The following is a 72089-nucleotide window of genomic DNA, read 5'->3' as shown; positions in this document are numbered from 1 at the left end:
GTTAGCCTTGGGTGGCAGCTGATCTAGACATTGAGAACCTTGATGACAGATCTCCAGATTGTGGGTTGAGCACAAGACTAACTATCTTGTCTCATAAAAAGTCATAGTTCTAGAAACCAGAATGGCCTTGTGTGTTGATGCTAGGCATGAAGATAAGTAAATAAGGAAGGAAAATGCATCCAGTCCTACAAGCACTCGTTAAATATGCATGGCAACCAGGCTTGTAGTACTCGAGTCCAGGACTCGTGTCCTAATTTTAAGGACTCGTGACTCGGACTCGTAAGGTGGAGACAAGGACTCGGATTTTTTATTTTATTTTTTATAACATGCCATAATAATTTGGCATAAGAGATTTATCTTTATATTAATTTTTGTACTAATTTTGTGCAAGAGTGTCACACCTGCGCACCTTGGCGCATGAATCAGATAAACTCTTGGGCGAGCTCCAGACAGCGGGTGCACCAAGCGGACTCTTGCACGTGCCGTAAACGATTCGCACCTGCGCAGGATTAAGGCACAGTCAGCGTGCCTATATAAAAACTGTGAAAACACACTTGCTTTGTCCAGTATTAAGTTGCGTTGCTGGGACATTACCGAGCCTTATTTCCTTGTTTGGTTTCCTGATCCCTGATTTCTTGTTTCTCATCTTTGATTCTGCCGAGTCTACGATAGCCTGTTTGTGTCTCGCTCGACCTATTACCTGTTTTACGATTTTGCCTGCCGATCTGGATTGTTTACCTGTCTTCATTTGTATTAATAAACACACCTTCTGCACTTACATCCGTCTCCCAACCATCTCTGACAGAATACTTGGCACTCCCTGACAAAGAGAACGCACATTCACCTGTTCATATGTCATGTTCAGGAACAAACTAATATTCACGGAGCTAAAACAGCCACTGTCAAATGGTGCTGTTGGAGTCTTGGACTCGACTTGAAATTTTCTTTAATGACTTGGACTCGAGACTGGACTTGGACTCGAGATTTAGTGACTCGATGACAACACTGATAGCAACATTACAAAGAAAAGTAGTGCTCAGAAGGAAGTAGCAGAGTTCATTTGGTGCCTCTGGTGAGTGACTGTAGCTAGTACAGTTAGCTTGCTTTGCTACTCTGCCTAGCATGTAATATGTAAATTGAACAACCAATTTTCAGAGAATTTAGTGAAGGGTTTGTTTGTTTGTTTGTTTGTTTGTTTGTTTGTTTATTAATTAAATTTTTGATGTACAGTCCCAGTCAAAAGTTTGGACACCTATTCATTTCTTGGATTTTCTGTATTTTTGAGTATTTCCTATTGCAGAACAATAATGAAGACATGAAAACTATGAAATAACATATGGAACTTGCATGGAATTATGTGGTAAACAATAGGGCTGCACAATATATCAAAAAAGTATCGATATCGCGATATCATAGTTTGCGATACACATACCGCAAAAATTACTTAAATTTCAATAAAAGGCACATTTTTCTGTGCCGTCCAATCACATTTGAATGTCAACAAGCGCCGCGGGATAACTCTGCCCCCTATTGCAAAACAAGTAAAAGCCTCGTGGTGATGGCGGAAGGTGGGAGCGGTAGCAAGTGTGGTGAGACAAACTTGTGTGAGGAGGAACTGGTTTCCAAAAAAAAACCACACGTCTACTATTTGGAAGTACTTTGGATTCAGGAGGGATGACGTACTGCAAACTCAGGTACTTTGCAAGACATGTAAAACAGTGGTGGCAGCTACCAAGGGGAACACGACGAATCTCCATAAGCATGTACAACACAACCATAAACACCTGTACAAAGAGATCCAAGCTAGCATTAGCAGCAAACAGTCCAATGATATGCCAAGTCCTTCAACATCTAAAATTACGAAGGTGACTACAGTTCAGCAGAGCTTTGCTAGTATAACCCCTTATGAGACACATTCTAAACGCCACAAAGACATAACGGCAGGCATAGCGAGATACTTGGCGAAAGACATGATGCCGATGACAGCTGTTACCGGCAGTGGATTTGTGGACATGATTTCAATACTGGACCGACGGTATAAAATTCCCTCACGGAATTATTTTTCTCAAGTCGCAATTCCAGACATGTACAACACGTGTCGAAAATCAGTTACACTTGAAGTAAGTGGAGCGGAGTACTACGCAAGTACTACAGATCTATGGTCAAGTCGCACCACAGAACCCTACTTGAGTTTCACAGTTCATTTTCTGATTGAAGAGTTCGAGCTGAAGACACGATGTCTAGAGACTGTATACTTCCCCGAATATATTTCTGCTGCGCTCACAAAAATGAAGAGATTTAAAGATGATTGATGGACACCATTGCAGGTGTAGCCATGTTTTTCCAATAAAAAATAATGTTGGAATGGAAGCGATGCATTGGGTGTTTTTTTTTTTTTTTTTTAAATGCTAGACAGGGCAGAACGGCGAGTAGAGGTAAGAAAAACATCATATATTTAATTATCGTGATACATATCGATATCGAGATATTCAGTCATGTTATCGAATATCGCATATTTTTCTGATATCGTGCAGCCCTAGTAAACGAAGTGTTAAAAACAAAATGTTTCATATTTTAGGTTCTTCAAAGTAGCCACCGTTGACCTTATTGATTCTTTGCACACTGTTGGCGTTCTCTTAACCAGCTTCATGGGGTAGTCACCTGAAATGCTTTTCAATTAACAGGTGCCTCGTCAAAAGTTAGTGTAATTTGCTGCCTTAATGCTTTTGAGATCAAACAGTAAAATTACAGTAAATAGTTCTATTCCACAACTGTAGTAATCCATAGTATGTCAAGAAACCACTCAACTAAGTAAAACGACATCCGTCATTACTTTAATACATGAAGTGTCTTAATTAATGAAAATAAAGAAAAACCATTGAATTAGAAGCTGCGTCCAAACTTTTGACTGGTACTGTACATTACTACTACCATTTTTCGTTGGGGGGGCATGCACTGCTCAGCAGTTTTGCTTGCCCCCAAGTGACACCAGTACTGGTTGCTACACATCCATAAGAGATGAGCTACAAATGAGATGAGTGATTTGTCACTTGCTAGTTTGAACGTAGCATCGTAATGTAAGTGGACAAGCTGAGGTCAGTACACACTCCTGAAAATCTCACTTTGTTCTCAGGCCGGAGGAAGTCCAAGCCTTGATCAGTGGCAAACTGGCCTTGCGTTATGCTGGGAGACAAGTAAGCTTTGTTTCATGTCCATATTCGAGTGGCTGGTTTGAGGATTTGTTTTCCTGTACGTGTGTGAACTATGCATTTTCTCCTTTTTCTGTCTTATCTATAACAGACAGATGCACTAAAGTGTGTAGCACAGGCCAGCAAGAACAGATCATTAGCAGACTTTGAAAAGGTGAGATGGCTGATGCTTACATAGTCAAATTCAAGTTTGGCTTCTTGTCTAAGCTTGTTTCTTGTTTACGTTCACGTGTGAAGGCGCTGACCGAGTACACAAAAGAGCTGAGAGACGATCCCATCATCAACACACACCTGGCCAAACTCTACGACAACCTGCTGGAGCAGAACCTTATCCGGGTCATTGAGCCCTTCTCCAGAGTACAGGTAGTGCACGCATCCAAAACCTAAACAGTAACTAAACCACACATAATACGAGCACATTTATTAAGGTTAATGAAATGGGTTCTGCAGCAGTATTGTTGGTGCTGATGTTGTAACTTAATAAATAAAAAGTGCACAGCTCTGAGATGCTGCTTTTATTGAATTGGTTGGCTTTATTGGCTTGTGCCTCTGATGGTCTTTTGTTTTATTTTGTAGATAACACACATATCAGATCTCATCAAACTATCAAAGGTAAGTTACTTGTATAGTTTGGGCCAAATGGAATGCATTCTTCTTTTTATTTTTTTGTATTCACAGTAGACGTATTACTTTACTGAGCGAATGCAAAACACACAGGCTTAATAGTAATCTGATGTGAAATCAGTGCTTGCTAATAAATTAATCTGATGTAATCAAGCCATTTGAGCTTGTAAACCTGGGAGCTTGATTTGTTTTTTTTTTTTTTTGTATTTCAGGGTGATGTTGAGAGAAAACTGTCACAAATGATCCTGGACAAGAAGTTTCATGGTAAGTCAAATTGAGTTCATTCTAACTGGGGTATTTATGAAGGGTTGAGTACATTGAGCTGTTAGTTATTATTGCCACATGCACTATGGCTAAAAGTATGTGAACACCTGTCAGTCATAGCCATATGTGGTTCTTCCCCAAACTTTTGCCACAAAGTTGAAGCACACTATTATATAGAATGTCTGTCTTTATATTCTGTAGCATTTAAGATTTCCCTTTTCTGGAACTAAAAGGCCCAAACCTGTTCCAGCATGACAGTATTTTGCCCCTTTTCCACCAAAGCAGTTCCAGGGCTGGTTCAGGGCCAGTGCTTAGTTTGGAACCGGGTTTTCTGTTTCCACTGACAAAGAACTGGCTCTGGGGCCAGAAAAACCGGTTCCAGGCTAGCACCAACTCTCTGCTGGGCCAGAGGAAAGAACCGCTTACGTCAGCGGGGGGGGCGGGGGCGGAGTTGTTAAGCCCAACAACAATAACAAGATCGCGAAAGGTCACCATTTTTAAGCAACGAGAAGCAGCAGCTGTACAAACGCGAAGTCATCCATTATTATTGTTGTTGTTTCTGCTGCTTCTTCCGTGTTTTTGCTTCGATATTCGCGCCAAGGTTTATGCAAACGTAGCGACGTAACTGACGTATACAGCGACGTAATGACGTGGCTTCCTTTAGCACCGCGAGCTATGGAAAAGCAAACTGGTTCTCAGCTGGCTCGCAAGTTGAACGAGTTGTGAACCAGCACCGGCACTGGCCCCGAACCAGCCCTGGAACTGATTTGGTGGAAAAGGGGTATTTGTGTGCACAAAGTGAGCTCCATGAAGGCATGGTTTGCTGAGGTTGGTATGGAAAAACTTGAGTGACCTGCACAGAACCCTGACCTCAATCCCACTGAACACCTTTGGGCTGATTTGGAATCCCAGTTGTGCCCCAGGCCTCCTGACCTCACTAATGCTCTTGTGGCTGAACGAGCCAATGTGCACAGCCACATATATTAAAATCTAGTGGAAAGTCTTCCCAAAACACTGGAGATTATTTGGGAAAATGATAAATTTGGAATGTATTCAAAAAGCACATATGAGTGGAATGGTCGGGTGTCCACAAATTTTTGGCTATACAGTGTAACTCGGTGCCACCCCAGCATTGTGTGGTTTTCTCTCTCTCTCTCTCTCTCTCTCTCTCTCTCTCTCTCTCTCTCTCGCGTGCTTTCTCTCTCTCTATTGTAGGCATCCTTGACCAAGGTGAAGGAGTCCTGATCATATTTGAGGAGCCTCCTGTTGATAAGACCTATGAGGCAGCCCTTGAAACCATCCAGAACATGAGCAAAGTTGTGGACTCACTGTACAACAAAGCTAAGAAGTTGACATAGGTATGTTTCGTAGTAATCGCGCCTCCATTTTTGCATCCGCTGAACTTTATAAAGTTGTGAGCCATAAATATTTTCAGCTATTAATAATAGTGAGAGTTGTAAGGTCTGTTATTTGTCTTTTGACCTGTGGTTTGAATTAATTATTTTTTTTCGGTCTCTCTTTCAGAACAAACACAAAAGGATGCTGCTCTGCAGAGTGGATGTGTGTGAGTGTATGTCTGCATGTGTGTGTGGCCAACATGTGGAACCTTTTTTTGTCAAGGCGAGAAGGGACAATATAGAGTAAGAATCACAAATTTCAACGGGATTCACTTGTTCCAACTGAGTTTTTAACTCCTCCTTTCAATGGACAATTTCATCCTTCTTAATTTTGATGGTTTTTTCCTCCCCGATGTATCTCTCATCGGCCAACATGGCCATCAGGGAATATTGTACAACTACAATAAAGTCTCATAAAGTCACCGTATAGCATTGTATAACTCTTCTACGGTTTAAGTTACAGCCTCTTAAGGTGCAATACTGACCTCACTGTGGGTAAAGGGGGAACTGTGGGTAACTGTGGCTGTCTCCATTAGTCCTCATGGGAACATATATTATCCTGCATGCAGGAAGATACCATTAGGAAGCGACAACCAGGCATTTATTACATTTGCATGGTTAGGGCCTTTAGATAGTTCTGTAGCAAGCACAGTTACCAGCAGTCAGACCAATCACAGCCATTTTGTTCAGATTGTGTATTATACAGTTTAACATTTGCTCTGGCAGTATACTTTTCATTCATTGTCTTTAAATCTATAAACATGTTTGCTGTATTAAGCACCCTAGAGTTGTCCTGTTATGAAAATAGCATTACGAATGCTATCGTTTGACTGCAGTAGAAATAAATTTCTTTTTATTCCACTGAACTATAAAAGCTCCGCTATAAAAGTTCCTTTTAAAAACATATGGTGTAGTTTCACCGGGTTTCGAAAGATATTTTTCTGAGGTTATTTTTCCCATGTGTTAAAACACAAGTCTCATTTGATTTATGCTTTGTGTTGCAGGAGCGACACAGGCCTGACAGTACATTATTTTACAGATTTTTTTTTTTTTTCCTCCAGGTTAAGATTTCTTGCATGTCTTTTGTGATTTATTTGGATATTTTATACTTTCATGCTTGCTTTTGTACCTAAAATGGTAAGGTGTGAATGAATACTTGTAGATATCCTGGAATGCAAATCGCCAAAAAAAAAAAAAGTTTCACTTCAGAGGAGGTGTTAGGAATTGATTTGCTCACTCTCTATTGGGATGTGCATTTTAATTCTTTCATTTTTTTTTGTAAAGAAAAACATGACTACTAAACATGTGATTATTGATGAATATACCAATTAACATTTGACCTTTTGTGTGGCGGGCTTTATTTTTCCTGTGTCGTAAACAATACAAGCGTAAATACAGGCCTTTGGCAGAGACACTGTTAGCAGAAATTCAGATGCATTGATGAAATTTGACCTGAAGCAAACAGCTTCTGTATCATGCTGCCTAAACTCGAACATTTTGCCTTATTTTGCTTTATTCTTCTCAAAAGCCAAGAAGGAACTAAAACCATGCAGTCGTGTATACACCCATAATAAATCTGAACGGAGTGGGATCGGATCAGCAGGAGAGATTTTGCATTATTTTGTATAAAACACTGAACAGTTTGGCTTCTCTCTCTCCTCCTTTGGTTGTCTAGCTCTTGTATGTAATCAGATCACCTCTATTTGAGATTTACCAACACAAACACCTTATGTCACAATTAAATCAGTATCAAATGTGCAAGTGGTTCTTTTTGCCCTACAATCACCTACCCAGTATATTTAGTGTTTCGATGACAGACATCTGAACTGAAGTGGAAAGCCCACACACAGTGGATAAACATTTGTATTTAATAAAACAGTTGATTTTTAGTATCTTTTGTGTAGCGATTGACCTTGCTCTGTGTGCCTGAAAACGGCATAAATTTTAGCAAATGAATGTCTCTGTTCTTCATTGTTTGACACAGTCCAGTTTGAGTAGAGAGTGGTCATTGCTAGTGGGTGTAGTAGTCCAGCAGAGGAGTTTGATAACATCTTTCTTCCAACTCATTGACATTTTCTGGATGGGGAAAGTCCAATCTCCTGAAGCCTGGAGTGAAAATGAAAACTAATGACTCCTTACTGAGCCAAGTTATAACATTTGTGTCCTTTTCCCATAGAGCTCATGAATTAATCATCAGTCCTGACATTAAAAAATTGATAACGGTACCGACTATTTTCTTAGCATTTTTTTAAAAGGAAAATGAATGTGTAACACAATAATGTGTCCATAACCTGAACTATTTCTCCCATCCTTCCTCGTCCATATAATTTGAAGCTTATTGAATGCAAAATTAACATGATTTGGTCAATTATCACCATAGAAGTGACATACTTTATTTTAAGTGATGTGACCCTTAATATTTACCAGATAAAGCATAATTTGTCAAAACTAATGTTCACTTTTTTTTTCCCCCCCCAACAAACCAAGTAGGAGGACGACACGCCGAGGTTTCTGTTGTCGCAAAATAACTGACAGATGGTGTAATGTGGTCTTCTACCACGCTGAAGCTAATTTTCAATAACGGTATATCCTGAAGTGATTTATTCCTTTTATACTTCAACAGCAATTTGTCAATGATTACATTTTATTTATTACCAAATTGCATTGTATCTGTGACGACCATGAAACATGTCCGTTCCCGTTGTCATATGGAACAGCATCTATAAGCACTCATGTCCTCTTCTCCTTTTTGTCTCTTGAAGGCAATAAATCAAAACCAAAAAAAAGCAACTTACTAAAAAACCAGAAAGTGTTAAAAAAAAAAAAAAGTCCTCTTTATGGCTTTAACTTTGTTATAAAGCACTGCCACTAAATATTCCTTCCATAAATGTGAAGGAATCAAAAAGCCTGTTTATGGAAGCCCATTTCCACCAGCTGGGAAAAAAAAAAATGTTGTATAGTATCATGATCTCATAATTATGACATGATAAAGATTTACTAGGCTATTTCATAATAATGAAAAGATTCTCAAGTATTAAGACTTAATATCTCATTATGAGATAGTAAGTCATTATGAGAACTTGTAATAATTGAGATAGTAAGTTGTAATTATGAGAAACTCGTATTTTGAGTCATAATTGAGATACTAAGTTGTAATCATAAGAACGTCATTTATGGAGTTATAATTGAGATACAAAGACATTATAAGAAGATTTCATTGTTACCGTCTGGGAGGTGAGACAGAAGCATGGCTGCACGGACTACCAGACTTGGGAATAGTTTATCATCAGGCCATCAGAGTTCTTAACTCTAACACTTAATCATTCCAGACTGTACTGGATCGCCTGCACTTTCACTTCTACTCTTTACTATATCACATCACGTGTTTATCAACGTATCACAAGATTGTTTACATATCACCAACATATCTCAAGACTCTACTGATACATCGCCAACACGTTTACCAACACATCACAAAACTCTGTTTACACGGTCAGTACTTGTCTTCAACAATGTGCAATTATTAGTACTCGCACGCGTCACTTTTTCCTATGTGCAATACTGGTGCACTACCCCCTGAGACAATGCATGCACATTTCTTAATTATTTCTATTTTCACTATATATATATATATATATATATATATATATATATATATGACTTTGAATCTTTTTTTTTTTTATTGCTATTCTGTTAAACCCTTGTAGGGCTCCAATGCTGAGAGACTTGTTTCTGGTTCTTATCTCGTCCAATGCATTTCATTGTAAGTTGACCCTTTGTTAACATGCATATGACCAATAAAACTGAACTGGCCTGAGTTTCCCAAAAGCATCACAACACAGAGATAATCCTTAAATGATAGAACAAGCAGCACAATGAACACTCTCTCCTAGTTAAGACGCTCTTAGCGTTAAGAGGCTTTTGGGAAACCCACCCCTGAACTGAACTTATGAGAGGACGTCATAATTATGACTTAAACATTGAGATAGGATCTCGTAAGATAGAAAGTCATTTTTATGAGAACTTGTAATGAGACTGTCAATGATGGTGTAGCTCACTCCGGCCCCCTCTAGTCCAGAAGGAATGATCTAAAGTGGGCCACCTTGCACAATACATGTTGCAAGCTATATACATCCCAGGAATACCTACCTACAGTATTTACCAGAAAGAATCCAAAACTGAGAGGAAGAAGCAATTTTTGTTGAACTGCTCATTAAGGCTTAATTAGTCCATAACTTCATTAATAATTATAATTAAGTCAATTTGGGTAGAAGTCATATGCACCCGAGGTACCCCTACCTTCATGGCAGAAAGAATCAAAATCGGTGAAGAACGGAGGGAGAAGAAGCGATTTGTGTGGAAACTGCTCGTTAGAGCTTAATTACTCCATATCTTCATTATTAATTGCAATTGTGCAAATTTGGGTAGAAGCCATATGCATCCCTGGCAGACCCACCTTCCTGCCAAAAAGAAAAAAAATCGGTGAAGAATTGAGAGAGAAGAAGCGATTTTCGTGAAATGTGCACGACGATGGACATGATGGCATAAACTCATTGCCTGTCGGCCGGGTGAGCTCATCTCATCTCATTATCTCTAGCCGCTTTATCCTGTTCTACAGGGTTGCAGGCAAGCTGGAGCCTATCCCAGCTGACTACGGGCGAAAGGCGGGGTACACCCTGGACAAGTCGCCAGGTCATCACAGGGCTGACACATAGACACAGACAACCATCCACACTCACATTCACACCTACGCTCAATTTAGAGTCACCAGTTAACCTAACCTGCATGTCTTTGGACTGTGGGGGAAACCGGAGCACCCGGAGGAAACCCACGCGGACACGGGGAAAACATGCAAACTCCACACAGAAAGGCCCTCGCCGGCCACGGGGCTCGAACCCGGACCTTCTTGCTGTGAGGCGACAGCGCTAACCACTACACCACCGTGCCGCCCGGCCGGGTGAGCTAATAATTGAAATACTAAGTTGTAATTATGAGAAACTAATTTATGAGAGTGATGACTGAGATAGTAAGACATGAGATAGCAATTTATAATTAAGAGATTAAATTGTAATTATGAGAAACTCACAAGTAATAATTGAGATATTAAGATATTATGAGACAAGATTTCATTATTATAAGAAAGTCATAATTATGAGATAAACATTGACAGACTCACATTGTTATAAGAAGTCATTATTATGAAAAGATATAATTATGATAAAGTAAAAATGAAAAAGGTATCTCATTATTATGGTGGTAGAAGTGGCTTTCCACACCTTTTCTTACTGAGAACTTCGCATATGTATTTTCTTGAGTATATCAGAAAGCTGAGATGAGTTTCTGTGTCCTGTCCATAAACTGATTGCTATATAAAATGTGGAGAGCTCATAGGCTCGTCAGAGTGAAGCCAGCTAACCGCCATCTTACCACTCCCATGGCGTCTCTTTGGCTGATGTAACCATCACATCTGATCAAATTTGATCCAAGGAAAGTATCTCCTGACTTTCCCCCCTTCATTACCTCCTCTCATTTTCTCAACTTTACCCCCATTCCTTACATTTCTTTATAGCACTTTCCTTCACTGTTATTGTTTTTTTTCTTTTCCAGTTTAGTCTCTGATAATTTTTTGCACAGCTCTTTTACTCCTATAATTAATTTTAGGGAGACTATTTCAGTTTTTCTCTTATACAGTGTATCTTTTTCTTGTGTATAGTCCATCCATCCATCCATCCATCCATCCATCTATCTATCATCTGTAACCGCTTATCCTGTGCAGGGTCACGGGCAAGCTGGAGTCTATCCCAGCTGACTACGGGCGAAAGGCGGGGTACACCCTGGACAAGTCGCCAGGTCATCACAGGGCTGACACATAGACACAGACAACCATTCACACTCACATTCACACCTACGGTCAATTTAGAGTCACCAGTTAACCTAGAAGGCTCAGAAGGCTCCAGCTTGCCTGCGACCCTGTAGAACAGGATAAAGCGGCTAGAGATGATGAGATGAGATGAGAATTCATGGTCACAATATTCATGCAGCTTGTGACCAATATGATCAATAAATACTGTTAAGACATGACTGTGAGAACGAAGTGAAAATGGCAAATAACATGAGACAATAATCCTGTATCAACAACTGTCCTAAATAAAAAGGAAGCATTTTACAGCCTTTGTGTTGGTATAATAGATAGAAAGGAAGAAGAAACATACAAAAGAGAAAGATAAGCTGTTTGTTTGCGCTTATCCCTGCACAGGATAAGCGGTCTGTAACTGCTTATCCTGTGCAGGGTTGCGGGGCGAGCTGGAGCCTATCTCAGCTGACCATGGGTGAGAGGCAGGGTACACCCTGGACAAGTCACCAGCTCATCGCAGGGCTGACACACACATAGAGACACAAACAACCATTCACACTTGTGGTCAATTTAGAGCCACCAATTAACCTACCCACGCAGACACGGAGAGAACATGCAAACTCCACACCTCGTCGGCTGCTGGGTTCGAACCCAGAACCTTCTTGCTGTGAGGCGACAGTTCGAACCACGACACCACCATGCTGCCAAAGATACACTGTATAAGAGAAAAAACTGAAATAATCAACCTAAAATTAATTATAGTAGTAAAACAGCAGTTAAAAAAATGATTGGAGACTGAACTGGAAAAGAAAAAACAATAACAGTGAAGGGGAGCGCTGTAAAGATATGTAAAGAATGGGGGTAAAGTGGAGAAAATAAGAGGAGGTAATGAAAAGGGAGGAAAACAGCCAGGAGATACTTTTCTTGGGGCAAATTTGATCGGATACGATGGTTGAACACGCGATGGGAGTGGTAAGATGGCGGCCAGATGGCTTCACTCTGACGAGCCTCTGCAGCAAGGAATGGGCTCTGAGCTCATCTCATCTCATCTAGCCGCTTTATCCTGTTCTACAGGGTCGCAGGCAAGCTGGAGCCTATCCCAGCTGACTACGGGCGAAAGGTGGGGTACACCCTGGACAAGTCGCCAGGTCATCACAGGGCTGACACATAGACACAGACAACCATTCACACTCACATTCACACCTACGCTCAATTTAGAGTCACCAGTTAACCTAACCTGCATGTCTTTGGACTGTGGGGGAAACCGGAGCACTCGGAGGAAACCCACGCGGACACGGGGAGAACATGCAAACTCCACACAGAAAGGCCCTCGCCGGCCACGGGGCTCGAACCCGGACCTTCTTGCTGTGAGGTGACAGCGCTAACCACTACACCACCGTGCCGCCCCCGGCTCTGAGCTCTCCAGACTTTATTTAGAGCTCAGTGTGAAAGATCTGTTACTGTAGATCAGGGGTGTCAAACCTGATCCATAAAGGGCTTTGTGGCTGCAGGTTTTCATTCCAGCCATGCAGCAGCACACCTGACTTGGCTCATTCAATCAACTGAACTGTCTTCACACAGTCAAATACTTGCAGCCACACCCACCCTTGATTAAAGGGTGTGTGTGTCAGTTGATTGAATAAGCCAAATCAGGGTGCTGCTGCATGGCTGGAATGAAAACCTGCAGCCACACGGCCCTTTATGGATCAGGTTCGACACCCCTGCTGTAGATGATGATGATGACATTAAAGCCGGCACTATCTCAGAGCTTCTGTCATCACTTGACCAATAAGGATGGAGACCTGAGCAGTACTGTGGTTTATAGTGTATTCTTTAATGATTACACTACCATTCAAAAGTTTGGGGTCACTTTGAAATGTCCTTATTTTTGAAAGAAAAGCACTGTTCTTTTCAATGAAGATCACTTTAAACTAATCAGAAATCCACTCTATACATTGCTAATGTGGTAAATGACTATTCTAGCTGCAAATGTCTGGTTTTTGGTGCAATATCTCCATAGGTGTATAGAGGCCCATTTCCAGCAACTCTCACTCCAGTGTTCTAATGGTACAATGTGTTTGCTCATTGCCTCAGAAGGCTAATGGATGATTAGAAAACCCTTGTACAATCATGTTAGCACAGCTGAAAACAGTTGAGCTCTTTAGAGAAGCTATAAAACTGACCTTCCTTTGAGCAGATTGAGTTTCTGGAGCATCACATTTGTGGGGTCGATTAAATGCTCAAAATGGCCAGAAAAATGTCTCGACTCTATTTTCTATTCATTTTACAACTTATGGTGGTAAATAAAAGTGTGACTTTTCATGGAAAACACAAAATTGTCTGGGTGACCCCAAACTTTTGAACGGTAGTGTACTCTCTTCTTTATAAAGCTGAATGATCAGGTTCTCCTGTTCCGCCTGAGACTTTTATTTTGAAAAGATACAGAGAGGAACTGGAGTTAGTGGCTCCAGCTTCACTTCTCTCTGTGTTCAGCATGTTATCAGTTTATTAGTAGAAGTTTACAATGGCAGTGCAGCGCCGAGGCAACGTGAGAACCGCAGACACGAGTAACATTGAGAAAAAAATTAAAAGGTAACACATTTGCATCATTCAGTCCATCTGCTCTGCTGCACCTGTGTGCAGTTTGGGTTCAGTTCTAAATGGCTGCCTGCACACTGGGTATCCTACTAGTGCAGTGCATCATGGTGCCTGTCATATGTATAACAAATTGTTAAATACTGCAAGGATTTTAAATGCTCTACAGCTCTCTGACAGGTGTGTGTGTGTGTGTGTGTGAGAGAGAGAGAGAGAGAGAGAGAGTGTATGTGTGATCAGTAGCTAAGTATATTGGACTGATTGGCTTTTATTTCTCTCCCACACTCTTGTAAGAACTGTTATGATTGGCTTTTGTTCTCTGTTAGAGTGTGAGAGAGAGCAAAAGCCAATCATAACAGTTGTTTTCTTTTAGGTTATAGCAAACTTTATCTGTTATGCTCTAAAATTTAATCAATTTTATTTTTAATTGTAATTAATTTTGCGTTTTTTTTAAAGATTATTTTATTACATCTCAACCAGTGTTGCCAGATACTGCTGACGTTTTCCAGTCCAAAATATGTTCAAAACCTGCCAAAATGCACTTGAAACCGCCCAATCTGGCAACACTGATCTCAACTGGTAGGTATGAGCGTAAAGTTCTTTGTGTTTTTGAATTGAATTTAATTGAATTGGAGCCTTGCTGGAACCCACTTATAGCCCATCTAGTTTAGCCAATCTACTGCCCACCTATTACCCATGTGGGCTCCAACAACAAAGCCCACTTATTGCTCATGCTTAATTTAGCCCATTTAATGCCCACCCATTGCCCATGTGGGGCCCAACAACAAAGCCCACTCGAAGCCCACCTAGCCCAAATGAGGCCCATGTGGGCCCCAACTGTGTGTTTGCAGGGCTGTGTGTAGTTCTTATCTAGTGTTTACTCTGTTTATATTGTCTGAGTGTTTAGTCTGTCTTGTTTTATCTAGTGTTTATACTGTTTACTTATACTGTTTATATTGTTTGTCCGAGTGTTTAGTCTATGTCTAGTTCCTATCTAGAGTGTTTATACTGTTTATATTGTTTTTTTTTCAATTATTCTATTTTTATTTATTGCATTGCCTGTTTGCACCATGGGTCAGAGAGGACTGAAATTTCATCTGTGCTGTATGTCGAGCATGTATAGCATATTTGACAAAGTTGACTTGACTTGACTATTGTGGTATGTTTTTGGGACAGGGTGATTGCACAGAGACAGGCTTCATCATACAGAGGATACACTGCTGTCCTGCTGGCCCTCCTGGGCACCTGTGCACTACTGACCTGGCTCTGGTCAATCTGGACTACTGACATCACAGACACGATGGTCTCCAGAGGGGAAATACTCACACAGCCAAGAGTGTTCAAGGTCCAGTGCTCTGAAGATTATCGAAAATACAAGCACTTCCCAGGTATTATGACGTGTTTATTTTAAATACATGCATCAAGTTTATTTTATTTATTTATTTATTTACATTTGCTTTATTGCACAATTGAGTTCAAGTCCTTTTTTTTAACACATCTGATCAAATTTTATCAGAGTCTTAGGAAGTATGGCCCTTTTCCACTACCCTTTTTCAGCTCACTTCAGCCCGACACGGCTCGCGTTTCGACTACCTCAGAGCAGCACGACTCAGCTCGCTTCAGCCCTGCTTAGCACCCAAAACTCGCACGGTTTTGGAGTGGGGCTGAAGCGAGCCAAACCGAGCCGAGTGGGGCTAGGGGTGTGAGGAGACACTCCCCTGTGCACTGATTGGTGAGGAGGAGTGTCCTCACATGCCCACACACGCCCCGCGAGCACGCTGGGATCTGTAAACCCGGAAGAAGAAGAATTACGAATTACGAGAATTTCTGAAGCCTTATGTGCCTTGCCTCATCTATACGCTCTTGCCAGTACCTGTTGGCATTTTCGGTGACAACAAGCCACAGCACCAAGACCAGCAACACTGACGACTCCATGTCCTCCATGTTTATTGTTTACTATCCGGGTCGTGAGACTACCGCTTAAAAGGTCACTGATGTCACTGTTTGCGCCGCCTAACGACATCACGTGACGTCCACCCACTTTCGCTAACTCCACCCAATGTGTCCACCCACTTCCAGCCAGCACGGTTCAGCGCAGTTGTAGTCGAAATGCAACTCCAACAGCCCCACTCAGCTCGACTCAGCCCAACTCAGCACGGCACGGCTCAGCCCAACTCAGCCGCGTTGGTAGTGGAAAAGCGGCAGTAGAGGGTCCAGGACTCTGCTTTTACATCTCCGATGTGTCTCTTTTCCAGTTTTTTGATGTCCGTTGGTATGTTTTTCTCTTGTAAATATGCACGAAGAATATCTAATGAAGTTTCGGTAGCCTTTCGGGTGTTCAATGTGTCTTTCTCTTTCCCGGCGAACAAAGAAATGCTTCTGCGCATGCGCAGCAGAAAAATTCCTCATTGAACATTTGCATCCGCTCTGACGTGTGATGTCATGTCTTGACAACCGTGCAATATCATTAACTATATTCAATGCTCATTCTCCATTGGGTAGAGTGATGTAATACATGTAGGATAAGCGATATGCTAACAGTATTGCATGCTATCAAGTCAAAAGAATGAAACCTGCTAGAAGGGAACAGAATACACATGTTATTTACCAGCTGGGAGGTCCGTATCGTGAAATACCGTGACCGAGGTCTTGAAAGTACTGACTGAGGCCCTCTGGGCCGAGGTCAGTATTCAAGGCCAAGGTCACAGTATTTCACCATACGGACCGACCTTAAGCTGGTAAATAATATTTACTTTTTTCTTTACCAAATTCTAACAGAAAACGAGAGCGCCTGAAAGGGAAAACCGAGCTGAGGCGAGCCGCCATTTTGAATCCTCATTCACGGCTGTAATGCAAATTGCTTCCTCCTCAGTATACAAGTGCACTTCCATGGCAGGAAAAAAACTACATTTTGCCGCCTATGTAGTCCCCCATTTATACAAAATTGAGTCATTCAGTATTCAGCCATGTTTTTGCTTGGCGTTAGCAACAGTTACAGGTTTTTAGCTTTCTCCAAATGTTTTCTTTTATTTTTTTCTTCCTCAGGGTAGTAAAACTCACTTTCGCTGTGAACACTTTTGTTCTCACTATCCATGATGTAAAATTAATGCTATTCTCCTGAGAAATGCTGGCAAAAATTTACAAGATTTTTGATAATCTTATAAATAAATCTTATAAAAGAGATAAATGTTGACAAATTGCTACTATGTTTGTTGTTGTGAATGAGCGAGTCTCCAGAGGTCCGTAACCAGGGTCAGTAACTGGGGTCCGTACCATAGGATACGGACCCGCTTGCCAGCCAATCAGAGCGCAGGATTTGATGAAAACCGCACCGCGAAAAAAATAAATGTGTTTTTTTTTTTTGCGGTCCAAATCCTGCGCTCTGATTGGCTGGCGAGCGGGTCTGTATCCTATGGTACCGACCCCAGTTACTGACCCTGGTTACGGACCTCTGGAGACTCGCTTGTTCACAACAACAAACATGGTAGCATTTTTTGTCAACATTTATCTTTTTTTTATAAGCTTTATTTATAAGATTATCAAAAATCTTATAAATTTTTGCCAGCATTTCTCAGGAGAACAGCATTAATTTTACAGCATGGATAGCGATAACGACAGTGTTCACAGTGAAAGCGAGTTTTACTACCCTGAGGAAGAAGAAATAAAAGAAAACATTTCAGGAGAAAGCTAAAAACCTGTAATTTGCTAACACCGAGCTGAATCCTGAATGACTCAGTTTTGTATAAATAGAGGACTACATAGGTGGCAAAATGTAGTTTTGTGTTTTTTTTTTGTTTGTTTGTTTGTTTGTTTGTTTGTTTTTTGTTTGTTTGTTTCCTGCCATGGAAGTGCACTTGTATACTGAGGAGGAATCAATTTGCATTACAGCTGTGAATGAGGATTCAAAATGACGGCTCGGCTCGGTTTTCCCTTTCAGGCGCTCTCGTTTTCTGTTAGAATTTGGTAAAGAAAAAAGAAATTATTTACCAGCTTAAGGTCGGTCCGTATGGTGAAATACCGTGACCTCGGCCTTGAATACTGACCTCGGCCCAGAGGGTCTCGCTCAGTACTTTCAAGACCTCGGTCATGGTATTTCACGATACGGACCTCCCAGCTGGTAAATAACATATATTTATTCCATCGAAAAAGCATCCTGTGTGTATAATAATTCCCAATATTTCACTCCGATTACATCACTCCCAGTGTTTTCCCGCTGACTAGATGTGCATTGTCAAAATGGCGGACTGGTTCAAAATTAAAATTGATTGATTAAGTTGCCTTTTTTTTTTTTTTTGGTGCACGTGTCCGTATAATATAAAGAACGTTACATGGTGGCACGAAGATATGAAGTTTATCTTCTCACCTTGAAAAATATATGCTCGTTCACTTCATTCACTTGTGAAATATACATTCACCACTTGAAGATAAACTTTGCGCCACTGTGTAATATCCTCTATGTCTCAGAATTATTCTTATATTCTTAAAAGTACAGTTAGGTCCATAAATGTTTGGACAGAGACAACATTTTTCTAATTTTGGTTCTGTACATTACCGCAATGAATTTTGAACAAAACAATTCAGATGCAGTTGAAGTTCAGACTTTCAGCTTTAATTCAGTGGGTTGAACAAAATGATTGCATAAAAATGTGAGGAACTAAAGCAATTTTTAAACACAATCCCTTCATTTCAGGGGCTCAAAAGTAATTGGACAAATTAAATAATTGTAAATAAAATGTTCATTTCTAATACTTGGTTGAAAACCCTTTGTTGGCAATGACTGCCTGAAGTCTTGAACTCATGGACATCACCAGACGCTGTGTTTCCTCCTTTTTAATGCTCTGCCAGGCCTTTACTGCAGCGGTTTTCAGTTGCTGTCTGTTTGTGGGCCTTTCTGTCTGAAGTTTAGTCTTTAACAAGTGAAATGCATGCTCAATTGGGTTGAGATCAGGTGACTGACTTGGCCATTCAAGAATATTCCACTTCTTCTTTGCTTTAATAAACTCCTGGGTTGCTTTGGCTTTATGTTTTGGGTCATTGTCCATCTGTATTATGAAACGCCGACCAATCAGTTTGGCTGGATTTGAGCACACAGTATGTCTCTGAATACCTCAGAATTCATCCGGCTGCTTCTGTCCTGTGTCACATCAATAAGCACTAGTGACCCAGTGCCACTGGCAGCCATGCATGCCCAAGCCATCACACTGCCTCCACCGTGTTTTACAGATTATGTGGTATGCTTTGGATCATGAGCTGTACCACGCCTTCGCCATACTTTTTTCTTTCCATCATTCTGGTAGAGGTTGAGCTTGGTTTCATCTGTCCAAAGAATGTTCTTCCAGAACTGTGCTGGCTTTTTTAGATGTTTTTTAGCAAAGTCCAATCTAGCCTTTTTATTGTTGAGGCTTATGAGTGGCTTGCACCGTGCAGTGAACCCTCTGTATTTACTTTCATGCAGTCTTCTCTTTATGGTAGATTTGGATATTGATACGCCTGCCTCCTGGAGAGTGTTGTTCACTTGGTTGGCTGTTGTGAAGGGGTTTCTCTTCACCATGGAAATTATTCTGTGATCATCTACTTCTGTGGGCGTCCAGGTCTTTTTGCATTGATGAGTTCACCAGTTCTTTCTTTCTTTCTTTCTTTCTTTCTTTCTTTCTTTCTTTCTTTCTTTCTTTCTTTCTTTCTTTCTTTCTTTCTTTCTTTCTTTCTTTCTTTCTTTCTTTCTTTCTTTCTTTCTTTCTTTCTTTCTTTCTTTCTTTCTTTCTTTCTTTCTTTCTTTCTTTCTTTCTTTCTTTCTTTCTTTCTTTCTTTCTTTCTTTCTTTCTTTCTTTCTTTCTTTCTTTCTTTCTTTCTTTCTTTCTTTCTTTCTTTCTTTCTTTCTTTCTTTCTTTCTTTCTTTCTTTCTTTCTTTCTTTCTTTCTTTCTTTCTTTCTTTCTTTCTTTCTTTCTTTCTTTCTTTCTTTCTTTCTTTCTTTCTTTCTTTCTTTCTTTCTTTCTTTCTTTCTTTCTTTCTTTCTTTCTTTCTTTCTTTCTTTTTCTCTTCTTCTCTCTCTTCTCTCTCTCTCTCTCTCTCTCTCAGGATGTACCAAACTGTAGATTTTGCCACTCCTAATATTGTAGCAATTTCTCGGATGGGTTTTTTCTCTTTTCGCAGCTTAAGGATGGCTTGTTTCACCTGCATGGAGAGCTCCTTTGACCGCATGTTTTCTTCACAGCAAAATCTTCCAAATGCAAGCACCACAAATCAACTCCAGGCCTTTTATCTGCTTAATTGAGAGTGACATAACGAAGGAATTTCCCACACGTGCCCATGAAATGGCCTTTGAGTCAATTGTCCAATTACTTTTGGTCCCTTTAAAAACAGGGTGGCACATGTTAAAGAGCTGAGACTCCTAAACCCTTCACCCAATTTTAATGTGGATACCCTCAAATGAAAGCTGAAAGTCTGGACTTTATGTCCATTATATAACTATAACTTGAATGTTTCAGTAAACAGGTAAAAAAACAAAATTTGTGTCAGTGTCCAAATATATATGGACCTAACTGTATATTAACACAGATGAAAATCTTGGCCAAAAGCTAAGAGCAAAAATGTGTTATACAAGTTCTCAGAGCAGCTATAGAGGAGTAAATTTTATGACCGTTGTTATAAATCAAGAATAAAAAACCCCCCCAAAAACCCACGTTTATATGAACAAGTAGAAGTGCACAAGTATGCTTGAAGCAAGACATTTTCGCAACAGTGTTGAATTCTGTGTTAATAATAATAAGCAAATCTGCATTTGATAAGCTACAAGCTCAACAATAACAGACTAAATGCCACTTCTCTAGAAGGTGCGTACTTCCTCCATATTTACTTTAAGAGGTGTGTTCAGGGTTTAGTTGGTTTAAGTGATCACATCTATTTGTTCTCTTTTCAAACAAAGGTTCCACCAAATCCAAACCCTATAGCTGAGCTTGTGTAAGGGGAAATAAAAACAAAAAAAAAACAACAAAAAAAACCCCTCTAAGACAGTCTAGTTTGGTTTCACCTCATGAGGAAGGATAAGAAACTGTTTATACAGATAGTGGAGGTGATTAAAGAAAACTCCAATCTGTTAAACATTAAATATATTTCTACAATAGATATATTTACATGAAATATATTTCTACAATAGATTGTTATATTCTAATAGCATATATGAGGCAAAATAATTAGGGCTCTTTTTTAACGGGCCCTGATTTGTTACAAGTATGAATAGGTGGGCCTTAAAGTAGAAAAGGTTGAGAACCCCTGGTTTACAGAAAATGGTGCATAAAACAAAAAACATTGAGCTTAGTTTAGTTAATTGAATTCACCACTTTTACACAGAATACAAAAAAAAAAAAGATAACTAATTACAAACAAATGAAATGTGGCAGGGGAAAGGAACAGGACTTGCATCCTAATTGCTACCTAACCCCTACATGTGAGAGCATGGTAATTTAAAGAATACACTATAAAGATTACACTATAATAATAGTAAACAGAAAAATCTGTGCTGATATGAATTAAGGTATAATGATATGAGTGAACGACAGATCTGTGGGTGGAAATGCCTTGTTGATAAGAGAGCTCAGAGGGGAATGGCCAGAATGGTTCAGAAGGATATAATGACTCGTATAATCACTCTTTATAACCATGGTGATCAGAAAAGCATCTCTGTATGCACAAAACGCCAAACCTTGAGGTGGATGAGCTCTAACAGCAGAAGACCCCATTGGTACAGGGCCCAATTACCTCTCTGATATGTTGCAGCGGCCTAACCCAATCAGATCTACCAGATCGCAACAGAAAAATTTACTATTAAAACCAGTTGTTAAAACAAAGTGTGGTGAAGCAGCTTTTAGCTACTATGCAGTACAGCTATGGAACCAATTGCCAGAGGACATTAAAAATGCTCCTGCTGTTGGCAGCTTCAAATCTAGGTTAAAGACCAAGCTGTTTTCAGATGCTTTCTGTTAAATAATTAATATTTTTACATTTTTTATAATCTTTACTTTCTCTGCATGTTTTAAATTTACTTTAACTTTATTCTATTTTATTCTGCTAGTTTTTTTTTCCCCCTTTCTCTTTCTTTTTCTCCTTTTTCTTTTTGGCATTTTAATATTTTATTTCTACTGTTTAATTCTTATTTTCTTTTAATTCTTTTAATTCTTTTAATTAATTATTTTAGAATAAAGATGAAAATTATTTTATGTAATTTTATTTCTCTATTGTTTACTGTTTTTGTTTTTACTTCTGTAAAGCACATTGAACTGCCATTGTGTATGAAATGTGCTATATAAATAAACTTGCCTTGCCTTGCCTTGGGTTCCGCTCGTGTTAGCCAAGAACAAGAATCTGAGGCGATCATGGGCACAGGCTTACCGAAGCAGAAATGTGTGTTTTATATTTACAATGTACGTTAGGGTGCATCAGTTGCCCCCTAAAAATGAAAAGTTCCTCCGATCATGATGCATTTTTGTTTTTATGTTCCTTTTGGTAAGAAAACACACTGGGTGAAATATTTCGACAAAATTCAAAAGTTTAATGGTGGCACCAGGAGCTCAAAGTTATGGAAAAAGCTGCTATTTTATGACTTTTTTATGACAATTTCGATCACTTTTCATGAAACATTATGGCACCTTATAGAGTATACCAAATATCTTAGATACACATTTTTAGTACATATTCTAAATATATCATCAAGCACAGTTTGAGTTTTAGCTGCTCATTGAATCATTGTTCAACTACTTTTAAACGATAAAAAATGTATTATGAATCACATTAATGCTTCTCAATCCCTTGCAAAGGTTCTTAACATGATCTCTGGGTCACAAGGAATCAATAAATGGAGTCCAACATTGTGATTCAAACCTTACACGAAAACATAAAATAAGCGTTTTTTTGGCAAAAAATGAACCTCATGGTGCCACCATTAGACTTTTGAATATGGTCAAAACATTTTACAGGATGTCTTTATTGGTGAAAAGGAACACCCAAACAAAAATGCATCAGATTTTATGAAAGTGAGGGCAACTGATGCACCCTAATGTACGTACTACCTCGTGCTGTTTTACTCGTGAGATAAAATGAACAGAACATTCCAATATGGCAGGTCTGGAAAAAAAGAAATGAGTCGGATAGTTTGCCTTTAATTTGATTACCGATTAAACCTGTGAATAACGGCACAAATGTGTGCCTCTGTGCTGCAGGGTTCCACTGCTCTTTACACTTTAACACACTTCTGGAACACTCCGAAATGCCTGCCTGTTTAAGAGTGCTGTTAATCCTGAACTACTTCTCGTAATTGCTTTTTAATCCCAGGCCTCAGTGTACTCATAAGTGATTTCTATTAATTTCTTGCCACTGAAGACTAAAAATGTTCCTCTGAGTGGCTTTACACACACAAACCGACCCAGATCTGCTAATAATGATCATTCCACAGATTTATTCACTTCTCTGACCACGCATGCAAATTAGATTTGTCCAGATTGCATTTCCTGAGGTAATCGAGTGCTCCCATGTCAATGTGAGAGAGCAGATACGTTGAGACGCACAATCATGATCAGCAACTGGAGAGCAGCAATGGAGAGAAAGAAGGAGCTTAGTTTATTTCTCTGGCAGGAGAACACAGGGAAGCATTTGAAGTTGTAATAGATATACAGTAGTCATGTGAAAAAATAAGTACATCCCATGACAGTGTGGGAAATGAGGAATTTTAAGCAGACTGTCACAGGACAGACAAGTCTGAAATGTTGTCTCTGTCCATCCAAATTTCAGTCTGTCTGAATGACGGGCCAAAGGACCAGAACAATGTAGCTGGCAGTCCAGGGTCCGTGGTCCGCCTTAGGGTCCCGGAAGCTGAAGGGCTTTAGTTGTCTGGAGATGGCTTCTCAGCTATTTCCAGGCACATTTTTGTGATCTTCAAAGGCCAAATTACACTCAACATTAGTTGCTAATTACACTATAAATTTGAATATAATTTCCAAGAAAATGTCAGAAGATTCAAGAAAAACATAAAGTTCTACCCAAGAAAACAGTAGCACACACAGGTCAGTTCCATGTCTAGAAAAAAGTATGGAGGACAAGGATGTTCCAGTTGGTTACAACCTACTGGTACTCATATATAGGTACTATAATAACACTCAGGAAACCTGGTGTCAACAATGACTATTTTATACTATGTTTATAATAAGTCTATAAGAAATTTAGTAATTAACAATACAACTATTCTTACATAATGGAGTTAAAAATTTGAGTGCGAGATTCCAAGTAACTTTGTAACAAAATGACTCAAAACTAGACATCATTTGGCATTCAGACTAAAATCTGCTGCACTAGAACTTAGAAAATAGAAGAAAACGCTGCAAAAGAGAAACAAATTGAAACCAAAAGCGTGAAAATGATCATCATGCCGTTACCATGGGAATGGTCTTTTATGAATGCATAAGTGGGCTCTCAGCGCTCCGACTCCAGTGTGACTGAGTAAGGTGGCAAGTTTTATGTTTCATCTAATTTAGCTACAGTTGTGGTCAGAAGTTTACATACAGTGACATGAATGTCATCTTGGATATGAATGTCATGGCAATATTTGGGCTTTCAGTAATTTCTTTGAACTGTTTTTGTTTCTGTGACAATGATTGTATAGCTTACAGCTTTAATTTAAAAAAACACTAGAATTTGGTGCACAAGTCTTAATTTTCTTTGGGTTTTCTGAAATCAACACAGGGTCAATATTATATATACGCTCACTTAGATTATTAATTCAGAGGTGCTGAAACTTCAAAAATGTCTCTTATCTTGCCGAGGTCTCTTAACTTCCTGTTAGTGATCATGATTGACTACAGCTGGTAGCTTCTTTGTGCCTTCATAAAAAGGGTTTGTTTACAGCACTCAGTGGATTGACCAACACACAGCAAAATTGGAAAGTCCAAGGAGCTCAGTGCAGATCTGAAAAAGAGGATCGCAGATATGCACAACTCTGGAATGTCTCTTGGAGCCATTTCTAAACAATTGCAAATTCCAAGATCAGTTCAAACAGTTGTATCCAAGTTATTGTGAGGTGTAGTCACTTTGCCAAGCCACTTTGCTTCAAGAAAACCCAAACTGTCACCCTCAGCTGAAAGGAAATTGGTTTGGATAGTTAGGAACAACCTGAGAACCACCATGGCACAGCCCTGCCATGAACTGGAAGCTGATGGATCACTGTGTCTACAGTTCAGATCACCATGGACTAAGAGGCTGCTATCCAAGAAATAACCCCCTGCTCTTACAGTGGCATTGTACAGCTTGACAGCAACAGGAAATCATTCCTACCTGTTGCTGTCAAGCTGTACAATGCCACTGTATAACTGTGGTACACTTCTTACCATGTATCCTTAACTCAGGTACAATATATGTATATAGGAATCATTGTATATAAAATTACTTTATTTTGCTTTTACTTAAATTATTGAACTTTTTTTTTATTTATTCTTTTTTAAAGACTTTTTTATCTTCTATTTTTAGACTTGTTTACTTCTTCCTTGATTCAGGAGCTTGGTTGCAAATTTGAATTTCCCTCCGGGGATTAATAAAGTGATTCTGATTAAAATAAGCCCTGACTTCAACCCTATTGAAAATATATGGACCATGCTTATAAGTCGAGTCCATGCCAAGAAAAAAAAAAATTTTAATTGAACTCTACCAATTCTACCATGAAGAGTTATGAAATATCCAACCAGAATTCTGCCAGAAGCTTGTTCATGGTAAACAAAAAATGTTTGGTCAAGGTGAATCTTGCGAAGAGACATTTTACCCAAATATTAGGTGTGCTGTATGTATATTTTTGACCCTGTATGTATAATTTTGACCCTGTGTTCATTTCAGAAAACCCAAAGAAAATTAAAACTTGTGCACCAAAGTCTAGTGGTATTTTTTTTTTTTTTTTTAAATTAAAGGTATGTATGTATGTATGTATGTATGTATGTATAAGAAATTACTGAAAGCCCAAATATTGCTATGACATTCATGACCACAACTGTATCCAGTAACTTCTGACCACAACTGTAATTTAAAAAATATATTATTTGGCAGTGGGCACACAGGAAAGTGTAAAGTATAAATTTTGTCAATGTTTATCGTGCTTGTATGATGATAACTTGAGAAGATATTTATCTAAATCCATGACTTACTCATTTTAAATCTGCCGAGCTTCACCAGAGAAGCTCTCGACCCCAGAGGGTTAAAACACGATGGGAAAAACACTTCGTAGTCTATTTTCTTTGAACGTTAGTGGTATACCTACCCAACTGATAACAGCGTTACATTGTGTCAGGCCACAATGCACTCCTACTTGCTGATGAGAGGTGACTTGTCATTCATCGAGAGCATCTGCGATCGGCCAATCACAGGCCGTGTTACGACATAATGTATTCACCCAGTGTAACATTTGGAAGAAAATTAGAAGTAGATTAGACCCATATCTTTACAATTTTTCATGGGCCATCCGGTTTCATGCTTTTGAAATACAGACAGACAAATGCGAATATTAATGTCCGCCGGTCTGGCCCTATTTCCTACACTGCTGTGGAAATTGTTGACTTTTCTCAACGTATTTAAACAAACAAACATGTCACTCTCTTTGATACAGTGTCTACAGGTAAAGGTGATATACTTCAACAAACAACGCATCAAATTGACATTTTGTAGGCACTTTCATAACTTAATTTAAATTGAAAACATATCAGTCAAAAAAAAAAGTAAATATACCCTTAAATTTATCACACTTTCCAGTCCATAAAATGAAAATCGGGTGTTCCAGATTAGGTGCCATTGATGAGAACCTCCTGCAGGTGGAACCGGTCTTGTTTAAACCTGATATCTAGGGTCTGGTGTTCCCTTTGCAGTTGAAGTGTGTGGTGTCATTGTGCCAAGATCTAAAGAGCTCTCAAAGCACCTCAGAAAAAGGTTGTGGATACCTATGAATCTGGCAAGGGATTTAAAAAGACCTCTAAATTATTAGAAATAAATCATTCCACTGTCAGGAAAATCACCTTCAAGTGGTGTAGATTTCAAACAACTGCCAATTTGTCTAGGACTGGCAGCACATTCAGCCCCAGAGCAGACTGTTTGATGCTAAAAGAAGTCTCCAAGAACCCCAAACTTTCATCACTGGCTCTATAGGTTACTCTTGCAATTGTTGGTATGAAGGTGCAAACGTCTACAATCAGAAAGAGATTGGACAAATTTGACCTGCATGCCAGGAAAAAGCCTTTGCTGTCCAAAAGCAACATTAAAGCAAGACTACAGCTTGCCAATGAACATGAAAGCAAAGACCAGGCCTTTTGGAATAATGTGTTCTGGACAGACAAATCAAAGGTAGAGTTGTTTGGCCACAGTAAGAGTCCACATATGTTGCAGACCAAAGATGGTGTTTCAGGAGAACCACCTCATACCAACTGTGAAGCATGGTGGCGGAACTGTTATGGTTTATGGTCGCTTCACTGCCTCAGTCTGTGAAGATTCTCAGTCATCCAGGTCATAGTGAACTGTGACCTGGACCCTCGAGGCCGTTCGCCCCCAGTGACCCACACCAACAGGATGGTTCAACGACACCTTAGGATTGCTTTTCATCCATGAGAGGATAAATACCTGATACTCCCTATTAGTCAGACAGAACTGAAGAAGCCTTTCGGATGAGAGGTGAAACATTTTCAAGAATCTTTAATAAGTCCAGTTGCTCTCTTTTACCACTCAGTTCACGGCCTCAGACACCGAGACACTTGTATTTATTGATTCAACTCTGAATTCTGAATCATATCAAAGAGTGTTTTGAAGATAATGTGAGGTCATCTGTTCAGAAGTTGAACCAGAGGTGGATCTTTCAACAAGATAATGATCCTAAGTACATGAGCAAACCCACCAAGGAATGGCTCAGAAAGAAGAAATGGAGGGTTAATGGAATGGCCTCGTCAAAGCCCAGATTTGAACCCCATTGAAATGGTTTGGGGGCAGCATGGTGGTGTAGTGGTTAGCACTGTCGCCTTACAGCAAGAAGGTTCTGGGTTTGAGCCCAGCGGCCGACGAGAACCTTTCTGTGTGGAGTTTGCATGTTCTCCCCATGTCTGCGTGGGTTTCCTTCAGGTGCTCCGGTTTCCTCCACAGTCCAAAGACATGCAGGTTAGGCCATTTATTAAAAAATGTTCTGTTTCCGGTCCACCGGCCGGGTGAGTGCCGTTTGTGTGGTTGAAATAATTTTTTTTTTAACGCCGGTTTTTCGACATTTTTTTTCAGGTTCGTAAATCTAAAATCGAACTTGACATTTACACACTCCCAGGGCTTTCCACTAAGGCTCGTACTAGCCAGCCATGACAAATAAGTAACCGGGGGGGGGAGTAGTAAACACAAAATAAACTCCTGTGCACGCAGTTCCCAGAGTTAAATGTATTTTCCACAGACCATTTATTTATTCACTTGACTCAAATACAAAGTAAAATGGCAGTAAATCATCTTTCTTTTCTTGCGTATTGCATCATGAGGCGTTCCTGGCTTGTAAATCTCTTATTTTCGGTGCATGACACATTCACGCAACTGAGCATGCTATGAATTAACAACGACAACGGTCTGCAGTGGGGCTACACAATTAAACACTCAGCGAACATTTCTCCATTTGTGTATGAAAATACACTCCAGCGACTCAGTTTGGTTTCATTTACAACCAACGGTGTCTTTTGATGCCAGCACGTAATTGAACGAGAGAAGACTGGTTTACCGGAGACAAAATAAGCGTCATCTCTGCTTCTGTTCCCTCCCCGACACACTACTGCCTCCACTGAGTGCGCGCGCACTCTGAACTGAATCAGCTCTGCGCATGCGCCGTGCGGCACAAAAAAAATGGCAGCCACCATGAAGGAAGGAGATCCGGAGTTTTAAATTTTGCTTAAGTGTGAAATCGCAAAATGGTATTCTAGCGAACAACAAAATAATAAAGATTCAGAAAAACAAATTATTCGGTGATCATTTTAATAGTGTAATTTCATCCGAACTAGGCCTAACGGTCGATTTAGAACTACAGAAAGCCCGTGTGTCGGACATTTTAAGTACCTTTTGTAAAAGTTTTGCAAATGTTGCAGTCAGCATTTAAAATGCTAACTTAGTTTTTGTACAAGTTTCAGTTGATTAAACTGTCATATTTTATTAAATGTGTCTGCTTTTGTAATAAAGTACTGAAAGAAAAAGCAAACACAGCATTGCGATTTCTTATCTATATATATATTTTATATATATATCCCTCCCGACTGAATTTTTTTGCTCACCCAGTGGACAGGAAACGGATTTTTTTAAAGGATGGCCTTAGGTTAATTGGTGGCTCTAAATTGACCGTAGGTGTGAATGGTTGTTTGTCTCTATCACTACGTTCACACTGCAAGGCTTAATGCTCAATTCCGATTTTTTTGTGAAATCCGATTTTTTTGTGAGGTCGTTCACATTAACAAATATATGCGACTTGTATGTGATCCTCAGTATGAACGAAAAGTGACCTAAAAGTGTTCCGCATGCGCATTGCAGGATACGACGACGTCACACGCAGTGAGCATGGCCAGTGTTTACGGAAGTAACCTAAAGTTTCCTGTGTATGACAGTAGCCAGCATGGAGTACCTGGCGATGATGCAGTTGTTGTGACAGAGCCAGAATATGCACAATAGCCTGATGTTAAGGAGGAGGTTGAGAAGGAAGAGGGCAAGGGTTTTGGCTCAGGTGTTCTGCGGGGTAGTGACTGCAACCTCCGTTCAAAGGAACGTGTGGGTGCAGAGTCGCATTAATGTCATGCGCCATGTTGTTGTAACTTTTTTTTGAGAGACCCGCCGCCTACTTCAGCGCAGTATAGTGACGTTTGTGGCTTGTTGATGACGTGTAAGTCGGATGAATGCGACCTGGCGGTTCAGACTGAAGTCGCATATGAAAAGATCGGATAGGAATCGGAATTAGGACCACATATCCAAACGGCCTGGGTCGGATTTGAAAAAATCAGATCTGTGTCGTTCATATTGCCAATAAAAGATCGGATACAGGTCACATATGGGCGAAAAAATCGGATTTGAGTCACTTCAGCCTGCAGTGTGAACGTAGTGTATGTGCCAGTCCTGTGATGACCTGGCGACTTGTCCAGGGTGTACCCCGCCTTTCGCCCGTAGTCAGCTGGGATAGGCTCCAGCTTGCCCACGACCCTGCATAGGATAAGCAGTTACGGATGATGGATGGATGCATGCAATGTTGTTGGGAGATTTGAAAAGGGCAGCACATGCAAGAAAACCCTCAATCTTGCAGCTGAAGGAATTTTGCATGGAAGAGTGGTCAAACATTTTCAGCAAGCTGCTGTCAGAGACTGGTGGACAGTTACACAGAACGCCTACAAGAAGTTATTTCTGTTAAAGGGGGCAATACTAGCTTTTGAAGCCAAGGGTGTATTTACTTTCTCCACAGAAGAATATTACATTGGTCGATATTTTTGTTGAATAAATGATTGAAAGAGAGAATTTTCCTTGTTTTGTTCAAGTAGATCACCTTTATCTGGAGGCACGGTATCAAACAGGTGAGATTTTTGCTTGTTTAAATATGTTGAAGTCTACAATTTCCATGGGATGTACTTATTTATTTATTTTTTTTACATGACTATTGTGAGATTACTTTTAATAGCCACTGTATGATTGGCTGGGGGGGGCTGAGTGGATGCAAGTATAAAACCATTTTATACACAGTTTTCTTCTGACTACAGATATCAGCAGTGTTAAGAAAATAGGATTTTGTTTGTTCAATGGTACTTTTTTTTTTTTTTTAATTTTAATACCCCCAGCAAAAGATGAGTGCATATTTTGAATCATATTGTAAAGAAATCACTACTTGTGCTTGTATTACTTAAGTGTGGTGTTAACAGCTCGAAAGTGTACCTTTTTCTATCAGGAGATTTTCAGGATTAGCTAAAGAGTCAAGGTGATTTTGCAAACACGTGTATGCATTTTTTATTATTGCATGAATTTGAATAGCTTCCTGGCAAAAGACTGGCGCATGGGTGGCTGGGACAGAGCTGCTTATTTTATTATTGCGTAATTCAAAATAGTCTAGTCTTGTTTATGTTGATCCACATTATAAATCCCAGATTATTTAAAGTTTTCAGCAAGTAAATTCTGCAAACTTAGTAAAATCCATACATGAAGAACAAGTTCCAGGTTTTTAGACATGGAGAGGAAAAGTGAGGGAAAGAATGCAGTAAGGGGTGACGACATATATCAGCGTGGGAAATAAAGCCGGACCGGCCGACATTTACTAGTAATTTTCGCATTTGTCCATCTGTATTTCAAAAGCACGGACCAGATGGCCGATTTAAAAAACAATTTGAATGTGTCCGTCTGTATTTCAAAAGCATCAAACCAGATGGCCTATGAAAAAATTGTAACGATACGGCTCTAATCTACTTCTGAGTTTCTTCCAAACATTACACTGGGTGAATACATTGTCATAACACGACCTGTGAAACGGGGGGCCTCTTTAAAAACTTTAAAAATTCATAACTCAGCCACCCAAAGTCCCAGCCCCACCAACCTTTACAGGCACATCCTTCTCCCCGAGCCCTTTCGAACCAGCCCAGGCATGGCCCACTATTCACCCTGGAGACCCCCAAAAATCTTTAACACGAGCCCTGGCTTGAGCCAGCCTTTAAAAATTCATAACTCTGCCACCAATGGTCCTAGCGTCGCCAAACTTTACAGGCACATCCCTCTCCCTGAGACCCTTCGAACGAGCCCGGGCTCGGCCTGACCCAGCGTCAGGAGCGAGCGTGGCTTGCTGAAAACTTTAGTACAAGCCCTGACCCCAGCTGCTCATGTACGCAGGGATTTAAAAATTCATAACTCTGCCACCGAAGGTCCTATCCGCGCCAAAATTTACAGGCACCTCCCTCTCCTTGAGTGGCACACTAAATAAGACAATAACAATACACTCAGTATTCACTGTTTTTATTGCATGATGCAGTTGAACTAGCGTTTTAGGGTTAACAGTATCTGATTGATCCAGTCAGTTGATCAAGAGTTCAGTTTACATGAAACTTTGCAGTACAGTATTATGTTAAGTGCCAAACTGCCAATCAGTGGTTATGATATTATGTGCATTTTTAAAAAATTCATAATAAGAATGACAGTCATATGCTTTGTAAGATGTGGATTTATATTTGAATAGTTTTTTTCTTCTATTTTCTAAGTTCTAGTCCAGCAGATTTTAGTCTGAATGCCAAATGATTGTGTCTCGTTTTGAGTCATTTTAAAAGTAATTTTTTTTTTTTTACAAAGTTACTTGGAATTTCGGACTCAAATTTTTAACACTGTTATGTAAGAATAGTTGTATTGTTAATTACTAAATTTCTTATAGACTTATTATAAACATAGTCATTGCTGATGACATGTCTCCTGAGTGTTTATTATAGTACCTATATATGAGTACTAGTAAGTTGTAACCAACTGGAACTGACCTGTGTGCGTGACTGTTTTCTTGGGTAGAACTTTAAGTATGTTTTTCTTGAATCTTCTGACGTTTTCTTGTAAATTATATTCAATTTGTAGTGTAATTAGCAACTAATGTCGAGTGTAATTTGGCCTTTGAAGATCACAAAAATGCGCCTGGAAATAGCTGAGAAGCCATCTCCAGACAACTAAAGCCCTTCAGCTTCCGGGACCCTAAGGTGGGGGACCCGGACCCCCTAGCTGATTTGGACTGACAACATGTCTGTCTTGTGACAGACTGCTTAAAATTCTTTATTTCCCACACCGTATACAGGTGTATAGTATCTGTACCGCTTATCTGTCAGGGTCCTGGGGGAAACTTGAGCCAATCCCAGCTGACTTAGCTGAGAGGCGGGGTTCACCCTGGGCAGGTCGCCAATCTATCGCAGGTCCAACACTGAGACAAACATCCATTCACACTCATATTCACACCTATGAGTAATTTAGAGTTGCCAGTTGATCTAATCTGCGTGTCTTTGGACTGTGGGAGGAAATCAGAAGTAGGTATTTTTAGGATTTTATTCTATGATTAAAATATATTAAATACCAGTCTGTTTTTGCTGAGAATGCTCCGTATGGAAGTCATTACAGGCTCTCGTACAGACATCAAAAAGCTTCACGCACCAAGAACAAAAGAAGCACTGCACTTAATGAGAGTTTCCTGGCCCAGATCTGCCTCTGCATTTTTCACATGCTGTAAATCAGCATGTGGATAAAAGCTGGAAGGAGTAAAAACACTGTAGGTCAGATACGATGTGTCACGGAAACACCCGGAATAAGTTAGGGATGTTAATTTGTGATGTTTACTCTGTAACATGGTACGGTGGTTAACTCTATAGATGACTTGCAACCACGTGCTCAAAATGTGCTATGTCATGAGCGTCTGCCATGATGGTGGATATACAAAACAACTAGGATGGCAGCCGCTGAAAACGTGTCTGTAAACAATACTGAATTTACTCAGTGTTGTGATTTGAGTTATGGTTGAGCGAAGATTTGATACAAAGATATATGTGTGGTTTTGACCCATATTATTTTAAAAAAAGTTGGATTTTCCTGAAGACAAGACACTTCTTCTACTGACCATCGAGTACCCAGATATCGTGTTCTATCTGGTTTGGTTGACTTCATGGATTGACAAATCTCAAATAAAGGCTTATAAGTCCATGGAAGCCTATAACAACTACTTTGTCTCTGGATAGGTAAATACTTTATTAATTAAACCAGTCAACGATGACAAAGCAGTTGTACTTGCTAGGGTATGTTAGGGCTTCTTTTGCATTTAGTTTACTTCTGTGTGTAAACAACAGGCGAAGTGTGAAATTTTGACAAGTCTCTAGCTTTATGGCTCACAAATCACATTTCAGTTTATTTCAGGTACAATTTTGCTGGGGCTCCTCGAAGCGAAATGGTAATACGTGTGTTAAAATTCTAACCACGACAAGAGAACACTCATTTTCTAGCAAAATTCTAGCAACACGAAATAAAATTCTTCCATGATATTATCGAGAAAGCTTTTGAATCTCACCTGAGATAAAACGATTACTGGTTTTCGCCTCTGTTAGATCAGCCCTGCCGGTGTTGTTCAGCCGTGCTCGTCTCCTCTCCGTACTAAGCCTCAGAGTTTCCTCGCCCTCTTTCCGAATGGAAAAGAGGGAATTCTAAAAAACTGGAATGTGCCACGGTCACGAGTACTGTTGTGACCTCAACCATATACAGCACAAAGATATGGCAGAGCTAAAAGAACACTTAAAGCAGTGGGAAAACAAAGAGAGTTGCGCACGCATGACTGTTTTGTATGGAATGTCGCTTGACCCCACATTTGTATATCCACCAACATGGCCGATGTCCGAGTTTCTATTTTTCTTTGATGTCACTTGCAAGTCAAGGATAGCCTCACAGCGAGCGGGTTCTGGGTTCGAACCTGGCGGTTGACTGGGGTCTGGAGTTCCCGTTGTGCCTGTGTGGGTTTGCTCCGGTTTCTTCCCGGAGTCTAAAGACATGTGGATTAGGTCAACTGGCTACTCTAAATTGCCCATGGTTGTGAAAGTGAGTGTGAATGGCTATCTCTGTGCATGTGAGCCCCGCAGTAGACTGCCAACCTGTCTAGCCGAGATTGGCTCCAACTCGCTCATGACCCGCAGTGAATGAATAGTTAATATTTATTAAAAAAAAAAAAGCCAAAACATTCACTTCTGGAAGATGTTTTGTCCTCAGGCTGCACCCCTACCAGTTGTGGCCGAGCGGTTTCAGACAGCATAGTAACCGCAGATGAGGCGCAGATACTGAAGAGGTGAACACACACCCTCACTCTGAAACATGTCCAAGAGAACTGCACACACATTTGTAATAAAATGTTCTCTCTGACTCTACAGGATAGCGGAAAGAGGCCTGGAGCTCGGTGGTTCAGATGGAGGCGTGAGTTGACTTTCTTTTATTGTACATTCAGTCTGTAATCTCACTGATTGCTTTGACACTCAACTGAGTATTAGTATCTAAACAGGTTTGGGGCCTGGTCCCATGACACCGATAACTATACCTATGCCTGAATTTAGTTCCAGTCTGGAGCAGTCACACCGCAACTATAATCCCAACTATAATCCCAACTATAATATCGCTTGGTCCTGCCACTCAGGAAAATAAATGCATGCGAATTAGGAATAGTCATGGATGCTTTTTCCAAGTAGTAGCACATTATTCCAGGTCATACTGTACAGCTTGGACTCCAAAACAACCCATGTACATACTCTTGTGGTTGATTAAAATATGGATAAGTCACAGACTACGGAAATGTGTGTATATCTCATCTCATCTCATTATCTCTAGCCGCTTTATCCTTCTACAGGGTTGCAGGCAAGCTGGAGCCTATCCCAGCTGACTACGGGCGAAAGGCGGGGTACACCCTGGACAAGTCGCCAGGTCATCACAGGGCTGACACATAGACACAGACAATTCACATTCACACTCACATTCACACCTACGGTCAATTTAGAGTCACCAGTTAACCTAACCTGCATGTCTTTGGACTGTGGGGGAAACCGGAGCACCCGGAGGAAACCCATGCGGACACGGGGAGAACATGCAAACTCCGCACAGAAAGGCCCTCGCCGGACCCGGGGTTTGAACCCAGGACCTTCTTGCTGTGAGGCGACAGCACTAACCACTACACCACCGTGCCGCCCCATGTGTATATATATATATATATATATATATAAAAAAAAAGGATACAAAATACAGACTGGTTACGGATTTTAATACGGCTGTATCACAGGTGCTAATAATTTACGGATTGGTCACAGACGTTTCGGTATATTACAGATTGGTTACGGATTTCATACGGATGATGCATCACGGATTAAAAAAAAAAATTTAAATCGTCAAACTGTTATGCCGAAGTTCATAATTAAAATATCTTACTTGCATTTATGTTTACTTTTATTAATTTGCTATTGATATTTCATGGAAAATCACATAACCGTGAATAAAAGATCCGTGCTTTTTTTTAAATTTATTTTTATTTTCTGTGAATCCGTATTCCATGACTGACTTGATGATGCAACAAGGACATACAAAGATGCCTGGGAAAAATAGCACATGCTCAGACAAGATCACATGTAAACAATTACCTGATTGGTCAGATGTTTTATCGGATCAGGTCCAGGCTTGGAAAAATTGCTCCAGAAGCAATCTCACCGATACGGATAAACCCAGGCCTGGACTATAGGTATCGTTATCGGTCTGGTGTGAGCACCAACCACAAACTGCAGGGGATCGATTTATTTATGGTTATAGTTGTAGTTATAGTTATTAGTATTGTGGGACCGGGCCTTTACTCCTCTCTGGACATCCTGTACATTACACTAGGGGGCAGTATGCTACTAGACCATTCAATTCAATTTCTCTAACTCCTCAGTCTGACTTTCAGATCTTAGATATTCTACTCATTCTTCTTCTTCTTAATCACGCGCAGCCTCCTTGAAGGATTTTGTCCTGTTTGTTGAAGAGCATAGAATTCTTTATTTAAAGAAAACAATTTTATTACATGAGAAAGTCTGAACCTATTTCTTACCTTATACGATTTTCCTTAGATTGATTCTTTAGTAAATGATTCAGTGAACCATAAATCTGAAATTCCAGTTCAATCCAGTTACTTTGCGATGATGCTATGATTTAAAATTTTTATATGTTAAAAAAACAACAACATGTATGAGAATACTACCCTGGCCCAAAAACACTAGCATACTTTATTGAACGTTTTTAGATATTACAATTGATTCAAACATTTTTAAATGATTCTGGTGAATCACTGCTTTCAGATCCAGACACCTTGACGCCCACAACCCATCACCCCAATACCTGATGCAATATTTAATGCCTGTGAAATATCTTTAATCCAAATGAGGTGTTTTTCAGCCACCAAAATCTCTTGCGAAGCCCTGGAAGGCCCTGGAGCTTCGTTTTGAAGCACCTGTGTACCCTGTTATTCGAGACAAGACACGAGTTCAAGCCAATTTGAACGTTTTCCACATTTAGGCTTCCAATTGTTTTTATGCTAAATCTGTTCCCACATATTCAGAAAACTCCTCATAAATTTCTACAAGTGCAAGTCTGTTTGTTAGCAAGACCTGCCAAACACTCGGGCATCCGTTCACCTGTTCTCACTCAGGAAGAATGTGATGTTGAGCTTCACTGCTCAATAATGATCAGACTTTGCATTCATCTCCATGCTGATGCAGTTTTCATTACCGTCTGCAAGATGAATGTGAGCAGATAAATAAATTAAAATCAACAAATTGAATGAATGAAAAGTAATTAATAGTTTTTTTTTTAAATTAATTAATTTGTTTTTTTTTAACAAAATGATTGTTTCAGCAGTAGTGAGAATTTAGTGATATTAATTCTGATCACTTGTGTGGTGTGGTGATGTCGTGTCAAGATTGATCATGGCTCCTACGTTCCCAAAAGGAAAGGGTTCTTCAGCTTGTCAGTGTAATAATAAATGCCTTAAGTACTGGACCTTTCTGCTACTAAAGCAACACCATTAAAGCCACAGATCTTTTCATCCTAGCTTTGGGATTAGTGCTTCAAAAAAAATCACTGACAGGCAGTGGAAGAATAACAATTCTGCAGGTCTCCAATATTTCTACTACCGTGCTGGAACGCTTTTCAGGCTGCACAAAATCCTGTCGGCTTTCCAGGAGGTTTATGGTTCAAGACACTAACCCAGCCTCTCTGCCTCTTCATCCAAGGCATCATTTTATGAAGTATGACGGAGTCGAGCTTTGGATGGAGCACTGGCGTGTGTTTGGGATCGAGCCAGACTCATCTGGAATTATTAACGTGTTGTGGTGAGATTAAGTGCAGAGAATTTAATTGGATATAATCACAATACATTTAAAGTGAAGGAGACTGGAAACACTGTAAGCACCAGAACCTGCATTTTTATCTTTTCTGGAGACGAAAGTAAGAGTAGCTCTTCGGGAAGGCTTTGCTCCTGTGTGTTTTCCAACAAAGGCTTTTGCTTTTATAAAACCTTCACAGATTTATGTTTCCAGTTATTTGATCTGGTGTGTGTGTGTGTGTGTAGGCATCCATTCTGGATCTGCACTCTGGAGCTTTGTCAATGGGGAAGAAGTTTGTGAATATCTACAGGTGAGCAAAGAAGTCAGGCAAATATCACTAAACAGGAATGTAATATTGCGTGTGTGACTCATCTCTGTTCAACTGCTTTATTATGTCTCAAAGATGACATGGTGTGTCTCAGTGGGCCTTTCATCTGCACATCAAAGTCTGTGTAATCACTGACGGGATTTTTTTTTTTTTGGAAAACTGAGCAAGACTTTTATTTCACAAACTGCTCACTTTTATTCTAAACACCTGAAAAGTCTGGCATTTATTGGCGTTGCACTGCAGCCTGACGCTGTTCATTTTACCATGTGGCATATGCTGTTGTGTCCAGGATACTACAGTGTTATTGTGCTAAGCCTGTATATGTTTACCATCTTTCAGGATCAGTACATTTTATTTGGCTCATCAACTCTCTTTTCTCTAGATATTTTAACAATCAAATAAGAGACATCTTCACTGAAGAGGATTTTGACCTCTACAGGTATATTTTCAGTCATTCGCTGTAGTGTCAGTTTTGCAGTTATTGTACTGTTATGATTGACAGTGGCTCATTCACAGATTAATTCCAGAAAAATAGAGTTGTGCCTTTAAAGATGTTAAAAAGTAATCCCGTAGCATGACAACGATCCAAAACAAAAATTAAAATCAACAGAAAAGTACTTTTAAAGAGAAGTTTTGTCATAAACGTTTATATGTCTGTGATCTGATGAAGAAAGCGTGTAATATCTGGCAGATTTATAACAGCTGTCACAAAAAATTGGGCAACGGGCAAAGATTGGAAGAACAATCTGGTTAGTTATAACAAATGTCAGCAAGAATGTGTGGGTCAGTGGGTTATGGAGTTGGCTGCTGAGCTGCTGTGAAAAAGGTCAGATGCAGTTATAAAATTAAAGGGATGAGAAACAAATACTTAGAAAATACTTCTCATGCTTAGAATGGAAGATGCGGGGTCATTTTACTTTTAATATCTTAACATGCACTATTTGGTCTTTTAATTTTGACCCTGAGATCATGAAACATCTGTGAAAACTGAGTCACAACTTGCCTGCTGCTCAGTGACATTTCTTTGTCTTTTTCATTTTCTCTTAAAGACATGCAAACTTTTTTGCACTCGATTACATTTTTTTTTTTTTAAATCGTCCTTTAAAAAAAACCTCACGAATGCATTCTATTTCAAATCAGGGCTGTGCGTGGCCGCATTCAGAGGGTAGTTGCTGAAACATTTGGGTTGGACTCCAGTAAGCTGTACCTCACCAAGCCCACTTTCTTCTCTCGCATCAACAGCACTAGTGCCAAGACTACTCATGATGAGTACTGGCATCCACATATTGACAAGGTGACACACACACACGCTGATCTCAGAGGAGCTAACAGTGTAACGATAGATCATGACATGATGCATTGTGATGCAGAAATGTGACTGTGCCTTGTGAAGGTGTGCCGTTCACATTGTGAAAATTAGCATTCAGTTAATTATACATGTAATACAGTTACACTGTTTGAAAACCAGAGGTTCCAATCTGTATTGTTAAACTATAATAGTGAGCACATGATCACACTCCTTCTTGGAAAGCGAAGCAATCAGCACTTGTGAAGTCTGAGAGCTCTGGGTTGCAACAGCCAACCTACGTCATACATTATATACTTATTGGCTCAGCCTTTGGCTGAAGCCTGTCGAGGTGCCTGTCTGTATGTGTATGTTTAACCGAGTTCAAGCGTGTTTAAGAATATAATTGGTGTGCCAGCCTCAGGTAGCGATTCCACAGTTGCGGTGTGGCGCCACTGCGTACTGACTATGTAAGTGCCATGTTACATAACCTCAGTTGGTGATGCAATCCTCCGTGGCCGAGCGGTCTAGAGCACTATCCAGGAAAGGAGCAGATTTTGCAACGTCGACGTATGTCTGAGCGGGCTATTTTTTTTTTTTTTTTTATTTATGTACCGTAGCGTCTATCTCCCAATCAGACAAAGGCTGAGCTCAGACCTGCACGGGTCTCTAGTATATAATTTAATATAATGACCATGCTATAATGGATAAAAAGAGCTTTCCAGTAGTTTTCAAATGACCCCAAAGGACATCTTGGCTGGCTTTGGAGCTCTGTTCCTGCTGCCCAGTTCATTATGTTTCAGGAAGTCATTTTCAAAGTCCCCAGGTCAGACACTGTTCATTCAAACACTTCATAACAATTTTTGATTTACAGTTAGGTCCATATATATTTGGACACTGACACAAATTTTTTTTTTTACCTGTTTACTGAAATTTATTCAAGGTATAGTTATATAATGGACATGGACATAAAGTCCAGACTTTCAGCTTTCATTTGAGGGTATCCACATTAAAATTGGATGAAGGGTTTAGGAGTTTCAGCTCCTTAACATGTGCCACCCTGTTTTTAAAAGGACCAAAAGTAATTGGACAATTGACTCAAAGGCTATTTCATGGGCAGGTGTGGGAAATTCCTTCGTTATGTCATTCTCAATTAAGCAGATAAAAGGCCTGGAGTTGATTTGAGGTGTGGTGCTTGCATTTGGAAGATTTTGCTGTGAAGAAAACATGCGGTCAAAGGAGCTCTTCATGCAGGTGAAACAAGCCATCCTTAAGCTGCGAAAACAGAAAAAACCCATCTGATAAATTGCTACAATATTAGGAGTGGCAAAATCTGGAGTTTGGTACATCCTGAGAAAGAAAGAAAGGAAAGAAAGAAAGCACTGGTGAACTCATCAATGCAAAAGGACCTGGACACTCACAGAAGACAACAGTGGTGGATGATCGCAGAATAATTTCCATGGTGAAGAGAAACCCCTTCACAACAGCCAACCAAGTGAACAACACTCTCCAGGAGGTAGGCGTATCAATATCCAAATCTGCCATAAAGAGAAGACTGCATGAAAGTAAATACAGAGGGTTCACTGCACGGTGCAAGCCACTCATAAGCCTCAAGAATAAAAAGGTTAGATTGGACTTTGCTAAAAAACATCTAAAAAAGCCAGCACAGTTCTGGAAGAACATTCTTTGGACAGATGAAACCAAGATCAACCTCTACCAGAATGATGGAAAGAAAAAAGTATGGCGAAGGCGTGGTACAGCTCATGATCCAAAGCATACCACATCATTTGTAAAACACGGCAGAGGCAGTGTGATGGCTTGGGCATGCATGGCTGCCAGTGGCACTGGGTCACTAGTGTTTATTGGTGATGTGACACAGGACAGAAGCAGCCGGATGAATTCTGAGGTATTCAGAGACGTACTGTGTGCTCAAATCCAGCCAAACTGATTGGTCGGCGTTTCATAATACAGATGGACAATGACCCAAAACATAAAGCCAAAGCAACCCAGGAGTTTATTAAAGCAAAGAAGTGGAATATTCTTGAATGGCCAAGTCAGTCACCTGATCTCAACCCAATTGAGCATGCATTTCACTTGTTAAAGACTAAACTTCAGACAGAAAGGCCCACAAACAAACAGCAACTGAAAACCGCTGCAGTAAAGGCCTGGCAGAGCATTAAAAAGGAGGAAACACAGCGTCTGGTGATGTCCATGAGTTCAAGACTTCAGGCAGTCATTGCCAACAAAGGGTTTTCAACCAAGTATTAGAAATGAACATTTTATTTACAATTATTTAATTTGTCCAATTACTTTTGAGCCCCTGAAATGAAGGGATTATGTTTTAAAAAATGCTTTAGTTCCTCACATTTGTATGCAATCATTTTGTTCAACCCACTGAATTAAAGCTGAAAGTCTGAACTTCAACTGCATCTGAATTGTTTTGTTCACAATTCATTGTGGTAATGTACAGAACCAAAATTAGAAAAATGTTGCCTCTGTCCAAATATTTATGAACCTAACTGTATGTAGCTTTAAACAAAGCACACATTGATTTTTCAGTGTTTAAAATTGTCACAATTTTTCTTCATTCAAGGCGGCACAGTGGTGTAGTGGTTAGCATTGTAACCTCACAGCAAGAAGGTTTTGGGTTCGAACCTCACGGCCGACGGGGGCTTTTCTGTGTGGAGTTTGCATGTTCTCCCCGTGTCTGCGTGGGTTTCCTCAGGGTGCTCTGGTTTCGTCCACAGTTCAAAGATATGCAGGTTAGGTTAAAATGCCCAGCGACTGGGGTTGCACAAGGTGGTGCATACTTAGTGCCGGCTCCAAGCCTGGATAGATTGGGGAGGGTTGTGCCAGGAAGGGCATCAGGTATAAAACCTATGCTAAAACAAATATGTGGAGCAGATCTGCTGTGGCGACCCCTAACAGGAGCAGCTGGAAGAATAAGAAGAATTTTTCTTCATTTAGATTTTGTTCTAAATATTCAGAGAATTGAACTGAAATCATGAAGCCAGTACCATGAACTGAATCGAATCCGTGACCAGAGTGTTGCATCTGTATAGTTCTTTTTAAATGTTACACCCCTGAGAGGAAGCTGTATGCTGACTGGCTCTATTTAAAACTTGTAATCATGATCAAAACCAATATAAGCTGACTTCTAAAATATCTGAACACTTGTTCAACAAGTAATGCTTTATCTGCAGTATCTTTCCGATGGCCGGCTGTTTCTGATGTCAGCTTAAACAGCTGATTCACTCAGATGCTGACATGGAGATGCGTTTGTATCTGTCACAGGGTGTGTTAGTGGTACATGCATTCTTATTCAACCTTGATTTGCCCCTTTCAAGGTCGTAATAAGTTTATGAGCCCCCTGTGATGTGCTGCAAAGGCTGCCACATACATGTTTAGACTAGACAGGGACTTCTGAATCGAGCATTACAGAATCCAGTCAATGAGGTATACACTATTCATGAAAGAGCTTCCATCTAAAGGCATACAAGGCCTGTTTACTAAAACTACAAACTCTTGCATTCCAGAGGGTTTCTGTAAGATCTCAGGCCTCAGTTGTTGGCTCATTCCAAGGGCCCAAATTCGCAAGCACATGTGATGTGGCTGAGGGTGCCAGATCTCTCCATTTATTTGGGACAACAGATCTGCTCTGGTGTAAACCAGGCTCTGTTCAACCACCTTGAGGCCATGAGTTGGCCTAGTTGATGAATTCTGTGCAACAGTGGCAGAATCTATAGTCAAGGAGGACAGTAGATGGTGAGGTGGTTGGTATATCCAGTGGGCTGGCCAGTTCTGCTACAGAGAACCACAATCAGCTATGTGTTGACTTGGCATCATAATTCTCACTAGAACTTCATCAGACCGTGTGTCCTTCAATTGGCCAATCCCAAGGCCTGTCTTTGACTTCCAGAGAATTCAGACAGTTGCTGCAGGAGTGTGAGTTTTGTGTATAAATGGAAATCCATCAAATTCAGCAGACTAAACTGAGAACAGCAGACACTACTGAGGAATAACACTGAGCAATTCAACAAAGAACAACAACAACTTTATTCATCACACACTTGTGAAATTCCTCTCTGCTGATTTAACCCATCTGAAGCAGTGAACATCAGTGGCGGCTGGTAGTCTTTCAAACAGAGGAGGCTGGTCGGTTACGATATTTCCAGATTTTAAAAGAAAAAACATCAATTTTGCCCATACTCTTGCCTCTGATCTGGCTGATTGTTGGCAGCGTCACAAACTGTGAAATAACAGGTTCTTTTGGCCCATTAGCCTACTGTCCAATATACATGATGGTGGTGTTGGGGGGGGTATATTTTAACATTTTATATTTTAAAATTGTGGCATGTTTAAAAATTGATCATTATTGAAAGCAGCTCTTTGTCAGGAACCTCAGCAGTAGAGCTGGGTGCCGCACATTTCATTCAATGACACTTTCCCTATATTTTACTTATTTTGACTGAGAAATGTTTTATTGACAATTTTGATAACCCTTCACTTTTAATCCAGGTCTGTAGTGTGAAATGTTCTCGGCTGTGTTTTTGTTTAAAAATGTTTTCCAAATTGTAGCTTTGTTTAATTCATATCCAGAAAAATATATATTCCAATATAATATACTCAGCATAAACATTTTAAATAGATTCTATATTTTTGGTCCATCCATGACATATTACTAAAGTAGCCTATTTACTGTTGTTGATGTGGGTCACTTGCTGTTAACCAATTCACTTTCTCATACCAGGAGAGCTGAAAGGAACGAGTATTATTCCCTACCTTTTTCACCAAGTCAATTTGAGGCGTTGGTCTACCCTGCTCTTTAATTTTTTCCTCGAAAGGAAGACTGGCAAATGGCTTCGCCAAAATTAAATCAGCAATGCTTGGCATCCGTGCGCAGCTTTCTTGCTAGCTGACTAGCCCCCTCAAGTTCAAGTTCAGTCACTCAAATAAACGAAATTTCTGGAACTAAGATAGCAAACTTGACAACACCATATTTACACTTTATTTACAATGAAAATATATACAAACTAAAAAAGCTGGTAGAAACCGTATGTAATGAATGAAATCGAAATGTAAGCTGATCTCTTACAATACACCGCAGCACTTGTGAATCCGCATGGGACTGAACTGAAATTCACCGCTGCCTGTCTATATTTGAAACGAGCTGTCAATCAAAGAAAATATCCGGCCGCTTTCACCAATCACCAGTCTCCTCGCGGAAACTGCCATGTCCCTCCCATGTGAGGCTGGGAGTTCGTAGGCGGGCATTTTCGCAGTATTTGTCCAATAACCGTCTTGCATTTTGAGATTGAAAAGCGCAATGCTCCCAAATGCCATTGAAGTCCACTGAGGCTGGGCTGCATCACGCTGTCACGAGGGGGAAAAACTCACGCACACATTAAAGTTATAAGGGAATGATTTCGCACTGTAGTGGGTTGAGCACATATGTTTCTATGATTCTGGATCTGAAATAGCAATGTTATAAGGTCGGCTATAACATAAGCCTAGCGCAATTCATCCTACATGATGTTCGTCATTTTTAGAGGAGGCTGAGCCTCCCTCGTTGTCTTAGAGCAATCGCCCATGGTGAACATGCACGTGAGCAATGAGCGCGCACACATACCCAGAGCAGTGGGCAGCCATGCTAACAGCGCCCGGGGAGCAGTTGGGAGTTAGGTGCCTCGCTCAAGGGCACCTCAGCCCAAGGCCGTCCTTGGGCTGAGGTGAGGTGAGACCTAACAACGTCTTTAAATTGTGGGGGAAACCGGAGCACCCGGAGGAAACCCACGCAGACACGGGGAGAACTTCACACACAAAGGCCTCCACCAGCCGCTGGGCTCGAACCCAGAACCTTCTTGCTGTGAGGCGACCGTGCTAACCACTTACACCACCGTGCTGCCTACACATAAAACATACTAGTGAACCTGCTGAACAGAGTTCCATAGTATTTCACCAGAAAACACTAGAAATGTATGAAAACAACACAGAGTCTGTGGGAGAAGAGATTATAAGATTATAGGAGTCACGAGATTTGGAGGAAAGGTTACCTGTAGCTCTGACTAGAGTCAGAAGATATTCAGCACATAGCTTCATATAGTATGAGGCAAGAGTCTCTTTCTTGTGATCTTGCCTCAGAATTGCAGCATCGTGCTTTTAATGCAGTCTCTTAATATTCCCTTCAGTTATCTTCTGATGATTTGTAGAGCTCAGGAATGAAACCAGTGCGTTTCAGTGGGGATGCAATTTGCTCTCTCCTACTCTAATTGGAGAGGGACGTTGCTTGACTCTTGGCCTGACTTCAAAAGCATCATCGCCTGAGATAATCGGAGCAACCAACGAGTCGCATGGAACGAAAAAAAATCCATCCATTTATTGAAGTCAGCATTTATAATGGACTCCTGTGATATTTTTGAAGGCACGTTCCAGTTGATGTGAATATGAATGCTCACTGTACAGGATTTTAGCCAGAGCTCACCACGGTCTGTTTCTGCAAAACCCCTGTTTATGAATATGGTGAGCAGATGTGTTTTTCATCACTTCCACGAGATGCTTTCTTGCATGCTGTTGAAGGATGAGCTCACCTCCCCGAAACCCTTAATCTAATCACTATTAAATGGCTTATAAAACAGTCTCTTTCTTTATTTGTTCTTTTGTTAAGGTTATTTAAAATTCTTCATGGTGATTAAACCGACATTAGAAGTACTATTTAAGCATGTTCAAGGTTGAATCATGATTAAATGATTTATACATTGAGTTGGAAATGTGTGTAAATAAATGTCTGAAGTGTGAGCTGTTTCTTTTGATAGCAAATGTTAAGATGATTCAGTACGGAGTATTTGATTTGCCGCATTGTTCTATGAGCCATGGGTGCAGATGACGATCCTAATTTTTGTCTCTTCATTATTTCAAGCCACTGTGTATTTATGATCCAACTGCATATATTACATTCAGGAACTTCCCCGTGGCCATCACCCGTCATTCCCTGCCACACATTTTCTAATTGCCCCAGGGCTACGTCTAATTCCATAGAAATGATTAAACTCCCCTGGTGTTAACATGATGCAGTTTTATGTGCTGGCACCATTTGCTTCTTTTAAGATTAGAGAAAACTTGTGTAACTGTGAGGTCTGGCGGAAAAAAAAAACGTTCAACTGGGATTTCCATTATTACTGTTTGTTTTAATATGGCCTGGAAACAGCCATAGCAGGACTGGGCTTAGCCTTATGGAGGTCTTGATGAAGTTGAGTCTGAAGCAAAATCTAGAAATCTGAGATCTATTCGATTTGGATGCACTGGATGTTTCCATCCCCTAAAATCTCAGGGACACAGAAAACTTTCAGTGAGGAGAATTGGAACTTATATTAGATTAAGGAGAAAATGTTTCACAGGGCAAATCATTCCATGTAATTTATTCAATTTAACCGGGAAATATGTACTACTTTTTTTTTTTTTTTTTTTACTGGAAAGAAGCTTGTCTGGAATGTGTGTGACGTGTGGTTTCTAACATACTTTTTTTTCAAATATGTTGTTTCTACAGGTGACCTATGGGTCCTTTGACTACACTTCATTACTGTACCTGACAGATTACGGTGTGGATTTTGGAGGGGGGCGATTCATCTTTATGGACCCAAACAGCAACCGAACAGTGGAGCCCCGTGCAGGTGCATGTCACTTTTTATTGATTTAATTTGAGACATCATCTATGATTTTGTTGAATTAAATTATAAAGTCAAACCTGAAAATGTCTGTAAAATCCCGTAGAAAGGGAATTAATCATGACATCAGATTTGCTCTCATGTACTGGTTGAATTAGTACTTAGCATCTTGACAGTAATGCAGGGTAATGGATCCGTTAACAAGAAACCTGTAATTTAAGTGTCTAGCACTTGCGTTAGGTTCATATTGTGTATATGCGATAGCTTGCTTCTGACTGATTTACAGGTTTCTTATCGCTGCTTTTGCATGGTGCTTTTTTGACGGAAGTAAATTTGAGGTTCACATTACAACTAGGCAGCTTATTTATGCAACAATTTAAACATTTAAGCTGTTCGAAAGCCTTTGTGTTTGGGCTGGGTGTCATGCTGAAAGTCAATTTTCACGTTAATTTAATGCAGTTATCAGACTGTAAAAATGTGCTGTTCCTACCTCTCTAATTTGTCTCCAAGTATTTCAGTAATTTATTTATGGTATATAATTATTGACCCGGGGCGGCACGGTGGTGTAGTGGTTAGCGCTGTCGCCTCACAGCAAGAAGGTCCGGGTTCGAGCCCCGTGGCCGGCGAGGGCCTTTCTGTGCAGAGTTTGCATGTTCTCCCTGTGTCCGCGTGGGTTTCCTCTGGGTGCTCCGGTTTCCCCCACAGTCCAAAGACATGCAGGTTAGGTTAACTGGTGACTCTAAATTGACCGTAGGTGTGAATGTGAGTGTGAATGGTTGTCTGTGTCTATGTGTCAGCCCTGTGATGACCTGGCGACTTGTCCAGGGTGTACCCCGCCTTTCACCTGTAGTCAGCTGGGATAGGCTCCAGCTTGCTTGCGACCCTGTAGAACAGGATGAAGCGGCTAGAGATAATGAGATGATGAGATGGGAATTATTGACCCAAACAGTTTTATTCTGTTGAGCCACCGAGTCTGTAGAAGGTGTCACTTACAGTTGCAGTTAAGTTTGGACACCGTACTCATTCATAGGTTTTTCTGACTCTTTTCTGCATTGTAGAACAATACTGAAGACATCAAAACTATGAAATAACATGTATAGAATTATGTGGTAAACATGTTAAAAAACCCAAAATGTTTTATATTTTAGATTCTTCAGCATATCCAGCATTTACCTTGATGACACTTGGCATTCTCTTAACCAGCTTCATGACGTCGTCACCTGGAACACTTTTCAGTTAACAGCTATGCCTCGTCAAAAGTTAATTAGTGCAATTTCTTGTCTTCTTAAAGTGAGACGGCCTTTAGAATTCATAAAATCGGCGAAATTTAGTTCCTTCTGAAATTTGGTCATTGTGATATATGTTTATTTCTTTAATATCTCACAAAATATCAGGCCATTCTGTGGCTGGGAAGTTATTTAATTTGAGGGGATTCCCGAGCAAATAATGTGCATGAAATCGCTCGCGTCACACAGTCATGCAGACAGAGGAAGTCCGTGTGTGCAGGCTTACCTTCTTTTTCTTCTTCTTCTTTTGGGTTTTATGGCAGCTGGCATCCACAGTATTGCATTACTGCCATCTACAGGTTTACCTTTGACCGTGCACTGACAGTTCCATCGTTCTGTCGCTAAACGAACAGCTGATCACACCGAGGTGCTCGCTGACCACCGATATTTATTAGTTTGGTCCTGCGTTTCCTTTCCTTAGCAGCATAACATCTTTTCTTCTCGCTTTCCGTTATTGTAGTCGGTCTTTCACGTTTCATTTGCGTCCTCCATTTTTCTCTCCTGTTTCAAATTTGTATCCCACAATGCCTTGCTGAACGGGGAAAGCCCACCACGTGACGCATAACATAGTATCTTAAATTGGGTCACGGTGAAGCAGGATATGGATATATATATATATATATATATATATATATATATATATATATATATATAAAAAACCCTAATAAAATTGGAAGTCTGTGATTCGAGTTCAGTAGCTTTTGGTCCACTAAACAAAAAATAATTGGGTGTCAGGGAAAATTCTTTTTATGACCTACACTTGAAAAATCTGAAAGGCAGTCTACCTTTAATGTGTTTGAGATCAAATAGTAAATAATAAAATTACGGTAAATAGCCCTGTTCCACAACTGTAGTAATCCATATTATGTCAAGAACCACTCAATGAAGGAAAGAGAAACGACATCCATCATTACTGTAAGACATGAAGTGTTTATTTATAAAAATAAAGAAAAACCATTAGAATTAGGTGTCCCCAAACTTTTGACTAGTACTGTACATGTGATTAGTGGTGATCATAATCGATTCCTGTCCTTTTGAGATCTACAGTAACTACATCCTCTGCTCTAAACAGTTATCTATCTGTCAGATTTACTTGCTAACAAATGATCTTGCAGTACTGGTGGTGGCTTTGGAAAGAAACAAAACATTACCTACACAGGCCAATGCCAGATCTCGTTGAGGATTTTTATTCTTTTTTGTACTAATTTAGAAGTGTGTGTGTATATATGTGTGTGTGTGTGTGTGTATATATGTATATATATATATATATATATATATATATATATATATATATATATATATATATAGGTGAAACATATTTACTAGTAGCAGTAAATTAACCATTACTGGGAACTCAGACTGAGCATGGAAATATTTGTGGATTAAAGTAACATTTGGGGAAGGACACAAACAATTTTCTTCATGCTTTTGTACTTTGCATGTTTATTTAAACATGAATGTTAGTCATACTTATCAGTTTGGCTGTTTTTATTGTAAACGCTCGCTTTTCCATTTATCACTCATTACAGTCCTGAATGTTGTGGAAACAAACCTGCATTACTGACTCATCTGTTGTACCTTTCCTTTTAATGTAACCTTTCACTAAACCCACATGTTGACATGATCCACAAACAGTCAGCTGATTAGGCTGACCATTGCAAAAAAGCATGCTTTTATCTTATGGTCTGGTGTATTATATATAAACCCTTTTTTTTTTTTTTTTTAAATAATTATTTTAATAACTCTGTCTAATCTGAGTAGATAATGACCGTTATTCACTTGATGGAGCACTCGAGCAGCTATATTTCTGGAGCCTTCAGGTTAAGAGACTGCTGTCTTTTTGCCGAAAATCTGCATCTCACTCTGCACGTACGACGCAGGAGAGAGCTAACGAGAGACGTTCTGTCACTCAGCGCTGTCTGAGCACATGAAAGGTTGCAGGCAGGTGATGGGTGAATGCAGATGATTTGATACGCTTTTTGCTCTTTTTTTTTTTTTTAACTATCTCCTTTTAATTCACTTTTTATTTATTTATTTATTTTGGGATTGCAGATTGTAATACATACATTCCTCAAACCAACAGTATCATCTCTTCTGCATTCCATACATTTTCAGGATTTATGACCTTTATACAGTTTGGGAGAGATTAAGTGTTTGCATAAGGATAATAGTGTGTGTGACTGGTAAGTCCAGGAGAGGTTAGAGAAGAGGAAATTAAATAAAATTACAAATTTGAAAGCTAAGAAGGGGTTCAACATACATGCGCATATAAAGTAAAGTTGCAGGAAAACAAGAACTTTACATAATCATTCACTTGATACCGCCACAAAATCTGGTTGTATGGGTTTTACATACGGTATTTGACCCACTTATGCCGCTTTTCCACTACCAACGCGGCTGAGTTGGGCTGAGCCGTGCCGTGCTGAGTCAGGCTGAGTCGAGCTGAGCGGGGCTGTTGGGGTTGCATTTCGACTACAACTGCGCTGAACCATGCTGGCTGGAAGTGGGTGGACACATTGGGTGGAGTTAGCGAAAGTGGGTGGACGTCAGGTGATGTCGTTAGGCGGCGCAAACAGTGACATCAGTGAGCTTTTAAGCGGTAGTCTCACGACCCGGAGAGTAAACAATAAACATGGAGGACATGGAGTCGTTAGTGTTGCTGGTCTTGGTGCTGTGGCTTGTTGTCACCGACAACGCGGACAGATACTGGCAAGAGCGTATAGATGAGGCGAGGCACAGAAGGCTTCATAATTCTCGTAATTCGTGATTCTCCTTCTTCCTGGTTTACGGTGTTTACAGATCCCAGCGTGCTCGCGGGGCGTGTGTGGGCATGTGAGGACACTCCTCCTCACCAATCAGTGCACAGGGGAGTGTCTCCTCATGCCCCTAGCCCCACTCGGCTCGCTTTGGCTCGGTTCAGCCCCACTCCAAAACCGTGCGAGTTTTGGGGGCTAAGCAGGGCTGAAGTGAGCTGAGTCGTGCTGTTCTTAGATAGTCGAAACGCGAGCCGTGTTGGGCTGAAGTGAGCTGAAAAAGGGTAGTGGAAAAGGGCCAATAGAATAGAATGCCTTTATTGTCACTATACACATGTACAATGAGAATGTACACTACCGTTCAAAAGTTTGGGGTCACTTTGAAATTTTCTTATTTTTGAAAGGAAAAAAAGCACTTCTTTTCAATGAAGATCACTTTAAACTAATCAGAAATCCACTCTATACATTGCTAATGTGGTAAATGACTATTCTAGCTAAATTCTACTAAATGTCTGGTTTTTGGTGCAATATCTCCATAGGTGTATAGAGGCCCATTTCCAGCAACTCTCACTCCAGTGTTCTAATGGTACAATGTGTTTGCTCATTGCCTCAGAAGGCTAATGGATGATTAGAAAACCCTTGTACAATCATGTTAGCACAGCTGAAAACAGTTTAGCTCTTTAGAGAAGCTATAAAACTGACCTTCCTTTGAGCAGATTGAGTTTCTGGAGCATCACATAAATTGTGGGGTCGATTAAATGCTCAAAATGGCCAGAAAAATGTCTTGACTATATTTCCTATTCATTTTACAACTTATGGTGGTAAATAAAAGTGTGACTTTTCATGGAAAACACAAAATTGTCTGGGTGACCCCAAACTTTTGAACGGTAGTGTATACATGTGTAATCCATAACTTAATAAACACAGTTTTCTTGAGATGGAGAGAGAAAGTGATCCTTTCCGTATTATAAATCTCATTTACTATTTATCCATTCTTGTATTGTAGGGGCTTCAGGAAGCAGCCAGTGCCTCATAAGCGCTTTTTTGCAGGCACATATTAAAATACCAAACAAATATTCATCAGTGCCCCTTGCCTGGAAGTCAGCATGTCCTAAAAATAATGCGAGAGAGAGACGCTTTTTGCTTAAACCTTTCTCCCGGTCACTCAAAGGGTTCTCCAGTAATTGTCATTTCTGTGCACAAAAACAAATGAAACCAACGAACTCAAGTACTGTAATATTTCACAACATTTCAGTTTTGAAAGAACTTTGGCTCTGTTCTGTTCGTCAGCCCACTGAGATTCAGGTCATTGTCCTCCCTGTCTGTTCTGAATCGCTGTACAACAGGTTTAAAGCGTTCGTCTAAAAGGGCCATAGTTTTCTGCACTGCTGTGCTGAGACAGTTATTTTGTGCTGATTTGCAATCATGGGCAGATGATGAACCTATGAACTTCGTGAAGGTAATTACTACCCTGGCAGTAAGCTCAGCAATGGTGCGACTGATAATCAGCCTCCCCCTGACAGGAAGGAGGGGACCAGTGACAGGCATTAGCAGCCAGCTGAGAAACTGAGTGGAAAATGGCATATGGGGAGGTGGTGGGTGAAGAGCGGTTACAAAGGGCACAGATATGAGGTTTAGAGGGTGATGGGTCAAGGAATGAAAAAGATACAAGGCAGGTGAAGAGAAAAATAAAAAAAGCGAACAGGAGTGGAAACGCTAAAGGTGTTCAATAAAAAGGGTACAGCTGTCAGTCACAGCGAGGAAATTGGGACATGGTCCTGGAGGCATGCGGGGGGCAGCTGCCTTCACAGATTGGTGAATCACAGCCGCCAGCCTCCAGGGACTAGCAGGCGTCGCCCTTATGGGAGACTCAGTTTTTCAGCGCTCACTCTGTTTATAGGAAATGAAAAGGGTGTGCGTGCTTGTCGCTTCTCAAATGTGGCACTGAACTGCATTGCGAGGGTATGTTTTTGTCTCAGTGCTTGTCCAAAAAGAGGGATGGCAGAGAGACAGGGGAGGTTTTAAAAATATTAAGTCTGTTTTGCATTTAATGAAATGAATATCATCACTGCATGAGCACGCTCATTAAGTACCTGAGTACAATGTGTTCTGGTTTTTGTTTTGTTTTGGCTACTTTACACTGAGGAGGCAAACCAGGATATTACTCTTATTGGATGTTGCCAGGTTTTATTGTTTTTTACTCTGTGAAGTTAAAGTGTCCGCAGAATGACTGCTTTAAAGTTTCATTTGCATCTATATTTAACAGTTATTCCACGAAATTGAGTCGTACGCGCCGAGTTGTCTATAAGCCATATATGGAGAGATTGAGTGGAATAACTGTTTTATTCTATCCACATTCACTGGATTTTGAGAAACAGCATTTTTATTTCTTGCAAATTCAGTCAATAAAAACTTTATACAAAATGTCTGACAAAATAATTTCCGCTTAGAATGTAAACAAACCAGTGAAATGACGGTCACAATTTGTGAAAAATGCTATAATAATAATTCTTGAAAAATTAAATTAAAAAAAAAATGCGTTCTTACCATCAAATATTTTTTATTCCATATTTTGTTGCCTTTTTTTTTTTTTTTTGTATCTTTGGGGTTTTGTTTTCGAGTAGAATTTTTATTTCATCCTCGGTTGGTTCAGCAAAACGCGCCGCCATTTTGTTTTTCTCTACTCACAGTATATGAGCTCATAGCCTAGTAGTAGAGTAGCCAATCAGCGTGTATGATTGCTTCTATCCACATTCACTGGATATGATAATACAAAATATAAGAATCACAGCTTATGTGTATTGTCCTTCCGTTCTTGGCCAGCAACCAAGAATTCTTAAACATTAAGAATACAAAAATAGGGAATAGTTTACTAAAAAGAAGCCTAAGACACAAATGTTGTGGGCAGATAAGATGAGAATGGAGGAAAATGAGAACAGGCCGTCATTTAAAGCTGCTCATCTGTGAAACCTGGTAATCCGTGTGGCTGCTAATGGAGTGACATGCTTGTTTTTATTAAGTGTTAAGTCATTGTTATGTAATATTCTCAACCTTTTGATAAACATATTTATAGGAATAGCACATGCTGTTGGTTTTACCAACCTGGCTCTGCAAACCGAATAACCTTGTCACTAGACTAATTACACCATTAAACTTGGTACAGTCATGATACGGTTTGGATATAATTTGTGGCCATCGTTGACTAAAGCATGTGTAAGGGTTCATATTTGTAGCCAAGGAATAGAACACACTCGATTGAAGTTCATGTTATTTCTAGGCTGACTTGTCTTTCAGTTGTTAAGGTTTGAAACTGAACACGTTTAATTGAAGGGGCCAATCAAACAGGCTAATAACTATAAGAACTCCATGAGAAATACCCTCATCGGCCACTTTAATAGGAACTTGTTCCTGATTCTAAGATTCCTGTTCTTGGCTGGCAGGAGTGAAACCCAGTGATCTTCTGCTGTTGCATGCTGAGATGCTTTTCTGCTCACCACAGTTGTAAAGAGTTGCTACAAGTGACTATATCCTTCCTGGCAGCTCCAACCAATCTGCAGTGAGTTTCCCAAAAGCCTCTTAACACTAAGAGCATCTTAACGAGGCGAGACCGCATTCGTTGTGCTGCTCGCTCTACCATTGAATGATGATCTTTGTGCTGCGATGCTTTTGAGAAACTCAGGCCTGGTCATTTCCCTCTGACCGCTCTTATCAACAAGACGTTTGTTTCCACCCACAGAACTGTCACTCACTCAGTGTTTTTTGTTTTTTGCACCATTCTGTGTAAACTCTAGAGACTGGTGTGTGTGTGTGTGAGAGAAATCCAGGAGATCAGCAGTTTCTGAAATACTCAAACCAATCCATCTGGCACCAACACCCACAGTGCAAGTCACAGAGATCACAATTTTTCCCATTCTGATGTTTCAAGTGAACATTAAAGGGCTGATGACACGAACATGACTCTATGCAATTTCTTAAATAAACTATACAACATGGCAAACATGTTAGATTTCTGTTATAATTACGTGAAAAGAAGCTGTTGTTATGCAAATATCCAACTTTTAATTGCACAGCGCAAGAAAACTGGGTCCGTGGCTCACGGCCATGTTGTGACGTCAGCGGAAGAACACGCTGCGGTTCACTGGCTGTTCTACTCTGGTTCTACTCAATGGAAATGGCGCATGAAAACGCCGGTGAACTCTCTAGTGCTAGCTCTTCCTCTTCTGGGAGTCTAGAATTGTGTTGATCTCTTCCGAATAGAATCTATGATAGCCTACCCTCTTTACCCTTTGCCTCTCGTTGCTAGGCGGCAGTTACATGAAAGCCGCAAGCTTTCACAAGCAAATACATGACTATCACGCCAACTTTATGATTACATTTATGATTATCATGTAGAATCTATAGCTCTACGTACCTTTTATCTTATGTCATTTCACAACACGTTCTGACAGGAGGACTGTTTTTGGATCCGGCATAGCTACTAGTAGACCCCCTCCGGAATACTGGCAGTGTTGCCAGATTGGGAGGTTTCCCGCCCAGTGGGCGGTTTCAAGTGCATTTTGGTGGGTTTTGAACATATTTTGGGCTGGAAAACTTCAGAAGTATCTGGCAACAGATACTGCTGACGTTTTCCAGCCCAAAATATGTTCAAAACCCACCAAAATGCACTTGAAACCGCCCAACTGGGTGGGAAACCTCCCAATCTGGCAACAGTGTGTAGGCACTGCTGATGGTAGTAACACACGTTTGTGCTGAACTGAACACCCAAGAGATTCTTTTAAGCTGGGAAGGGTGTCAAAACAATCCAAATCTAAGTGTTCAGAGCACAGGACGGATGTTGGTGAGGGCTCCCACTTGTCACGAGTGCGCCTGACTTGCTTCACCCACTTCGCATGCAGCTTGGGATCTCTGGGAAACTTGAATAAACTTACCCCATCCTTGTGGGTTTTGGAGCAAAAGCCGGCAACACAACGCGAAGGCATAATAACTATATATATATATATATATATATATATATGTATATGTGTGTGTGTGTGTGTGTGTATATATATATGTGTATATGTATGTGTGTGTGTATATATATATATATATATATATATATATATATATATATATATATATATATATATATATATAATAAAAATACTAATAATGATAAACTGAACACCTGTCGCATCAACAACAAACTGGTAAGTTAGGAAGAAGGTTCTTTCGCTGACGTCATATAGCTCCTCCTCCTCCTTCGTCTCGTGGGTGCTGCAGCCCTGTCAAATTTGTCCAAATAGCCGCGTTTATCATCATAACTTGTAAAATAGGCGCCTTCATGAATTAATATATGGATCATCGGGAATTACTTTTTATGTTATAAAACATCGCCAAAGATGTCAAAAACGTGTCATCAGCACTTTAACTGAAGCTCTTGATTTGTATCTGCATGATTTTATGCATTGTGCTGCTGTCAAGGGATTGGCTGATTAGAGAACTGCATAAAACAGCAGGTGGATGGGTGTACCTAATAAAGTGGCCGGTGAGTGTATAACAGCTTTAATGTTTGGTTGGGATGTTCACTCCTGTAACACATTAATAATAATAATAAAAAAACATCACTGACCCTCTGGCTGCTTAATGAAATACTGCATTAAAGATCTGAGTCAGTGATTCACTGCACACGCACTACAGGGGTGGGTTTCCCAAAAACCTCTTAACGCTAAGAGCATCTTAACGAGGAGAGAGAGCGTTGATTGTGCTGCTCGCTCTACCATTTAACGATGATCTTTGTGCTGCGATGCTTTTGGGAAACTCAGGCCAAATCAGTCATGTGAATTTTAATGCTAGTCCTGCAGGCCATGACGCATCCTTCTTTATCCACCATATTACTTGCTCTGTGTTTAAATAATAATAGTAGTTCTGGACATTAAAACCTGTCAACCACAAATAGCAATCTGTACTGAAATGGTTATTGGATTTGGTGTTGCTTATTGCTGCCATTCCAAGCAAATCCAGTCCAGGTCCATACATTGTTCAGTCCCTAATATTACAAACTAATTCTCAGTTTGCTGGATTTGTGTAGCGTTAAAGAATAAACAGCTTTTACTCAATAAATCAGTAACTGTACAACCACCTTCCCAAAGTTGTTCCATTTAAAAAAAAAAAAGCCAGATTCATAATGCTTTCCATGCTAAATAGCCATCTACAAAGGTCAAAGCTGAGCAGATGTAATTTGCAGTGGTGCTTGAAAGTTTGTGAACCCTTTAGAATTTTCTATATTTCTGCATAAATATGACCTAAAACATCATCAGATTTTCACACAAGTCCTAAAAGTAGATAAAGAGAACCCAGTTAAACAAATGAGACAAAAATATTATACTTGGTCATTTATTTATTGAGGAAAATGATCCAATATTACATATCTGTGAGTGGCAAAAGTATGTGAACCTCTAGGATTAGCAGTTAATTTGAAGGTGAAATTAGAGTCAGGTGTTTTCAATCAATGGGATGATAATCAGGTGTGAGTGGGCACCTTGTTTTATTTAAAGAACAGGGATCTATCAAAGTCTGATCTTCACAGCACATGTTTGTGGAAGTGTATCATGGCACGAACAAAGGAGATTTCTGAGGACCTTGTTGATGCTCATCAGGCTGGAAAAGCAGAAGAAGAAGAAACCTTTATTCGTCACATGCACACTTCAAGTACAGTGAAATTCATCCTCTGCATTTAACCCAACTGAAGCAGTGAAAAAACACACACACACACAGAGCAGTGGGCAGCCCAGAGCGCCCGGGGTTCGGTACCTTGCTCAAGGGCACCCAAGGCCGCCCCACGTCAACCTAACTGCATGTCTCTGGATTGTGGGGGGAAACTGGAGCACCCAGAGGAAACCCACGCAGACACGGGTAGAACATGCAAACTCCACACAGAAAGGCCCTCACCGGCTGCTGGGTCCGAACCCGGAACCTTCTTGCTGTGAGGCGACCGTGCTAACCACTACTGTACACCACCGTGCTGCCCAAACAGAAACAGGTTCCACCAAGATTTGAACTCGGATCGCTGGATTCAGAGTCCAGAGTGCTAACCATTACACAGGTTACAAAACCATCTCTAAGGAGTTTGGACTCCACCAATCCAGAGTCAGACAGATTGTGTACAAATGGAGGAAATTCAAGACCATTGTTACCCTCCCCAGGAGTGATCGACCAACAAAGATCACTCCAAGAGCAAGGCGTGCAATAGTTGGCGAGGTCACAAAGGACCCCAGGGTAACTTCTAAGCAACTGAAGGCCTCTCTCACATTGGCTAATGTTCATGAGTCCACCATCAGGAGAACACTGAACAACAATGGTGTGCATGGCAGGGCTACAAGGAGAAAGCCACTGCTCTCCAAAAAGAACATTGCTGCTCATCTGCAGTTTGCTAAAGATCATGTGGACAAGCCAGAAGGCTATTGGAAAAAATGTTTTGTGGATGGATGAGACCAAAATAGAACTTTTTGGTTTAAATGAGAAGCGTCATGTTTGGAGAAAGGAAAACGCTGCATTCCAGCATAAGAACCTTATCCCATCTGTGAAACATGGTGATGGTTGTAGTATCATGGTTTGGGCCTGTTTTGCTGCATCTGGGCCAGGACGGCTGGCCATCATTGATGGAACAATGAATTCTGAATTATACCAGCGAATTCTAAACGAAAATGTCAGGACATCTGTCCATGAACTGAGTCTCAAGAGAAGGTGGGTCATGCAGCAAGACAACGACCCTAAGCACACAAGTCATTCTACCAAAGAATGGTTAAAGAAGAATAAAGTTAATGTTTTAGAATGGCCAAGTCAAAGTCCTGACCTTAATCCAATGGAAATTTTGTGGAAGGACCTGAAGCGAGCAGTTCATGTGAGGAAACCCACCAACATCCCAGAGTTGAAGCTGTTCTGTATGGAGGAATGGGCTAAAATTCCTCCAAGCCGGTGTGCAGGACTGATCAACAGTTACCAGAAATGTTTAGTTGCAGTTATTGCTGCACAAGGGGGTCACACCAGATATTGAAAGCAAAGGTTCACATACTTTTGCCACTCACAGATATGTAGTATTGGATCATTTTCCTCAATAAATAAACGACCAAGTATAATATTTTTGTCTCATTTGTTTAACTGGGTTCTCTTTATCTACTTTTAGGACTTGTGTGAAAATCTGATGATGTTTTAGGTCATATTTATGCAGAAATATAGAAAATTCTAAAGGGTTCACAAACTTTCAAGCACCACTGTACATAAACATCTTGTTACTTTTGTAAATGTCTCCTTTTGGTGCCACAGATCATATTATGTAGCGATCTATTCGAACAGCACAGGTTTGTCTGAACAGACACCAGCTTGTGTAATTGGTTCTGATCGTGCTCGAGTGTGGCCAGTGAGCAAGCAGCATGTGCCAGTACAGTCCTGGGAATTTCTATCACTACTCTTCTAAACAGAGTCATTACAAGCACAGCTTCTGTATGTTGCTTACTATTTATAACTTAAAACACCACATACATAGAGGATATTACACGGTTGTGTGAAGACGGGAAGTTTATCTTCGAGTGGTGAACATATTCACGAGTGAGTAAAGCGAATGAGTGAAAATATTTTCAACACAAGATCAACTTCATATCTTCGCACAACCGTGTAATGGTTTTTATATTATATGGACACAGTCACAACAAAAATGTATGCAAGTTAATCAGAAGAATTTTAATTTTGAACCGGTTCACCATTTTGACAACACACATCTCGTCGGCAGGAAAACACTGGGATTGACGTCATCAGAGTGAAATATTGGGAAACATCACTCGATTCATGATGTAGGCTGATTTCGTATGAAAAATGTGAGTTTTTTGACACGAGAAGATAAACTTCATATCTTCAAGCCAACATGTGATTTTTCTTTTTATTATATAGACACATTCACAAACAAAAGTACCCAAATTTATCAAAGCAATTCATTCAATTTCCTCACGAGTGATGTATAGAGATTTATGTCACGGTTTTGGTTCTCCATGTCCCGGATGTAGCTTGTATGAAAAATACAAGTGGTGTATTTCCCGGTAAAACCCTAGTGTCCCTGCAGTATATTTAATTACAAACTGAAAACCAGCTACGATTCAGTGCTCTGTGTTGAATGTTGGAATTATCGAAAACTCTCCCATCTCTGATCATCACACTGTTTTTCTTCACAGGACGAGTGTCTTTCTTTTCTTCAGGCTCCGAGAACCTCCACCGTGTGGAGAAGGTGGCATGGGGCACACGTTACGCCATCACTGTGTCCTTCACATGTGACCCCGATTATGCTATAGCTGATCCCAGCTTACCATAGGGTCCTTCTGAGATAATGGCTGGAGCCCTGGGACAAAAACAGAACATGACGTGAGAAGATACTGAAGTATTCAACTGAAGCTTGAACTTTCACATTCCTTTTTTTTGTTTTCTTTGAGAGAGATTTAACAGACATTAAGAACTTGGAAGAACAACGATAACTGCATGAATTACAATTGCTGTCTATTTTAACAAAAAGAAAATTTCACTCTTTCAAAATCTTATTTCTTGTGGACTTTTGTTCTGCTCTTGTATTTCTGCCTTTGATTTTCTCTGCTTGTCTAATTTCCTTGTAAGTAGCACCTTCTTAGCTTTTATCCTTTTGTCACAGTTGGATTGGTTATCACAGATTGGACAAACAGCACAAGTGGAAATTCTCAGCATTTGGTGTGAATGAAATTGTTGAAAGTTCAGATTGCTTGTGGCTTATTGAGAGAGCTTTTCAAAAGCGTTTGCTTTCAATACCTTTTCAGGACTGTACCGTGTCTAAATAGAGTGAAACCGTTTGAACAATGGCACCGCAGCGCGTTTTACTACTACTGAGAAAGTTGTCGTCTGAACAAGTGTCTATCAGTAGTACTGGCTGTCCGTCAATCATAGTCCCTACGAGAGAGGTTTAAACAAGCTGCTGTGCTGCAGAAGTTTATTAATGCAAAATATTCCGATCAGACCTTTTACTGTCATGACATGCACAGAAATGCATCAATTTGCCCACTCCCTGGAAAGTACATCTTGATCTTGAATTAATTCTGCCAGTTCAAATCATGACTAAATGATCTTGGGAATAAATGGCATTTATTGATCTCAGTGCTTCAGATTTAATTGAGCATATGCTTAATACACCGTTTTATTGCTCTCATGGAATATTAAACTGTGGTTTTGAGACCACAATCACATTCTTTCCCCAAATGGCATTTCTTCCATCACTTCACATTACACAGATAGACTCTCCACTCTGTAATGCCTGGGCCATGAACGTGAAAGATTAAAAAGGCCAAAAATTGCAAAAGGTCTCTCAATATTAGGCTCTTCATAAAACATTATCTTCCTAGATTATGATATGAAGTGTGTACCAATTAATCTTAACTCTTCTGATCTACTCAAGTAGCTGCCTGATTTATAATCCAAACAAGAAGACAGTCATCTATATCCCCCGCCCTATATACCAACTATATACCAAGTTTCAAGATATTATTTGTCACATTTTTCAAGTTCTGCTGCAGGAAACCAACCCTACCTCTTTACACTGACCTCAGCAGCCCATGGCATAAACCCACCGGACCTTTGGTCCAGGTGAACTAAAAATTAAAATTTCTCACGTTTCTTAGTATCAAAAGGCACATATACATTACTTAATCAACATGTATACCAACTTTCAAGACCATACCACTCATAGTTTTCAAGTTCGGCTCCGGAAACAAAACCTACCCCTAAGACTAACCTGAGAGACTAAGTCTGAAATAATTTCCATGGAAATATGAAATTTACATTTCTCAAATTTCTTAGTATGAAAAGGCACATCTACATCACCTTGTTAACATGTATACCAAGTTTCAAATCCGTATCATGAATAGTTTTGGATATATGCTCTGAAAACGAACATTGCTCTTCGAAACTAAGTCAAAATCTTTTTTTTTTTTTATGTAAAAATTTGAAAAATACTTAAAATCCAATATAGCAAAAGGCACCAGTTCACATGTTACTTGATTATGTATACAAAGTTTCATGAAGATATCTTCAGTAGTTTTAAAGATATGGCCCGGGAAGGAAAGGAAGGAAGGAATTTCTGTATCCCCTGCCAAACTTCATTTGGATGGGGGATAAATATTAAACACGTTTAAAACCCTACATGGCCTGCTGTCACACACACAGCCTCCCCCCAATCTGGTACAAACTTAAGTGCATAATTTGAAAGTGTGTGATGTTTTATTCTAGGCAAATCTTTTAATGGACAGCGTTTGGTGATTGAAGAAAGATCCAGAACATTATAGCTGCAGTCTCTCAGTTAGGATTGTTTAAAGCTCGTACCGTGACCCAGGCTTTGCTGATGGATGAGAAGCATGCTGAGTGAGTGATTGAGATGTTGAGGTGAACATATGAACCTCAGTTGAACTCTTTGCTTTCTCTACTGGCCATGCAGTGGAGTTGTATCTGTTTGACCATGGGGCCACATCTGAGAGGAAGCTGTACTTTGAGAAATACTTCAACCAAACAGATTTAATAAGAAGGTTATCCATGAAAATATCTGAATTATTTATAGAGGGCTATCGAAAGGTTTCTCTTCAGTCTAAAGCTGTACATCTGTCTGAAGTTGTTTCTGGTATCTGGTTCATATCCCTTACTTTTGAACCAACATTGCAAGTATTAATCTTCATCTGGAGTCTGACAGTTAAATAATATTGGCTTTTTTTTTGTGGTGTATCAGATATATTCCATTCAGCTAGCATGATATTGAATGAGTCAAAGACAAGTAGCTGAATGGAATGTCTGATATACCACGAAAAATAAGCCAGCCAATATTATTATTATTATTATTATTATTATTATTAGTAGTAGTAGTAGTATCATTATTAGTATTATTATAATACATTCAAAATTCTCTCAAAATCTGTATTTAACAATGCAAACCTGGCAGTTAGGTTTGTTTCCAAATTGTCACAGTCGCTCGCTAGCGCGGAAGTTTTACGTGTAATACGTATCTTATGGCGTTTTCAATTCACTGCGATAGTTTACTGCGGGCGAATGTGCAGGAGAAAACTCTCATATTGGATATTCGTGATGTGACATTATGTTGTCTTGACAACCATACAATATCATAAACCATATTCAACACTCATTCTCCATTGGGTAGAGTGATGTAATACATGTCGGATAAGCAGTATGCTAACAATATTGCATGCTATCGAACCAAATGAATGAAACCTGCTAGAAGTGAATAGAATACATGTGTTTATTCCATCGAAAAAGTGTCCTGCATGTATAATAATTAAATAATATTGTCTGGCTTTGAGTGGTATATCGGATATACAGTTAGGTCCATAAATATTTGGACAGAGAACATTTTTCTAATTTTGGTTCTGTACATTACCACAATGAATTTTGAACAAAATTCAGATGCAGTTGAAGTTCAGACTTTCAGCTTGAATTCAGTGGGTTGAACAAAATGATTGCATAAAAATGTGAGGAACTAAAGCAATTTTTAAACACAATCCCTTCATTTCAGGGGCTCAAAAGTAATTGGACAAATTAAATAATTGTAAATAAAATGTTCATTTCTAATACTTGGTTGAAAACCCTTTGTTGGCAATGACTGCCTGAAGTCTTGAACTCATGGACATCACCAGACGCTGTGTTTCCTCCTTTTTAATGCTCTGCCAGGCCTTTACTGCAGCGGTTTTCAGTTGCTGTTTGTTTGTGGGCCTTTCTGTCTAAAGTTTAGTCTTTAACAAGTGAAATGCATGCTCAATTGGGTTGAGATCAGGTGACTGACTTGGCCATTCAAGAATATTCCACTTCTTTTCTTTAATAAACTCCTGGGTTGTTTTGGGTCATTGTCTATCTGTATTATGAAACGCCGACCAATCAGTTTGGCTGGATTTGAGCACACAGTATGTCTCTGAATACCTCAGAATTCATCCGGCTGCTTCTGTCCTGTGTCACATCATCAATAAACACTAGTGACCCAGTGCCACTGGCAGCCATGCATGCCCAAGCCATCACACTGCCTCCGCCGTGTTTTACAGATGATGTGGTATGCTTTGGATCATGAGCTGCACCACGCCGTCGCCATTCTTTTTTCTTTCCATCATTCTGGTAGAGGTTGATCTTGGTTTCATCTGTCCAAAGAATGTTCTTCCAGAACTGTTCTGGCTTTTTTAGATGTTTTTTAGCAAAGTCCAATCTAGCCTTTTTATTCTTGAGGCTTATGAGTGGCTTGCACCATGCAGTGAACCCTCTGTATTTACTTTCATGCAGTCTTCTCTTTATGGCATATTTGGATATTGATACGCCTGCCTCCTGGAGTGTGTTGTTCACTTGGTTGGCTGTTGTGAAGGGGTTTCTCTTCACCATGGAAATTATTCTGCGATCATCCACCACTGTTGTCTTCTGTGGGCGTCCAGGTCTTTTTTGCATTGATGAGTTCACCAGTGCTTTCTTTCTTTCCCAGGATGTACCAAACTGTAGATTTTGCCACTCCTAATATTGTAGCAATATCTCAGATGGGTTTTTTCTGTTTTTGCAGCTTAAGGATGGCTTGTTTCACCTGTATGGAGAGCTCCTTTGACCGCATGTTTTCTTCACAGCAAAATCTTCCAAATGCAAGCACCACACCTCAAATCAACTCCAGGCCTTTTATCTGCTTAATTGAGAGTGACATAACGAAGGAGTTTCCCACACCTGCCCATGAAATAGCCTTTGAGTCAATTGTCCAATTACTTTTGGTCCCTTTAAAAACAGGGTGGCACATGTTAAGGAGCTGAAACTCCTAAACCCTTCATCCAATTTTAATGTGGATACCCTCAAATGAAAGCTGAAAGTCTGGACTTTATGTCCATTACATAACTATAACCTGAGTATGTTTCAGTAAACAGGTAAAAAAAAAAATTGTGTCAGTGTCCAAATATATATGGACCTAACTGTATTCCATTCAGCTAGCATGATATTGACCAAGTCGAAGACGAGTTCAATATCATGCAAGCTGAATTGAATATATCTGATGTACAGTGAAAAAAAGCCATTATTATTATTATACATTCTCTTCATTTCAGCATATCCGCATTCTTGAAGGCCAACGTGAGCTTACCCGCAAGTTGACGCTGTTAGCGCAGCAGTGAAGTCACCTACAGCTGCTGTCGTGTTAATCAGTAGCACAGGCTAACGACTGAGAAACTAAGATTTCTGTCCCAAGACTCTTCTCCCACGCACACTCGCCACAGCATTTTTCACTCAGACTTAAGTACTCATTTCCCGATGCAATTTACTTAGCTACTTTGAAAATCAGCATCGACAACGGAGCTACCTGGCAGCCAAAATTCTCTCAAAATGTTCCCCTTTTAATGAAGCAAACCTGGTGGCCATGTTTTGTTTAGAAACTGTCAGTCACTCGCTAGTGTGGAAGTTTTACATCTCCGTGCATTTTTTCCAGTTTTTCGATGTCTGTTGGTATGTTTTTCTCTTGTAAATATGCATGAAGAATATATAATGACGTATTGGTAGCCTTTTGGGTGTTCAGCGCGTCTTTGGTTTCAGTTTTTAGTTTATTTATTTAGTGCTTAATTATAGCATAGCTAATCCTAGCAGAAGCACTGGATTAGCCTCGTCGTCTTTCTTTCCCAGCAGACAAAGAAATTATTTTGCACATGCGCAGCAGAAAAGTTTTGTCATTGGATATTTGCATGAGCTCTGACGTGACATGTTGTCTTGACAATGTGCAATATTGTTATAATATTTCACGCTCGTTTTCCATTGGGGAGAGTGGCGTAATACATGGAGGATAAGCGATATGATAACGATATTGCATGCCATCAGTAAACCCGCTAGAAGGGAATAGAACACATGTTTTTATTCCATGGAAAAAGTGGCCCGTATGTATAATAATAACATATATTGTTCAGTTAATTTTAGTATGACAAATTTTTTTTAAGTAGTTTTGCTACTTCTGGAATGCTGTGACATAATCGCTTCCTTGCTAAATTTGGAGAGCAAACTGATAGCAAGTATTTAATTTAACATATGCTAAGCATTAATTTATTTGAATTTTGAAAATGGAAATGCAGTCCGTCATTATTACATAGCACCGTCATAACGTAACCGTGGAATGAATGAGGTTATTGACTATGCATGATTGTGTTGTGCTGTGTTCTGTAATTTGATTGTGTTAAGTATCAGTGGTTTTATTGAGATGTCATGTGTGGTTCAGGTTATACTTTATTATACACTTTAAACCGAAACCTCACAATCATAAAACCACAAATATACTGTTCTGTTTCCAGCATAGCAAGCGGGTAATTCATGTGTGGCTTTTATAATCATTAGTTTTATTTAATGGATTCACAGTCTGAATGCAAACTGAGCTGTAGGCTGTTCTTTTCCCACTTCTATTACATCAGCAACAGGTTAATAAGAAGAGTCTGTAATATTACTTAATTAATTGTCTGTTAATTCAGTACATGGCGTGAAATTAATATGTATGTCATGGTTGCTTAATTAATCATTTGATGAGTAAAATGTGTTGCGTGAATCTTGTCTAAATGTTCTTCGTGTCAGTGTAAATGATGATGGGGGGAAGCCATATTCTTTACTTGAGGATAAGTGTTAAAACACGGTAATTTATTTCTACTGTCAAGAACTGAAGTTTCAGCTGCTGCCTTAATGTTATGGTTGAATGCACATACAGATATTCTTAAAGGTCTGCAGATCTACAGTCGTCTGCACATAGGCAGGTTTTTTTAAAAAAAAAAGGCAAAAGTCTGGAAAAGGTGGATCTACAGGGTGCACCATATGAAAGAAGGCATATTGTTGATGTTACAGATAAATTATGTGTGGGGTTTCTTTCAAATGCGTTAGATGGTAAAGCATCACACCACAGGAGCGTGTCGTCTCCAGTGAAGTAGGAAAAGTTTGAACTCTTTCTCAGATGTGTGTTAATCTCAATATATCCCTATACTGTAATTCATCATGAACATCAGTAAGTTTCTTCTGCCTCTGCTACTGAGCAGTTTTGGCAGTTTGATGGAGTATAGGTTTAAGTTTAAAAAGCTGGGTTTCATGCATCTGTCCAGATGTAATCCAATGTTTTATTGATAAATCAACAGTGGAGAAGCAGAGCACAGTATCAAAAATGTCAGAACTGAACTGCTTTACATCATTTTTCTTATTCAGAAAGACTTTGGGAGCTGCATGCTTTGAGAGCTATGTAATAGTATATTGGAAACAGTCAGAATTTCTTGCACAGTATTCAGACTTGATGACTGTCCTGGTAGTTGCATGGCTGTACTGAAGTAGTTTGAAACCCAAGCTTTCCACTGGCACATTCACACTGAAATTATGAAGGAGATATTTTATAAAAGAACATAATAATAAAATTGGTTTTAATTCCAGGAATATTCAGCAGGCTGTTATTCTAAAGGTGAATCTCTCTCTCTCTCTCTCACACACACACACTCCTTTACAGCTCGGGTAATATATTATTAAATGTGACTGTAGTTAATAAATATTTTCCCAACAGCACTATTATATAAAACGAGAGTTTCAGTATGTGCACCTTTAGTCAAATGTTCCACTTTCTGTCTAACCTTGCTTTAACAAATGATGCTTAAACTGCCTTCTAGTCGCAGGCCAAGCACCAAAGACTGCTTTAAATCCAAAACATTACTTAACCCTGGACTAGGTTTTCGCCCATTTTATAAATTTGATGGCTGCATGAAAACTTCAGGCTTTTGTTGTTTTGCCATCTGAAGAGACCTGGAGACTGATGTAATCTCCCCCCCAATCATCAGCAGAGAGAAAAAAAATACAATAGAACAAGAGCAGACACTTGTACTTCAAGACTGAAGTGCTCAAGAATTATTAGATTATGTCCAGCTGTGTTTCATTGTTTTTTCCTGATGCCATTTTTATTACTCTCTAACTGAATTTCAGCTTTCAAAATGTTTTTAATATTATTCGGATCAGATTTCCAGCATGCTGATTGTGTTATGAACTGATCAATATTTGTTGGTAGTTGAGACCATGTCTTCTATTTTACACATGTTGGGCAGAAGTTTGTATATTGGAGAGGTGTGAACATTTACACAAACTACAGCTACATCAAATTAGCGCACCAGCTCATATGTACTGTTTTTCAGATGTATGCAAATGTAAAAAAAGAGAGCTGAGATCAGATGATGTCGATCCGTTCATGTCGGAGTTGCATGGAGTACATGAATGAATGTGTCGTAGTGCTTTAATGCGTGCTCAAAAAAAATTGTAGTAAATGTGGCAGTTACAGCTGTTATCAGTGACATACACTTCGCCTGAGAAATTCTCATTAATGCTTTGTTAAAGGATGGCAAGTTTGCCTTGTATTATCTAATTAATTCAGGTTTGCCTAGAATGAGGAAATTGGTATGGACACGAATGCCTTAATCATTCCATGTTCACGGTTTCTACCAGTTCTGGGAAAAGGGTGACATTTGTGTCACTCTGTGTTTCTACTAATGAGAGCTCATCTGTCACCCTAGGAATAAAAAAAAAATATTTCCTTGTCCATTTCCAAGAAATAGTGTGTGAAATCGTGTTTTTAATGACGCACTGATCACAGTCAGAAAAGACCCCATGATCTCCATGCATGGTAACCTTTCGGAACAAAAAGGAAAAGCTTGAATCAATGAACTGGTGCTTCAGAAAGCTCCAGAGATTTAAGAGCTCCTCTGGTGTATGCACGTGAAAAAGTGTGAGCAATCTGTGAAGAACTTTTTTGTATTTAAGAGTATTAGAGCTATTGTTTTTGTACTTGTAGAATAGATGCATAATTGCATTCATAGGAAAATGAATGAGAAGGAAATAGAGTATGCTATAATAATCCATCCAACAATTATCTGTAGCTGCTTATCCTGTCCTACAGGGTCGCAGGCAAGCTGGAGCCTATCCCAGCTGACTACGGGCGAAAGGCGGGGTACACCCTGGACAAGTCGCCAGGTCATCACAGGGCTGACACATAGAGACAAACAACCATTCACATTCACACCTACGGTCAATTTAGAGCCACCAGTTAACCTAACCTGCATGTCTTTGGACTGTGGGGGAAACTGGAGCACCTGGAGAAAACCCACCGGGAGAACATACAAACTCCACACAGAAAGGCCCGCGCTGGGCTCGAACCCATTAACCACTACACTACCGTGCCGCCTAATATTATAATAATAATAATAATAAATGATTGGTAATATAAATGACCAATAATTTATACATCCATCCATTATCTCTAGCCACTTTATACTGTCCTACAGGGTCGCGGGCAAGCTGGAGCCTATCCCAGCTGACTATGGGCGAAAGGCGGGGTACACCCTGGACAAGTCGCCAGGTTATCACAGGGCTGACACATAGACACAGACAACCATTCACACTCACATTCACACCTACGGTCAATTTAGAGCCACCAGTTAACCTAACCTGCATGTCTTTGGACTGTGGGGGAAACCGGAGCACCCGGAGGAAACCCACGTGGACACGGGGAGAACATGCAAACTCCGCACAGAATGGCCCTCGCCGGCCACGGGGCTCGAACCCAGACCTTCTTGCTGTGAGGCGACAGCGCTAACCACTACACCACTGTGCCGCCATGAACTGATCTCATCTCATTATCTCTAGCCGCTTTATCCTTCTACAGGGTCGCAGGCAAGCTGGAGCCTATCCCAGCTGACTATGGTCGAAAGGCGGGGTACACCCTGGACAAGTCGCCAGGTCATCACAGGGCTGACACATAGACACAGACAACCATTCACACTTACATTCACACCTACGGTCAATTTAGAGCCACCAGTTAACCTAACCTGCATGTCTTTGGACTGTGGGGGAAACCGGAGCACCCGGAGGGAACCCACGGGGAGAACATGCAAACGCCACACAGAAAGACCCTCGCTGGCTGCTGGGCTCGAACCCAGAACCTTCTTGCTGTGAGGTGACGGTGCTAACCACTACACCACTGTGACGCATAATAATAATAATAATAATAAATGACCAATAATTTATACATTCAGTGTATAATTTATACATTGTAATTTTCATACTTTGCTCAGGATCTGTTTGAAGATTCAGCTCCTTCTGCATGGTACTGAATGGGGGGGAGAGAAGGGGATGTGTTTTAGATTATATGATCACATGAAACTATTTACCTGCTCATGGCCAGGTTTTTCCTCACGTCTCCTGGTCATCTTTCTTCATCCTCACCCCTTCACTGCACCTTCAGCTGTGACATGACCAGTGTGTCGGAGTTGAACTCGAACTGATTGCTCGATGATGCAGACTTTCCCCACGAGTACAAGCTCGGCGGCCGCTTCTTGAACGATGACGTGTAGCGGTAGAAGCTCTTGTGGCGGTTTTTCAGGTACTCCCGGTAGTTCTTGGTGAGCAGTGTGTACAAAAACGGGTTGATGCAGCTGTTGCTGTAGGTCAGACACGCCACCAGGTAGTTAATACACGTGCGTATATGAGGAGCCAATGCCAGGGGTTTGTGATAGAGGGGCAGAAGCTGCCAGATCCAAAAGGGCAGGAAACAGGCCCAGAACACGAGCACGATCGTAAAGATCATGATCAGCACTTTTTGCTTAGGTGACCGCTTGGTGCCCTTATTTAGAGCTGAGCTTCTCTGGGATTCCAGGTATGTCCTGGCTAATTTGGTGTACAGGTAGCCAATAATAAGGCCAGGTGCCATGATACTGGTGCCAAACAGAACAGTTAAGTAAATCTTATACGCCAGAGGTGCCCAAATCGGAGCGCACATGCGTTTTACGCTTCCGTCTGCGGCCTTTCTGCTCGTCTGGTTCACCATGATGACCATGGGCATGGTTAGGAGCAGAGACAGGATCCATACCCCCCAAGCCATGGCTTTCCGATAGCTTTTGGAGCGTTTCACGTTGTCCAGCGGCTTCGTCACGGCCAAGTAGCGCTCCATGCACATGACGGTTAAGGTGAAGATGCTTGCGTGCATGGTGAGGAGGTCCAGACTGAGCAGGATGCGACAGCCCACGTCCCCGAAGTACCAGTCCTTGAGGAAGTACGTGCACACCACGAACGGGATCGTGGAGAGGTACAGCAAGTCCGCCAGGGCCAAGTTAATGATCGAGATGTACATGGAGGTAGCGAAGCGAATGGAGTGGCACATCACGACCAGAGTGTACACGTTTCCCGAAACGCCAACCACGTAAACAAGCGAGAGCAGGGTGCCAAAAGTAGAGGTGATGACCAGCTCGTCGGTGAAGCCCGAATTGCTGTTCCGGGGGGCGCCTGTGAAAGACCGAGACCTGCTGAAATTCATCGCGTCTGTCTGTGAAAACGCCAGGACGGTGCGCGGAGGAGATTTTGGCAGCAGGTGCGCTCCAGACACTGGGGCTGAGAAATGCGCGTCCCCGCTGGCGCAGCGCACCTCCTGACGTCACCAGCGCGTCTCGCTCCAAGCGGTTCCCGTTACCCTTGACATTATACCTTTTGGAAGTTTCTCTTAACTATGTCTTAATTTCATCGAAACCGTCAGTCCCAATCCTGCACGGGTCCTGCGTTAAAAGGAGTGCGAAGAACAAACTCGCATAATAATAATAATAATAATAATAATAATAATAATAATAATAATAATGCACGCACAAGATGCCTCTCTGGACATAAATAACGTTTGCTTTATTTACACACAACGGCCGTCTGTAATTCTCTCCGCTCCACTTGGTCTGTCTGGCTTTGGCACGTCCTTTACGCACAGCCAGGAAGCTTGTGCAATAGTGCCATGAGGAGATGCTCAGTGTCAGTCCATAAATCTGACAGCAGTCTATAACATATGCATATGGAGAAGATAAAACTGTGTTGATTTCATGTGATTGATTTTCCTGGGAAGTTTGCATTGCTTTGCTTGCTTGGTTCACTGCGCCAG

General features: G+C 40.3%; 3 protein-coding genes across 3 annotated transcripts in view; 2 read left to right on the top strand and 1 right to left on the bottom strand.

Annotated features, from left to right (window-relative positions):
• psmd11b (proteasome 26S subunit, non-ATPase 11b) overlaps positions 1–7386 on the top strand; it is a 14952-nt gene extending 7566 nt beyond the window's left edge. The window contains exons 7-13 of the mRNA XM_060939891.1: positions 3134–3194; positions 3301–3363; positions 3447–3572; positions 3786–3821; positions 4046–4097; positions 5313–5455; positions 5622–7386. Of these exons, the coding sequence (XP_060795874.1) occupies positions 3134–3194; positions 3301–3363; positions 3447–3572; positions 3786–3821; positions 4046–4097; positions 5313–5455 (481 nt within the window). The 3' untranslated portion in view covers positions 5622–7386. The remainder of the gene's footprint in view (positions 1–3133; positions 3195–3300; positions 3364–3446; positions 3573–3785; positions 3822–4045; positions 4098–5312; positions 5456–5621) is intronic.
• A 6422-nt stretch (positions 7387–13808) lies between these two features.
• On the top strand, positions 13809–61276 carry uts2r2 (urotensin-2 receptor 2). Its single transcript, XM_060939890.1, has 9 exons — positions 13809–13940; positions 15120–15331; positions 34696–34771; positions 34854–34896; positions 38066–38130; positions 38531–38587; positions 39289–39442; positions 46977–47100; positions 60334–61276. The coding sequence occupies exons 1-9, from the start codon at positions 13873–13875 to the stop codon at positions 60468–60470; spliced, it is 936 nt and encodes a 311-aa protein (XP_060795873.1). The 5' UTR covers positions 13809–13872; the 3' UTR covers positions 60471–61276.
• LOC132898349 (urotensin-2 receptor) lies at positions 59835–71486 on the bottom strand. Its single transcript, XM_060939889.1, has 2 exons — positions 70345–71486; positions 59835–60497 (listed from the first exon to the last, which is right to left on the bottom strand). The coding sequence occupies exon 1, from the start codon at positions 71484–71486 to the stop codon at positions 70404–70406; it is 1083 nt and encodes a 360-aa protein (XP_060795872.1). The 3' UTR covers positions 59835–60497; positions 70345–70403.
• Between the last annotated feature and the right edge of the window lie 603 nt (positions 71487–72089).

The sequence above is a fragment of the Neoarius graeffei genome, chromosome 14, assembly GCF_027579695.1.
Source record: "Neoarius graeffei isolate fNeoGra1 chromosome 14, fNeoGra1.pri, whole genome shotgun sequence".
NCBI classification, from domain to species: Eukaryota; Metazoa; Chordata; class Actinopteri; order Siluriformes; family Ariidae; genus Neoarius; species Neoarius graeffei.
This window is presented reverse-complemented; position numbering and strand designations above follow the sequence as displayed.

Excerpts from the sequence above, each read along its gene's own strand:
- uts2r2 (XM_060939890.1), top strand. The coding sequence starts at position 13,873 with ATGGCAGTGCAGCGCCGAGGCAACGTGAGAACCGCAGACACGAGTAAC. Across the intron at positions 13,941-15,119 it reads ATTGAGAAAAAAATTAAAAG|GGTGATTGCACAGAGACAGG; the intron begins GTAACACATTTG and ends TTTTTGGGACAG. Across the intron at positions 34,897-38,065 it reads TCGGTGGTTCAGATGGAGGC|GCATCCATTCTGGATCTGCA; the intron begins GTGAGTTGACTT and ends GTGTGTGTGTAG.
- LOC132898349 (XM_060939889.1), bottom strand. The coding sequence starts at position 71,486 with ATGAATTTCAGCAGGTCTCGGTCTTTCACAGGCGCCCCCCGGAACAGC.